Raw genomic sequence first — 71,569 nt, forward strand, 5'->3', positions numbered from 1 at the left:
CCTTCTCTTCCTTTTCTTCCTTTTGCAACAATCCATTCTTCCCTCAATTTATCCACTTCAAAACGCTAAAAAAAATATCTATATTCTTACCTGAAAATATTAATTGACACCTTTCTCCTCTTCTTCCTCCTCCTCTACCTCCTCCTCCTCCTTCTCTTCTTCCTTTAGCAACACTCCATTCCTCCTTCAATCCATTCACCTCAACACACTCAAAAATCTGCATACCCTTACCTGGAAACACTAATTTACAACACAAACAGGTGACACAGACAGACAGGTAGGTACAGGTGGGAGGCGTTCCTGTCCACCCAATTAACCTGGGGGAAAAAAAACGAAAGTGGTCGTGACAAGGGCGAATGACTAATCAAGTGCCAATAACCTCACTCAGCCAGTCCAATCTACCGAGTGTTTGGCTTTATATTCAATGATGTTGACGTAATGGTCGTTGAGATTTCGATATAGGGGTGATAGTTGCTGTAGTAATAGTAGTAGTGGTGTTAGTAGTAGTAGTAGTAACAGTAGGAGGAGGAGGAGGACGAGGACCTGATGGTATAAACAAGAACAGGAATAGAACAAGATTAACAATGAAGAACAGTGACTAGTAGTGTATATATTTCCCCTATAGACACGTAAATGAAGCCTCTCTCGATATTGCATCATTACGTCTCTCTAATGACACTGGAATGACTGCTACTGAGGCATAAACATTAACTTCTTTTCCTTCTATTTACCTTCGTTTCTCTTTTTCCTTCCTCAATTTCTTCCTTCCTCTTTCTCGCATCCTCAAACTATTCCTTCCTTTCCTTCTTATATTTCTACTTACCCTCTTCTTCCTCCCTCTCTCACTTCCTCGATTTTTTCCTTTCTCTTCTTTTTTTTGTCTTTCCCTCTTCTTCCTTCCTTCCTTCCTCTTTCTCACTTTCTCAATCTATCCCTTCCTCTCCTAAGACACTCTCTGCCCTGTCTATATCCTGTCCACTCTTCCCTTGTCAACTCCACCCTGTTCACTCTTCCACCCATCCACCCAAATTACGTTCTCATCACCCCTGTCCCCTCCAATCTATCCCTTCCTTTCCTAAGACACTCTCTGCCCTGTTTATATCCTCTTCACTCTTCCCTTGTCAACTCCACCCTGTTCACTCTTCCACCCACCCACCCAAATTACGTACTCATTACCCCTGTCCCCTCCACACTGTCCCTTCCACCCATCCACCCAAGCAAGACGCATTCCCACACATCATCCCTCATTACTATTCCATCGGCAATATCAACCATTTTTCCTCGTAAGGCCAAACCGTGATAGCTGCAAAGACTTTATTGGCTTAGGAGGTACGTGTTTCACAATCTGAGCATCGACCCCAACAAGGTAAGCCTCCATTCACCCTCCCGACACGATTATCTGATCGGTATTTCTAAGTATTTTTTCGGCGTGGAGAAAGTGAGGAAGCTGCGTTGTCTCAGTGGGCTTAGAACCTCAATCTCGGTTAGTATTGCGCTTATGTGATGAAGGAACATATCAGATCAAGGTCTTTACAATATTGGAAACTTCCTTATTTTAGTTTCCAGATTCTCTCAGACGCTTTCGGCTCAAACAACTACTATTTCCATGGCCATAAAGGAGATTAATCGGGTTATCATGCTTTTCTTACGTTCATGCTGCAGAGGCCTCGTCAAACTATCACTAGGCTCATCAAACTACCCAAGGAAACACTGACACGACCTCTCCGAAAGCCTTATCAAATTATCAGATACCCTCGTCCCCCACAACATCTATTTCAAAAAGGCCACCAAGTAGTTTAGTCGGGTTCTCATGTGTTGAGGTGTGTAGCGTCACGGCGGACATGAATGGCATATGAGTGAGGGAGGGTGCAGCCAATCACTGGAGCCGTAACAAACGCCGCCTAGGCCCCAGATGAACAGGCTCCGTGAACAGACTATAGTAGATTAGCTGGGTACAGGACGGGAAGATAGACTGGGTGCATGATGGGTAGATAGACTGACTGGGTGCAAGATAGGTAGATTGATTGAGTGCAGGACGAGTAGATTACCCGGGTACAGAACAGGGCCATCTTCCGCCTTAATCCCCGGCACTCCATCACCCCCATTGTGCTCCCGACAGACGCGTAATGACTCTCGCGTGGAGGTACTGCCATCGCGGCGCATAATAGACCATTACGGTGACGAGCGGCTGATGAATGGAGTGCGTGTCAGGGCCGCTCCTCCTGGGCCGGGAAATGCCTGTGCGAAACGGGTCACCTTGTAATAGAACGTAGGTAACGGGAGTGGGTTTAGTGTGTGGGGCATGAGGAGACGAAGTTGAGGAAAGGAAGGAAAGGAAAGGGAATGTGAGGGGAGAGAAGAGAAGAGAGGAGAGGAGAGGAAGGGAAGGGAAGTATAGGGAAGGAAAGCTGAGGAGAGGAGAGGAGACGAGAGGAGAGGAGAGGAGAGGAGACGAGAGGAGAGGAGAGGAGAGGAGAAGAGAGGAAAGGAAAGGAATGGAATGGAAAGGAAAGAGAAACGAAGGGAAAAGGAATTGAAGGGAAAAGGAATTGAAAGGAAAAGGAAGAGAAGAGAAGAGAAGAGAAGAGAAGAGAAGAGAAGAGAAGAGAAGAGAAGAGAAGAGAAGAGAAGAGAAGAGAAGAGAAGAGAATGCAATAGAACAGAATGGCCTTAACCGTGACCGTGAACTTACACAAAGAAAACAATCGTCAGCAAAAATCCTCTCACCTTTACCGAAGAATAAACATGTGTGCCCGGGAGTTATTTTACGCAGATGGCCCCGTGTAATGAATTCGGAGTGATGGACGTCGCGGATATATATATATTGCCTCGTTTCGCTTGCTTCCATTACACATCACGGAAGGGTTTTGTTTGCCTAGAGCCTGTTTTATCATTCTTATTCCTGAGGGTGCTGTGTGACAAGGGAAGTATCACTAGGAGAACATCGCATATTATCAAAGGCACCTCTAGTCTCTGTGTCTCTTAAGGGGCTCGCAGATTTAAAGGAGTTGTCATTTTTTCTTGTTCCTGGAGGTGTTGTCTTAGTTTCCGAGGATCCTAAATACACTACATACATCGAATCACAAGGAAAATGTCACTAGGAAAACATCGCATATTATCAAAGGCATCTCTAGTTTTTGTGTCTCTTAAGGGGCTTTCATATTTATAGAAGCAGACGTCATTTTTTTCTTGTTACTGAAGGTGCTGTCTTAGTTCTCGAGGCTTTGAGATACACTACATCGAATCACAAGGAAGGTATCATAAGGAAAACATCGCATATTATCAAAGGCATCTCTAGTTTTTGTGTCTCTTAAGGGGTTCTCATATTTATAGAAGCAGACGTCATTTTTTTCTTGTTACTGAAGGTGTTTTCTTAGTTCTCGAGGCTTTGAGATACACTACATCGAATCACAAGGAAGGTATCATAAGGAAAACATCGGATATTATCAAATTCACCACGTTTCTTTATATCATTTCAGAGGTTTTGCATATTAAACATTTGAAACATTTGAAACACTCATGTATCACCTATTTCTTTTTCAAGGTACATATATTTATTCGGTATATGGTAGATCTTTTTAAGTTAGCGCTGTCATAAGCTAATGGTGGAGGAGATAGCAGTTCCCTTTACGAGTTCGCCAGTTGTTCGACGTGCCAAATCATACGAGTGTCAATCCTTCCCCAAAGCATTATCTATAGACTTTGCAACGGTGCCTCTCCTCTGACTCGTGGAGGAGGAGATAGCAGTCCCCTTTACGAGTTCGCCAGTTGTTCGATGTGCCAAATCATACGAGTGTCAATCCTTGCCCAAAGCATTATCTATAGAGTTTGCAACGGTGCCTCTCCTCTGACTCGTGTTCTAACGCCGCCTCTTACACATAGCTAAGCCACAAGGTCGTTTTGGTAGAGGTACTTCAAAGAGGCCGCCGACTGTAGCGACCTTAACGTGACGGGCAAACCATTATCTGACTTATAGGGAAGCAAGAGTTGTCATTTTCAATTGCTGTAAGGGATGAGACAAGAACGTTTTGAAATGAAGTATGACGAGCGTTTGCAAGACTTCATAGCTTAATTTTTCCTTTCACAAGCTTGCCTGCACCTTGAAACTTATTAGGGAAGCAATAGTTGACTTTTTCCTTCAATTGCTGTAAGGGATGAGACAAGAACGTTTTGAAATGAAGTATGACGAGCGTTTGCAAGACTTCATAGCTTAATTTTTCCTTTCACAAACTTGCCTGTACCTTGAAACTTATTAGGGAAGCAATAGTTGACTTTTTCCTTCGATTTCTACAAGGGATGAGACAAGGACGTGTTGAAATTTTGTATGACGAGCGTTTGCAAGACTTCATAGCTTAATTTTTCCTTTCACAAACTTGCCTGTACCTTGAAGCTTATTAGGGAGCAATGGTTGTCTTTTTCCTTCACTCGCTACGAAAGATCTAGCAAGGACGTGTTGAAAATTAGTATGACGAGTGTTTGCAAGGCTACAGAGTTTCATTTTTCCATTCCCAGACTTCGAATATGTGAGCAAATGTTTAACTCATTCGTAAGCTTCCCAGTTATATTAGTCTACCTACCTATTCCTCTTTCTTGTCAGCAAAATTCTCCTCTAACAATTTTAAGTATATATTTATAGTCCACTGCAGAACGATTAATATATGAATAAATAAGTAAATAAACGAAGTAGCATAGAAACGTCCCAAAAACTTCTCCTCTCGAAACACCAATATCACAAGAAACGCTAATACCTTAAGAAACACTAATATCAAAACAAATCAAACGTATAAGGAGAATAATCAAAATAACTCGAAAACATTAACCTATTTTCCTTTTTTTTCTTTTTTTTTTCTTTCATTTCCTCAAGAGCTGCCGGCGAGACACTTTTGCCAGCACCGACTACACCCTTCCTCGGTCTTTCTTCCCTCCCTTGACCTACTGACACAATGGGCAAAGTTTCATTCATTTGGTCCCTCTGTAAGTCTGTCCTGGGGAAGGGTGAGGGAGAGAGGGTAGGAGGGGGAAGGGATGATTGAATTTGTTTTTGTTTCTTCTCTTCGTCTGTCTCTCCGTAGCTGTTAGTTTTTCGTATTTGCTAGGAAGGAAAATCTAGATGCACTAAATTTGAAAGACAGCTACTTAGGTCACTACTACTACTACTACTACTACTTCTACTACTTCACTTCACCCGGGAATCGAAGCAAGTGTGTGTGTGTGTGTGTGTGTGTGTGTGTGTGTGTGTGTGTGTGTGTGTGTGTGTGTGTAAGGCAGTGACGTTGGCAAACTTTATCGACAGACGAGATGGAGAGGTGGAGGAGGTGGAGGAACAAGGGAGGGAGAGAGAGAGGAAGGGAGGAAGAGCAAGAGAGGGGGAGAGAGGGAGGTGGAGGAGGAGGAGGAAGGGGTAACACGTGTGAAGTCAAGTCTTTAGAAAATGTTACGTAATGTGAATGATAGAGAAAAAAATATCCGCTTAGCACATCTTTAAGCTAAACGAACTTGAATAAAAATGTGTTTCTTCGTGTTTCTTTTGACATTATTCATTGGAGAAGTTGTGTGCTTTCGATATATGAGAAGGTAGTAGTAGTAGTAGTAGTAGTAGAAGGAAAGAAGAAGAAGAAGAGGAGGAAGACGAAGACGAAAAGGATGACGAAGAAGCAGGAAAGGAGGAAGAAGAAGAAGAAGAAGAAGAAGAAGAAGAAGAAGAAGAAGAAGAAGAAGAAGGCGAAAACGAAGACGAAGAAGAAGGAGGAAGAAAAAGGAGAAGAAAAGAAAAAGAGGAAGACGAAGAAGAAAAGGAAAAAGAAAGAGGAAAAAAAGAACAAGAAAAAGAAAAGTAGTAGTAGTAGTAGTAGTAGTAGTAGTAGTAGTAGTAGTAGTAGTAGTAGTAGTAGTAGTAGTAACAGCAACAGTAATAGCAGAAACAGTAATAGTAGCGACAATATCCCAACCCTCTCAATGTCCTCTCTGAAAACCCGGAATTTCTGAACTAAGCGCGGCCCACACCTTGCACGGAATACTCAAAACGGGGAATTACCAGAGTCACCGCGGGGTCAATCACCTCCGGCGGGTCATTCTGGGAGTCCTACTTAAGGCCCGAAGGATCAGGGGCTCATCAGCGACTTATGTTTCTTTCTGTATTTTCTTTAAGTGGTGGTGGTGGTGAAGGTGGTGTGGTGGTGGTGAAGGTGGTGATGGTGGTGGGAACGCCGTCGGTTTTCTGGGTTTTCTATTCTTTTTTTGCCTTTTTATAAGTGGTGGTAGTGGTGTTTTTTATATTATTTTTGTGTGTTTTCCTAAGGGTTCTGATTCCTTATGTTATGGTTATGAGTCTTCTTTTAAGGGTCACGATGCTATTTTCATTGTTTTCCTGCTTCTGTCATTGTTGTGGTGCTTATATTAGGCTGTTGGTGGTTCCTTGATAGTCCTGGTGGTTTAGCAATGGTTCTTAATGTTCTTTCTTGGTATATTATATTAACTTAAGACAAACAGGACATAGGAACAAAAAGTGAGGTCTACCAAACATCCTGAAATCACTCTACTTTTAAATTCGTGGGACAAAATAAATCATGTCTTTTAGCAATGTTTCTTAATGTTCTTTCTTGGTATATTATATTAACTTAAGACAAACAGGACATAGTAAAAAAAGTGAGGGTTACCAAACATCCTGAAATCACTACTTTTAAATTCGTGGGATAAAAAAAAACATGCGGTAATGTAATGTATTTTCCAGTTGATCCCTAAGTTAAGTAACATTCCCTAAGATCACAGGTAAACACGAGCGACACGTTGCATAAGACTTCTATAATTAATCCGGCGATCACGTAACCGCTCTGGATGAGAAGTCAGTCTGTTGCATAAGGACGAAGAATCAACGCGAGTGTAATCCTTTCGCCTTGAACCCTCGCCTACACCTCCCCGTCACCATGGAAGAAGACCCTCTCACGCCATATAGGAAGCCCCAGAAGCACTATTGAAGCACCAGGACTGTCAAGAAAGCACAAAAAACATGAGAGAGGGGCCAGGTGCACCACTGAAGAAGACTGACCCTCTCACACCATAATTATAAGAAGCCCCAGAAGCAGAACTGAAGCACCAGGACTGTCAGGGAAGCACAAAAATCATAAGAGAGGGACCATCACACTGACTGAAGCACCGTTGAAGAAGACCGATCCTCTCCTACCATATGATAAGTACCAGAAGCATTATTGAAGCACCAGGACTGTTAAGGAAGCACAAAAACCATAAGAAAGGAACTGGAACGATGGCCGAAGCACCGTTGAAGAAGATCGATCCTCATACCCCCATATAAGACGCACCAGAACCACAGAAGTACCAGGACTGTCAAGGAAGCAAGAAGAACCATGGCAGACGCACCAAGACTCTTACTAAAGGACCATGACCAGAAAAGAAGCACCAGAACAATATGGAACTAGTAAGAGGCCGAAATAGTGCCTTAGACCGAAACTATTCTCACGTGACGCACCGAAATCTCTCACAGAAGCTCCCCCCCTCACGACCCTTCTTCCTCGCGTCTTCGGGAAAGCTGCGAGGACCCCGTTTACCCGCGGCAGAGGAGGGCGAAGGGGTGCTCTGGGGGGGAGGGGGGGAGGGGAGGGTGACAAAATTTCCATACAAAGAGGAGCGGTGTGGCTGAGGGCGAGGTGAAGGGAAAGATTTGTTAACGCAGCGACGCCGTGGCTGAAAAGTTTGCCAGATTTTGAGGAACATTGAAAGCGTGAAGGAAATTGCGCGGGTTTTGGAAAAGTATACATAGCAGCTACAAGACGCCACACGCACACACATACACATACACACACACAGAAAAACACTTCTGCCACAAAAAAAACACTAAAGAATGCATAACAGATAACATTGAAAGCGTGAAGGAAATTGCGAGGGTTTTGGAAAAGTATACATAGCAGCTGCAAGACGCTACACGCACACACACACTCACACACAAAACACTACTAAAGAATACATAACAGATATTTGACCATCAAGGAAATGAAGTATAGAACAAAACACATCAAGCGAAGTTAGATCTTGGGCTTTCTTTTCTTCATTTTCCTCTGTTTACTTTTGGGTAGATGGGTTAATACGTCGAGGAACTGTAGATATTTTTTTCATTCGCCCTTTGCCTGCCTCCTGTACTGTATTAAAATAGATTAGAGGAACGCGTAATCAGAGAAGAATATATAGACACTAAGAGAGAAAGGAAGAAGTAAGTAAGGAAAGTAAGAAGAAGTAGGAACAGCTGTATGAATAGTAGGGGGGAGGAACACGTATTTAAAGAAGAAATATAAGACTAAGAGAACCAAAAATACAACCAGGGCAAAAAACGTGAAAATAACAACTAAATACAAAAAATAACAACTAGATATAAAAACTAAGATAACAAGAACCGGAGCAAAAACCGTGAAAGTAACAACTAAATAACAACTAAACAATAACAAAAACTAAACAAAACAAGCAAACAAAAAATAAACAAAACAAAAACAACTAAAAAACTATAAAAAAATAAACAAAAAATAAAAATAGAATAACAATAACTCAACAATAACAGCTAAACCAATCACACAAAGGCAGAAACACAACAGAACAATAACAATAGGAGGCACAGCACAGCGAAGCCTTACGCAACACAGACTCGTAGCTCAGGCAATACTACGAGCGCGGTGACCTAACCAGAGAATGATGGAGGTCCCTCAAAATAAAAAATAACTCAAAAAAACTATTCCTCCCTGTCGCCATGCTGAAGCCAACCAGAGTTCACCATCAATGAGTTAAAAAAAAATATACCTGGGAGCAAGCTATTTTTCCCATGGATTAACTCAAACGTATTTACTTGCAGGGAATTACCATGAGAAATGCAACTCTTTAGGGTGGAAGTTTAAGCCCCCGGAAACATATTGATCTTTAATGGATCGGCTAAATCGTGAACCTCTCTTTAGATCATGTACCTGCCAGATTGAAGTCATTTCCATCGGCTCGGGGCGTCACACGAACTCAGTAAAGATCCTGTTGCTATATTTAGAAGGTATATTTAGACTCGAAACATGCGCCATTAGTTTGATGTGTAACGAGTCTTGTAGTGAAGTGAGATGAGGTGGAGGAAGAAGATGAGGATGCTGAGAAGGAGGAGGAAGAAAATGAGGATGTTGAGAAGGAGGAGGAAGAAGATGAGGATGCTGAGGAGGAGGAGGAGGAGGAGGTTCGTGTGTGCGTGTGGCTGCCAGGGGGGGAGGCCAGGAGGAGATGAAGACAGAGAAACGTGAAAAGAAGGAAGCAAATGGGGAGAAGGGTAAGAAAAAGACAAGAATGATAGGAGATGAAGACAAAGAAACGTAAAAAGAAGAAAGCAAATGGAGAGAATAGTAAGAAAAAGACAAGAATGATAGATGAAGACAGAGAAACGTAAAAAGAAGAAAGCAAAAAGGGGAAGAGGAGAAGAAAAAGACAAAAATTATAGAAGATGAAGACAAAGAAACGTGCAAAGAAGAAAGCAAATGTGGAGAAGGGCAAGAAAAAGACAAGAATGATAGGAAAGGAAAACAAAGAAACGTGCAAAAAACGAGGGTAAATATGATAGGGACGGAAAAGGGATAGGAGTAAGGAAGAGACAAAAATTATAGGAGGAAATAAAGACAAAGAAACATGCAAAGAAGGAGGTTAACTGGGTAGGACCAAGGTTCGAGCCCCACTGAAACACGCAGACTTTTCAAACCATCGCTGAGTGTTGGAAGATTACCCACATGCTGCCCGGATCATCAATCAACCCCAACTTCAGCGACATCTGTCAAGAGAAGCACCGGGGGGCATCACGGTCCAAGCAAGAGTCACACATCACTATAAATAAAATTCGCTTGCACCACTAACGGGCTGGGGTCGCACAAGAGGCCCCTTAAGAAATCCCACAGTCACTACACGCAACACGTAAAAATTAAACAAAAAATAAAAACAATAAAGGAAAAGGTATTACGAGAAGGAGACTGTGGTTATGGTGTGACAGGGTAAGGGAAGACCGTATATTGGTGTATGTGTGTGTGTTTATGCCTCGTGTGTGTGAGGGTCTGAAAACGTGAAGAGCTAAACCATTGAGACACGAGACCTATGGAGAGAGCAGGGTAGAGGGTGCTGGTGCTGGTGGTGGTGGTGGTGGTGGTATTAGTGGTCACTCGTCTGCACACTCCCCTCGCCTCACGTGTGTGTCGCAGAAGTATGTTTAATGCACGTGATTAAGAACTTAGGAATATTAGTATTTTTTAATGATTCCTGCGACACGTGAGGGGGAGTCTGGCCTTTAGTTTTGTTGTTTTTACGTATAGAAATGATGATAATGATGATGATAGGAAAATATAATGAAGACGAAGAGGAAAAGGTGATTGTTTCTTATTTTTCTTCCTCGTTATTATTATTGGTAGTAGTAGTGGTAGTAGTAGTAGTTGTTGTTGTTGTTGTTGTAGTAGTAGTAGTAGTAGTAGTAGTAGTAGTGTGTGTGTGTGTGTGTGTGTGTGTGTGTGTTATTTGCTTTTTCTCTCGTTTCGCTTTTGTTTTGCGGTCTTGTGCGTGAACCATATACATTTATTTTATTTCTTTATTTATTTACACGTTTATTCCTTTTGTTTATCTTTCATATCTATCTATCATTTTTTGTGTGTCTATTTATTTACTTATTTATGTGCGGGGTATTTTTCTGGCGTTTTTATTTCGTCTATATATTTATTGTTATTGGCGAGGGAAACAAAATCAAATATAAGAAAAAATAAAAAAGAATATAAATGTGAAAATGCAAGCAAATATTTTCATGCGTCAACATTTCAGAAAGATAAAAATAAAAAATAAAAGTCTGTCCACCATTTATGTGTTAATATGGAAACGAAGAGGCAGGGTATTAGTCGAAACACCACCACCACCATCATCACCATCATCACCATCATCATCATCATCATCATCATCACCATCACCACCACCACCACCACCACCATCACCACACGAATATGACGTCTTTCTGATCTTAAAACCTCGTACGAAGGCTAGCCCGAAGACCTAATGAGAGAGAGAGAGAGAGAGAGAGAGAGAGAGAGAGAGAGAGAGAGAGAGAGAGAGAGAGAGAGAGAGAGAGAGAGGGGGGGGGAGCGTGCTATATCAGTTAATATATTTCCAGTTATTCATGAAAAAGTTTCGCATAAATTATACCGCCATCATTATCATACTAATTCACCATCATCACTACCACAATCACCACCACCACCACCACCACCGTCACACTCTCCATCACCATCAAAATAACCACCACCACCGCCTCGCCATCCATCAAAATCACCAGTCTCATCATCATTCTCATCACCATCACCTCCACCACGATTGACCGCGCTGAGCAGGTGACGCCCTCGAGAATATAAAAAACGGAAGCCATCAGTCAGAAGGGAAAAGGATTGGCCCGGTGAAATTGGCTTGGCGTCCACTCACCCGCCACTCAAACCTGCGTTCCACACGGCCACGCGGGGCTCAACACCTGCACGTAGCTCTGCCCAGGTGAGGCCTAGTTTCATCGGGTCCGTGTGATTTCGGTGCGATGTAAAATAAATGCATAGTCCAACGTAATGATACCAAAGCATTTCGAGTTTTTAAAAGGATGAAATATAAAGGAAAGGAAAGGTAGAAGGAAGAAAAACGTAGATGAAAAGGTTGAATATAAAGGAGAGAAGGAAAGGAAGGAAAAAAGGAAGGAAGGAAATAGTAGAGGAAATAAAATGATGCCCTCAACCTTAGCTAATCGAAAGGGTAGAGTAGATTGAATATAAAGGAGAGATGGAAAGGAAAGAAAGGAAGGAAGGAAGGAAGGAAATAATGGAGGAAACAAAATAATACCCTTAACCTTAATCGAGAGGGTAGAGTACTTTTCTTTTTTGAGTGGCATAGTCCAGAGTCATTTCCATATTTTGAAGGCGGTGGCCGAGTGTTTAACGTATGGGTGTGGTGAGCCCGTACCCAGGTTCGATTCCCACTGACCCACACTGACAATTTCCAACCATCGCTGAGTGGCGGAAGATTACCCACATGCTGCCCGGACCTTCAACCAACCCTAACTTCAGCGACTTCGTTCTAGTGGACACCAGGGGGCAGCATGGGCCAAGCAAAGACTCACACATCACGGCACCCACTATAAATATAATTCGCCTGCTTCACTAACGGTCTGGGCAGCACCTAAAAAACAGAAAAAAACAAGCAATTGCAAGTGGGATAAGGGGACCAGAAGCGATGAGGAGGGGGAGGAGATGCTAAAATTTCCACACTCATATAATCTTCCCAGCATACCCACAAGCAACTCACGCCATCGGTCCCTCAGTGGAGCAAGTCATCGTCCGTGTCTCCCGCCTCACTACCGGGTATTCACATTCCCTCGACTGCAGGTGTGTGAGCGAGTGAGAGGGGAGAGGGATTGCCCGGCCTTTGCGAGTGGCTAGGGGCGCCCGGCTGCCTGAAGGGAAAGCGGAGAGTCATGCACGGGAGGTTTGAAGGTAGAGTTACTTTTTTTTCCACCTCTGTTTTTTATCATTTTTGTTCTTAGTGAGTTTTGCGTCAGAGAAAGAGAGAGCAGGAGGGGAGGTGTCTATTGAGGTATACATATATTAACCGGTTCCTATTGCTGCTACAAGATATAGGAGTGCATGGAGTAGTTTTTCGGATTTAAATTCTACCATATTCATCAACGTTTTAAAAGGATGAAATGTAAAGGAAAGGAAAGGTAGAAGGAAGAAGGAAGTCAGGTTGAAAAGATTGAATATAAAGGAGAGAAGGAAAGGAAAGAAAGGAAGGAAGGAAATAATAGAGGAAATAAAATAATGCCTTCTGTGTCCAACTATTTATTTTTCTTCCTGTATGTGACTTGTTCTATTCCTTCTTCCGTTTCTGTTGCTTATTTCCGCTTTTTGTTATGTCTCTTCCACTCCCTTTTCTTTCTTTGCTAAGGCGTAGACACTTCCTTGCCGTTTCTTTCTCCAGTATGATCTCAGCACGTCTCTCTGTCATTAGATACCCAAGTAATTTTCATCTCCCGCGAACTTCTGAAAATTTTATTCCTCTAACATAAGTCTGATACGATTTGGAGCATCTTTTCCCCTGAGATCTGCCTTTCAGTTTCCTCTTTCCCCTTCTGCTAATTTCTAAAGAACATGTTTTTTTCTACTCGTCTGTAAACACAAAATCTTCCTTTCTTAATTCCTCGTCGCTTCATACCTTTGCCATTTTTCTCAATTAAACTAAAAAAAGAAAATCCTCCTTCCTTTACCTTCATTCCTTCTCCTGTTTCTTCTTCTACTGATTTTTAGAGACAATTTTTTCTCGTCCTAAAACATAAAATCATCCTTTCCTTATTCATTTTCTTTCATACCGTCTTTTGATTTCCTCTTTCCCCTTCTGCTAATTTCTAAAGAACATGTTTTCTCCTCGTCTTTAAACACAAAATCTTCCTTTCGCAATTCCTCGTCCTTCGTACACGCTTCATACCTAGACTAAGCAAGAAAAAACACTCTCCTTCATTTACTTTTAATCCCTTTTCAGACAGGCGCTGCAAGCTTTTTCCCGACAGCATTTTTTCCTCCTCCACCAACCCAGACGTGCCGAGTCACATACCTGTATTTCTTATTTTCCTTTACATGCCCGCACAGATATTCTCTCTCTCTCTCTCTCTCTCTCTCTCTCTGCGGCATTAGATTATTAAGGCGCTTTCGTGAGAGGAGTTTCAGATTTAAAGTGAGAAATTACCTTGCATATGCTGTTTGACTATCTATCTATCTGTCTGTCTATCTGTGTACCTTATAATATATCCATCTCTCAGTCTATCTATCTCTCTAACCGTCTGTCTGTCTTTCTATCTATGTCCGCCTGTCGATCTATCTTTGTCATCTCCCTTTTCATTTCCACCTTCACCTCCTTTATTTTTTATTTGGTTATGCTTTTTATTCTCCTTCCTTTCTTTTCTTTATATTTATCCATCGTGTGTATGTTTATTCAGCTATCTATCTATCTATCTATCTGTCTATGTATCTTTCTATCTATGTCTGCCTGTCGATCTGTCTTTGTCATCTCCCTTTTCATTTACGTCTTCACCTCCCTTGTTTTGTTTATTTGATTACGCTTTTTATTCTCCTTCCTTTCTTTTCGTTATATTTATCCATCGTGTGTATGTTTATTCAGCTATCTGTCTATCTATCTATCTGTCTATGTATCTTTCTATCTATGTCTGCCTGTCGATCTGTCTTTGTCATCTCCCTTTTCATTTCCGTCTTCACCTCCATTGTTTTGTTTATTTGATTATGCTTTTTATTCTCCTTCCTTTCCTTTCTTTATATTTATCCATCGTGTGTATATTCAGTTATCTATCTATCTATCTATCTATCTATCTATCTCTCCGTTATGAAGCAGTCGAGGTACACATTATTCTTCGCTCGCCTATCCGTCATTCTCTTCAGCGTCAGTTCTCGGAAAAAATCATGCCTTCCTTTTTTGGCTTTATTCTCCTAACGTTATACATGTTGGCGTGCACGGGAGGGAAGTAATCTCCGGGATGGTATGGACGGGAGGAGGGGGGGGGTAAGGGTGAGAGAGAGAGAGAGAGAGAGAGAGAGAGAGAGAGAGGGAGAGGGAGTGGGAGAGGGAGAGTGGGTGGAGTGTGTGTGTGTGTGTATGTGTGTGTGTGTGTGTGTGATTAAAAGGTGACTCGATCATGCCAGGTAACGTGTGCGAAACGTGAATGTAAATCAAGGTACAGAAACGTGTAGAGACAGACAGACAGACAGACAGACAGACAGACAGGAAGGGAGGAAGGAAGGAAGAAAGGTAGAAAGAAAAAGAAAGAAAAACGTAAAAGCAGTTAGAGGTATTAAGTAAGAAGAAAGAAAGAGAGAGAGAGAGAGAGAGAGAGAGAGAGAGAGAGAGAGAGAGAGAGAGAGAGAGAGAGAGAGAGAGAGAGAGAGAGAGAGAGAGAGACAGAAAGGAAGGAAGATAGAAAGAAAAAGAAAGAAAAACGTAAAAGCAGTTAGAGGTATTAAGTAAGAGAGAGAGAGAGAGAGAGAGAGAGAGAGAGAGAGAGAGAGAGAGAGAGAGAGAGAGAGAGAGAGAGAGAGAGAGAGAGATAGGAAGGGGCTGTATGTTAACGTATGAATGATAGTTGTTGTTGTTTTATTTTTTTTACAGCAAAGAAGACAGTTGTAGGGCATAAAAAAAAAAAACAATAATAAAAAAAGGCCCGCTACTTACTGCTCCTAAAAAGAGTACAGAGGAGTGGCCGAAAGAGAGGTCAATAAGTACAAATAAGGTACAAATAACTTAATATATTTCACTCACTCACAATACAGAGTCACTCCATCTATAATCTCACTCCTCAATCACCATGAACAACACCTAAATCACAATCATCACATATTGACCCTAACCCGAAGCCCCTTCGTCCATATTCATAAACGTATCTGGCTCCCATCACGACAATTTTCCAAAGCCACAGGGAAGATTAACCGGGTTTTCATGGGTGATTTCCCCGTCCAAGTCACTTCGCCTGTCACCTCACTACACAAGCCCCATCAACAACAGGTAAATCACAATCATTACACCTTGAGCCTAACCCGAAACCCTTACGTCCGTATTCATAAACGTATCTGCCTCCCATCACGACAATTTTCCAAAGCCACAGGGAAGATTAACCGGCCTTTCATGTGATTTCCCCGTTCAGAAGTCACGTAAAACTATCAACATCATCGCAAAAAAACAGTCCATGAAAATTCCAAGCAACTTCCACGAGCGAGAGGCTTTCCAAACAGGTAAAGTGAGGTGCCGAGACCTTGTACAATACGAGATTTAAAGACTTCAGGATGCACAGTACAGGGGGGGTGTTAGGGACCAGTGCAGAGGCGTGACAGTAACCGCCCATAGTAGCTCCAGGCTCGGCGAAGTCAAGGCCACTGGGATAGAGAAGCTGCCGGCGTGCGAGTCATTGGCAACGCGATGAGACCCCCGTAGAAGACTGTGATGTATGCAAGGCCGACAAGTGTATGGGAGAGAGAGAGAGAGAGAGAGAGAGAGAGAGAGAGAGAGAGAGAGATTTCGTGGCATCCCTCAAACCAAAAACCAATTAATCTATATAGTTATCTCCTACTTTACCTTCCTTCCGCTTCTTCTTTTTATTTTATTTGAGAGCGAGAGAGATTATTCGCAGCATCCCTCACACAAAAACCACTTCAACTATGTAGCTATCCCTTCTTTTATCTTCCTTCCGATCCTTCTATTAATTTTATATGAGAGAGAGAAAGATTTCGTGGCATCCCTCAAACCACAAACCAATTCATCTATATAGTTATCCCTTCTTTTATCTTCCTTTCGACCCTTCTATTAATTTTATATGAGAGAGAAAGAGAGAGAGATTTCGTGGCATCCCTCAAACCACAAACCAATTCATCTATATAGTTATCCCTTCTTTTATCTTCCTTCCGATCCTTCTATTAATTTTATATGAGAGCGAAAGAGAGAGAGATTTCGTGGCATCTCTCAAACCACAAACCAATTAATCTATATAGTTATCCCTTCTTTTATCTTCCTTCCGATCCTTCTATTAATTTTATATGAGAGAGAGAAAGATTTCGTGGCATCCCTCAAACCACAAACCAATTCATCTGTATAGTTATCCCTTCTTTTACCTTCCTTTCGATCCTTCTATTAATTTTATATGAGAGAGAAAGAGAGATATTTCGTGGCATCTCTCAAACCACAAACCAATTCATCTGTATAGTTATCCCTTCTTTTACCTTCCTTTCGATCCTTCTATTAATTTTATATGAGAGAGAAAGAGAGATATTTCGTGGCATCTCTCAAACCACAAACCAATTCATCTATATAGTTATCCCTTCTTTTATCTTCCTTCCGATCCTTCTATTAATTTTATATGAGAGAGAAAGAGAGATATTTCGTGGCATCTCTCAAACCACAAACCAATTCATCTATATAGTTATCCCTTCTTTTATCTTCCTTCCGATCCTTCTATTAATTTTATATGAGAGAGAAAGAGAGATATTTCGTGGCATCTCTCAAACCACAAACCAATTCATCTATATAGTTATCCCTTCTTTTATCTTCCTTCCGACCCTTCTATTAATTTTTTATTAGAGCGAAAGAGAGAGATTTCGTGGCATCCCTCAAACCACAAACCAATTAATCTATATAGTTATCTCCTGCTATACCATTCTTATGTTTCTTCTGTCTATTCCATTGAAGCGAGAGAGATCACACGCGGCATCCCTCACACCACCATCCAGTGAAAATCGACACCAAATCATGAGTGTGACTTGTTCCTAAGCCTCCGCATGAGATATTAACCCCCACCGTCATCGTCATCGTTTACCTAAGACGTGGGGAGCGCTGGGGTTCGCTGCGGCAAGTATATATAAGAAATGGTTGAGGCGGAGACCTACCAGTGTTAGCTCAAGCCTTGCAAGGGGAAGATCTTAGTGCAAGTGCAAGGCTTCCCGGATACCTGAGTGTGTGTGAACGAGAATGAGTACTGGAAAACCGCAGACCATGAGTAAGATTTTGAGGTTTCGTTTTGGGGTTTAGATCCTTTTATGCAGTTTCGTGGGTGATTATATTTGCTTGTGGATGTTATAGTAAGGCTAGATTTGTGTGTGCAGTGTTTAATGGTTCTGTTTAGAGATCAATTTCGTCTATATCAGTTTTTTTGTGTGTGTTTGTATTTGTAGTTCTATAAGACTGACGTGAGGGAGGTTTAGAAGCACTTACGACTGGTAGTAGTAGTAGTAGTAGTAGTAGTAGTAGTAGTATGACAGTAATAGTAATAGTGATAGTAATAATAAATCGTTCACTGGTATACTAAATTAATTATGTACCGAGTCTCTCACTAAAGCTTCATTAAGAGATGGAACAATGTGACGCCGTACAGTATGTGTGAAGGGAGAGAAACAGAAACTTACCTAATATTATCTTATCTTATCTCGACATAATCCCCGAATAGACGATACTTGAACGTTTTCTCTCTTAATATATGCCACACTGAACCAAACCCCTTCTCTGTCTATTAACGTGGATCTAAGTCTTTGATATATGTGTGTGATAGATTAGATAGATTAAAGAGCTATGCGTTTTGATAGATTTCTGACTTTGCTACTTTCTAATTCATAAATCTAACAGCACACCCTTACACCGAGGTTATGGGATGTGTCGACAGGTATGGTGCGTTTACATAAGGTGACGGCGCCGCGCTCAGACCCGCCCAGCCATTTACATAACCCTGACTGACTAATGCGAGCTTCTCTTATGTCATGTCCGTGTGTGACTGTCTGTTCGTGCCCAGTGAAGAGAAGTGACGATCGTGGTGCACCGTGACACATTTTCGTTATTTCTTTCATTTCTTGGACATCGAATCATTCCTCATTTATATACCGGTTTGTTTACTGAGCTTTTTGGATTGATTATTAAAGGACTGCAATGACTTAGTGAATGATGTGTGCCATTATATACTTTCCTGATTTCTTTCGTTTCTTAGATATTATTAAAGAAGTTCAAATATTCCATGTCTCCAAGTACCATTCATTTATATATTCACGACTATTTACCGAGTCTTTTGAGTAATTACTAAGGGTTTACAGTGCTTCAGTAAATGGTAAATGAAGGTGCGTATTGATAAATGGCTTGGTAAATGGCTTGGTGAATGTCTCGGTACATGTCTCGGTAAATGGCTTGATGAATGTCTTGGTTAATGTCTCTGTAAATGCCTTGGTAAATGTCTTGGTGAATGCCTTGGTGAATATCTCAGTAAATGCCTTGGTGAATGTCTTGGTGAATGTCTTCGTAAATGTAAATGTCAGTCCGTACCCTTCACGTACGTCGCCACAAGGAGCCGGCAAGGTGCAGAACACTCGTCCGGCTTCCCACTAATGCATAACGCTCGTAAGTAAAGGATGCAGAAGTCGGCCAAGTGGGGGATATGGGACGCTTGCAACAGCTAAGCCTTGCATTGCCGAGTTACGAGCGTGCGGGTCCGCGGTCCATGGACGCCGCGATTAAAGACTGTTTAAGATTAGGACTGACCCAAATATTTCCACAGCATATCACGTAATCTGAAGTTTCGTGTACTAACGTTGATATGGAAATGTTAGTATACAAGCGTTGATATATGTGCAGTATAAGAATTAGGTCCCAATTAACTGATTCCAATATTTCCACAGCATATGTTCACGTAATCTGAAGTTTCGTGTACAAACGTTGATATGGAAAGGTGTCTGCCCATCTCTCTGTTTCTCGTCAGTCTTTGTCTATCTCTGCAATCTCTATCTTTTTTGTCACGTTATCAGTCAACCAGTCTTTCAATTTCTCCATCTATCTATCTATTTATCTATCTTATTGTCTGTCTGCCTAACTTTTTGTCTGTCTGTCTATCTGTCTATATCTTGTCAATCCATCTATCAATCTACATCTATCTGCCTAACTTTTGGTCCATCTGTCTATCTATCTATATCTTGTCAATCCATCTATCAATCTACGTCACTCTGGTTCTCCTTATCACAGTTTCAAGGGAGGAGCTGGCACCGGAGCCCCACCACACATAACCTGCTACTCGGCCTTAATCCCTCAACACTGGCCAGTCACTCTCCTTAGCAGCAAACTGGGGCGCAAGACATGACCAGACCACATTCGAAATTGACCTCTCTTTTGGCCACTTTTTACTTGTTGTTTTTGTGGGAGCATCGATTAGCGGGCTTTTTTTTCTACACTTTCTTTTGGTTGCCCTTGAGTTGCTTCCTGTGCTGTAAAAAAAAATAATGATAAAGTAAAAAAAATACGTGCGAGTTGGCTTTAAGCTGATCACACTGGTCGACAGCTGAAATGGTTATCATACATCAATATATGCCCCTTAACTAACTACACAGCACTGATTTTAGTTCTGATATTCATTTTCTGCTCTCGAACCAGGTTTCTCGAATACCATAGGGCTTACTGAGAATGTATCCACTGTCCCATAACTCGTTTCAGCTTTCTTATACTGAGGTAGACACAGATAACCTTGTAGTGATGATTCTGCACCTTCAGTTACCCTAGCATCAGATTGTTTCACTTCAGGACCATGAAGTAGTTTGATTTTTTGTTGACCAGTGTTATTTCTTTGGCAGGTTGGCGGACGCGCACACCGAGGAGGCCGCCAATGTCCCTGCGACGCCTCAGCCACCTCCGTCTGACCTCCCTCCTCTCTGGCGCCGTGGCTCACCCCTCTGCAGGTCCCGAGGTGAGTTGGTTTGTCGCTCTGTGTCTGTCTCTCTGTCTGTTTCTCGTCAGTCTTTGTCTATCTCTGTCTATCTGTATATCTTTTTTTGTCAACCAGTCTTTCAGTTTGTCTATCTATCTATCTTTTTGTCTGTCTGCTTAACTTTTTGTCTATCTGTCTATCTATCTATCTATATCTTGTCAATTCATCTTTCAATCTATCTTTTATCTATCTCTGTTTATCTATCTGTCTATCTTTTTGTCATTCTATCTATCATTTCTCTATCTATCTATAAGTCTGTCTATTTGTCTATCTTTCTATCTATCTATCTATCCTACCTCTTCATGGTGTGTGTACTTATCTGGTTCTCTCCTATCTATAAGTATGTCTGTATCTTTCTATCTATCTATCTATCTATCCTACATCTTCATAGTGCTTGTACTTATCTGGTTCTCTCCTTCCATAGGCCATAGCCACCGCGGGGTCCCTGCTGCGTGCCTGCCTGCCGCCCCGGGTCCTCACAGCCCTACTGAAGGACGTGACCTCCTCCCCGGGCCACGCCGCAGACCCCGGCCTTGCTGTCTCCCTCCTACGACTCAACATTACCGCCGACGTGACAGACCTGGAGATCAGAGGGCAGGAAGGGGAAGCCACTTACCTGCTGGAGCGGAAGTGTGAGGTGCTTATGGAGGAGGTGCAGGCTATGGAGGAGCTGCGCCTGGAGACTCTGCAGCTGGAGGGCGTGTCACTGAAGCCTGGTCTCCTCTCTTGTATTCTCAAAAGGGCGCCATGTCTTCGTTCTCTGCAAGTGTCTGGAGCCCTAGCCGAAGAAGCCCTTGGTCACCTGAAGAGCAATACTTGTGGGCTTCACTCTCTGCATCTTCACTCATGTAGCGTGACCGATGAGGAGGTGGTCAGTGCCCTCGTGCAGCCTCACATGACCCTGAGTGACATGGCTGAGGTCATCTGGTCTGGTGAGGGCATGGCGAAGTCTGGTCGAGTTCGGGCATCATCCCTGAGGCGGGTGACGATCATCTCTCCGTCTCTTTCTTTGGGCGGCGCCATGGTGCTGCTGCGTACCCTCCCGCACCTCCAGGACCTCCACTACACCTGGCTGGTCCCTGTGTGTGAGTCCATCCGGCTCCTACAGCAATTATGCCCCGCCGTGACCTCCTACGCCATCTCCCACCTCGACCTGTCCCTGGTGTCCACTGACGTGCTGACGGGCCTGCCAACGCTGTGTCCAGGGCTCCGTAGTCTGCAGATTGAAGGTTTTGACTCGAATGTAGTTCACCTAGATGCTCTGGCGGAGTTCACAAACCTCACGTCGCTATCCCTGCGTCTGGTGCCCGAGCCTTTCATCGTCTCGGCCGTGAGGGCGGTGGGACACAACCTCCTGAAGCTGAGGATAGAGTACGAGGAGTGTGTCTTCAAGCTGTTCTCATTTGCCGCCTTGAAGACCCTCCAGGAGTACTGCCGGGAGTTGCGAAGCCTCGAACTTGTGAACGTGTGCCTGGCAGGAGAACCTCAGCCCCGCCCACCATCCAAGAGCAGGTCCATTGCCTTCCCTGAGCTCACACGCCTCGTGGTGGCCGGGGCAGCGTCCTCCCCGGGGGTGCTGGCCGGCCTCATGAGCGGCAACAGGTCACTTGAACACCTGTCCTTAGACGTGAACCAGGACGTCCTCACAGACCACGTGGTGCAGACTCTTCTCGCCCACAATGACCTCCACCGCCTGACGTCCCTCCACCTTGGCGCTGGCAGCCTCTCACCCCCAACCCTCACTGACCTCCTGACCCTGCCGGCCCTCACCACCTTCACCATGGACCTCAACAACTTCAGGCTCATCCCAGAGGCCACCTTCATCACCCTGCAGGAGGACCTCAGACGCGGCAACTGCTTATGTCGCCTAGAGAGGTCAGCCGTGGAGTAGTGTACATGTAGTATACCTGTACCTTGAGAACTAGTGTGTGTGTGTAGTTAACTAGTCTCATTACCTGTGGAGCACCTGCCTGGTTGTCGGATATCTTGTAATTAGATGTAAATAGCTCTATCACCTTCATTATCTCTCATCACTAACTACTTCATCACTCTTTGCACTGTGTAGTATATCATTATCTTGAGAGGCAGTGTGTGTGTAGCTAACTGGTGTCTTGTTGCTACTTGAGGGAATTTTGTAATTAGATGTAAATAGCCCTGTCACCTCCATTACCTTTCATCACTAAGTACTTCATCACTTTTTGCACTGTGTATTATATCATCAGCACCCTCAGCTTCACATAACATCATAGGCAGCATGCATGTAGTGTGATCACATGTATTAATTTCTCTTGTAAAATAGACCTTCATATTTCCATGCATCGTTTCATTCAGCCTGTTTTGTGTAGATACATGTCCTGGTGTATGTTTTAAGTGTCCAAAGAATGCTTACAAAGACAACCTTGAATATGAATTACCTACTGATTTTTTTATGCTTAACATGACATGCGTATCCCTCCCATGGTTGGCCCGGGAAGAAGCAACACTGTACGTGAACTTCTGGTGAACGGAAGCACAGCGTGAAAACTCAACTTTATTGTTGCTAAATATATTTTTAGAACAATTCAACAGACAACAGTATTACAAATTACAACTATTACTGTATATAAATCACCATGTGAACACCTTAATATCATATCAACTAGAGTAAATAACCAAGGATTGTCAAAAGCAAACAAGTATTTATTGACCAAAGGCTTTTCAGATCAACTCACAAGGCAACTTCTTGACACCAGCCACACCCAGGCATGTGATGGCTCAGCAAGGCAGTCACTAATGATAAGAGCTGGGAGAGATGCAGCAGCAGAGCTCATCATTCAGTTAATACAAAAAATTGTACCACAAAAAATAAAACACCTTCTTGAGAAAAGTTCATGCGAGTTAATCTGGACAGCCAGTAGTCAATTCATGCAACTATCTAAATAGTCATCATTTTTCATCTCATACATGATGAAAATAATTATCATTGAGTATTTTAATGTAAAATATTAAATAAATTTATTCAGAAAGACACTGAATCATTGTACTCATACAAAGTCAGGCTCTGCGGTTATGACAACAGAATGTGGCGCTGCACACAGGCAGCACAGCGGCACCAAGGTCACTTCAGGTATTCTAAACACTCCCTTTCTACTCTCCCAACTTGACCGCTACAAAGCCCCGGTACAACACTCGCTCGCCCCTCTACATACACACAAACCCTTAACTCCTTACTTCCTCCCCAAAGCCACAGTATAACATTCACTCTCGCCCCTCTACACACAAACCCTTAACTCCTTACTTCCTTCCTAAAGCCCTGGTACAACACTCGCTCGCCCCTTAACATACACACAAACCCTTAGCTTCTTACTTCCTCCCTTAAGCCCCAGTAGCCCATCCCTTCACCCACCTCCCATATGACCACAGAGAAACACTATTGCAATTCCTCCACCACCACCACCCCTCCGGAACATGGCACAGTAACCCCAAGACTCTCCATATGATAAAAACAGGTCTGCCATCACATTTCTCTTGAACACTGAAGTCCCGCATCACTTTCCGTAGGGGGAGAACACCTCGTAGTCCAGCACAGTGAAGTTGTAGTCGCTCATGAGTGTGTTGCAGGAGGCGTTTTCACCGTCGTAGGAGTGAGGCAGGTTGGAGTAACTCTCGAGGTTTTGGTTGCAGTTCCCAGCGATGAAGAGGTCGGCCCCAGCGCCAAAGATGGGTCCACAGCTACAAGGGAAGGGAGGAAGAAGGATTTAGAAGTGAGTATATGGAAATCATCTATACTTTGCACATATTCCTATTGTTAGTTCCTTGGTACTGTTAGTCTCCACAGTATGCCCGATTTATGTTATAGAAAATGTCTGTAATTTCCACATACTCCCACTGTTAGCTCCTTAGTACTCCTAGTCAACACACTATACTGGATTTATGTATTTAGTTTAGTCTTTTACATCTGATAGTTATTGTGTTTTAAGTTCATTTCTGCTGGCACCTATCATCCTCACACGAAACTATGATTCTTACTCTGGATGGTAACAAATGGCGAACATCTTCTTGATGACGGGAAACTTTGTGGGCGGAATGTCCTGGTTGTTGACGAGGGTGAAGAGGAAGGCTTTGTCCGAGGCCACGTAGCGCCCCTTCATGGTCGTCTTGCCCCAGGGAACGTCGCTGAACCCGCCGCAGATCTCTCCGTGCTGGCCCTGGGGTGAAGGAAGGACTCAGGATTATTGTATTCATATCTGAGCCTGAGAACAAGGGTACTGCCAAAGATTTACCACTTAAATCACACACTTAAATCTACCCTCTTAAACAGTATCAAGAATCCAAAAGCCTAATGAGACAGGAAAACACTTGTCAGATGAAATGAAGCTGGAAAAACATATACAACAGACTACCGCTAATACTAATACTAATGGTAACTTTGAATTGTATGAAAAATGTTCCTTCTGACAAGCTTTTAGAAAGAAGATTCAAGGATTAACCATGCACTGTTAAGCATTGTACAAAAAAGAATGTGTTGACTCTTCAGTATAATTCTCGGGTCACACATGAGATATGAAATTCAACATAAGATCATAAGCTGTGACGGTGTTCGCGCCTCACCATGACGATCGTGTAGGTGGGCGCCACACCGTCACAGTGGCGGTGGAAGGCATCAGCCGAGTAGCCGTGGGTGGACGCGCGGTACACCAGGCGCCACATCTGCTTGTTGGCGCCGTACCAGCTGTTGAGGACACGCTGGAGGGACATCTTCTCCTGCGGGACGGAATGTGGAGACAGTGAAAAAATGAGCGATACTGATTTTTTTTTTTTTTTTTTTTTTCACAGCAAAGGAAGCAGGTCAAGGGAAAAAAATGCCCACTAATCACTGCCCCTGTTTAAAAGAGTTTAGGGTAGTGGATCAATAGGGTGAGTGAGTATTGGAGCGAGAGAGTTGGAAGTACCAGGATTGAGTGTGCTGAGATCGAGGGAGTGCCAGAACAGGGAGAGATGGAGACACTTCTGCCGCGGCCACCCCCTGGAGGGAAGTTACCACGAGGGAGCAGATATAGATAGAGAGAATAGAATAGTGGCCAAAAGAGAGGTCAATTTCAGGAGGAGAGGCGTCTTGATACTCTTATTAAAACTGGTATTCACACACGATACTACTAAAAGAAGGAATTACCACCAGGAACACAAGAGGACATAGTAAAGAATTGAGGAAGGGAAGATGCTTGAGAGACCAAGAAATATAGCTTCCCACAAAGAAATATAGAGGTTTGGAATGGACTAAGTGAGGATGTGGTATCGGCGAAGAGTGTGCAAAGCTTTAAGGAAAACTTGGATAAATGCAGATACGGAGACGGGACCACACGAGCGTAAACCCCAGGCCCTGTAAAACTACAACTAGGTAAATACATTAAATTCAGAGAAGCTAGTAAAACAGACAAGGGAAGTAACGCACATTGATCAGTATCTGTGACCCGGCAAACAGCTTGAGGGACACTCTGGGCTGGAGCCGCTTGTCCTCATTGGTGGAGTTGTCCTTGAACTTGTTGGGCAGGGCAGCGTAGCGATACCTCTCAAGGGACAGTTCCATGGGCACCGCTCCTGTGGGCTCAACCTCCTCGGCAAACACCTGGCTGTCTGGAAGGGGAGATGAAGGGATGCAGGAATAAGTATAGGAAGTCTCATTTACGCAGTAGTTATGTGAGGGGTTGTTCCTACCTATGCTCAGAATACCGCACTTCCTGACATTGAACTCCATCTGCCATTTCCCCGCCCAGTCATGCAATCTGTTTAGTTCATCCTGGAGAATACTAACACCCTGATATTCTTAAAGCCTTGCCATTCCTCACCTCTCTCCTCTTTACTGTATCTAAAATTCCAACATAAAGCAAGAAGAGATATTGATAGAGTTAAACAAGGCTGATAAAGTAAAATTCTCCACCCGAAATTAACCTCTCTCCTGCCCGATCATTATTATTTTGTTATTTTTTCTTGTTTTTTGTTTTGTTCGGGGTCTAGTGGGGTTTTTTTTGCTATTGTTGTTACTGTTTTTGCCTTGAGTTGCCTTCTTTACTGTTAAAAAAAAATATATAGTGAAGGGGAAGCAGTATCGGTCCCGCCCCTTCCCTCACCTATGAGCAGCAGACGCACATGGTTGATGACGCCCTGCAGCTGTTGACACACCCGCAGCCTCTCCTCCTCCGTCCAGTGTGCCGTGGGCTGGGCAACACCCGCCCCATATTTGGCCCAGTTCAGGACGCCTCGCCACACATCCTCCTCCTCTAGAGCCAGCTATAGAAGGGACAATCAAGAGTAATTAACTGTTTGAGACCTCTTTTTCTTATTCCATGGGTATCATTAACCCCTTGATTGCGGGTTTCCTACAAGAAGAAAAAGTGGCTGCTACAATTCAATGCAGAAAAATGTAAAGTCCTGCACCTTGGGAGGGGATATTCAGCACACCAATACCACATGGGAAACACTCCACTATCCACCACAGAGGCAGAGAAAGACCTGGGAGTGTATGTTACCAGGCTACCAGTGAAGGGATATCCAGCACATCAATACCACATAGGAAACACTCCACTATTCACCACAGAGGCAGAGAAAGACCTAGGAGTGTATGTTACCAGGCTACCAGTGAAGGGATATCCAGCACATCAACACCACATACGAAACACTCCACTATCCACCACAGAGGCAGAGAAAGACCTGGGAGTGTACATTACCAGGCTACCAGTGAAGGAATATCCAGCACATCAATACCACATGGGAAACACTCCACTATCCACCACAGAGGCAGAGAAAGACCTGGGAGTGTATGTTACCAGGCTACCAGTGAAGGGATATCCAGCATACCAATACCACATGGGAAACACTCCACTATCCACCACAGAGGCAGAGAAAGACCTGGGAGTGTATGTTACCAGGCTACCAGTGAAGGGATATCCAGCACATCAACACCACATGGGAAACACTCCACTATCCATCACAGAGGCAGAGAAAGACCTGGGACTATATGTTACCAGGCTACCAGTGAAGGGATATCCAGCACATCAATACCACATGGGAAACACTCCACTATCCACCACAGAGGCAGAGAAAGACCTGAGAGTGTACATTACCAGGCTACCAGTGAAGGGATATCCAGCACACCAATACCACATGGGAAACACTCCACTATCCACCACAGAGGCAGAGAAAGACCTGGGAGTGTACATTACCAGGCTACCAGTGAAAGCCAAATCCATGCCCATTGCAGTGGACGGGTTAATAGTCTGATGATTGAAGTTTAGTGTCATTATAGTGGTTTTTGGTCTGATACTTGCATTGTCTGAGGAGATGAGTCGTATAAGAGCCTCCCGGGACAGGTTGAGGAAGGAGGAAGTCTGCATACACTCCAGAGCGTTCTCACCGATGTACGCCACACAGCGGTCCACGAAGGAGCGGCTGCCCTTGCTCCCTGACAATAAAGAGGTGGATGTTAGACGGGAATGTACGGTATTTATCAAAAAGCAAAAATTCCACATCTACAAGGCGTTAAAATTTTCTGATAATCGCTGAACATGAGATTTGATAGACCTATATATTACTGTCATTCATAAAGCATCAATAAACTAGACCTTGCACAACCAAATATGAAGACACAAAAAAATCATTCTGTGGTGAAACTTACAATTTTTATCCATGAAGATTAATTGACATCTCTAAACACATGTTCGTCTACACATACAATGAGCTTCAGTTTTGACACCACAGTAAATAAAGCCTCTGAAGTGAACTAAACAGATGCTATCTCTCGTCCCACTTCTCTGGGCCTCCCTCAGGCGACACCGACCCCCTGTGCGTTGCTCCATCTTGAGGGCGGCCATGAGGAAGGTGCAGGCGTTGTGGGGCGTCATGGTGGTGGCGATGTGGTCCTCGCAGTGCTGACAGAGCTCCTCCAGGCCCAGGTCATGCGCCACGCCGTGAACCTCAAAGACTCCACTGTCGCTCATCACAACCTGAGACAATGTGGGAAGGTTAGTGCTCTTAGAAGGATATTTTGTGCCTGTACCTAAAAAAAACATCACAGGGAAGGTCAGTACTCAAGTTGAAGGGATAATTTGAACCTTTACCTAGAAACAAACACTTTAGGAAGGTCAGTGCTCATGTTGGAAGGAGAATCTGTACCTTTGCCTAGAAAGAAACACTATGGAAAGGTCAGTACTTAGATTGAAGGGATAGTTTGTACCTTTAGCTGGAAACAAACACTATAGGAAGGTCAGTGTTCAAGTTGGAGGGAGAAGTTGTACCTTTACCTAGAAAGAAACACTATGGGAAGGTCAGTACTTAGATTGAAGGAATAGTTTGTACCTTTACCTAGAAACAAAGACTATAGGAAGGTCAGTATTTATATAAGAGGGATAGTTTGTACCTTTACCTAAAACATACACTATAGGAAGGTCAGTACTCAAGTTGAAGGGATAATTTGAACCTTTACCTAAAAACAAACACTATAGGAAGGTCAGTATTTAGGTTAAAGGGATAGTTCGCACCTTTACCTAAAAACAAACACTATGGTAAGGTCAGGAATCATATAAAAGGGATACTTTGTTCCTTTACCAACAACAAAACATTATGGGAAGGTCAGTAATCATATGGAAGGGAATTTTTTGTACGTTTACCAAGAGGAAAACGGCCATCATCCTCCACAGTCAATCTTTAACAAAACTGTCTTGGGAATGAAACTGAACTCCTTTTGTTAATATCTCTAAGCATCAGTACCGGTTATACAGGGAAATTGGAGTTATAGATTGATTTTATGACCAGTTTTTCCTATTTCCGCTGTACAAATGGCCCTTTATATAGGTAGGATAGCCGTAACTCACACATTAAGTACGACAAAATCAGAAGTGTTCCGACAACGTACTGGAAAATAAGGTCGCTGGTTGAAGAAGAAAGAGAGAAAAATAGGAAGATATCAAAGGAGAATAAGATGTTAAAAGAAGAAAAGAAATAAAGGAAGAGGTTCAATGGCAGAAGGAAAGCTTAGGATATTAAACACAGAAGAAGAAGAAAGAAAAAAAGGAAGATATCAAAGGAGAATAAGATGCTAAAAGAAGAAAAGAAATAAAGGAAGAGTTTCAATGACAGAAAGAAAGCTTAGGATATTAAACACAAAAGAAGAAGAAAGAAAAAAAGGAAGATATCAAAGGAAAATAAAATGTAAAATGAAAAAGGGAAATAAAAAAGAAATAAGTCAAATAACACAAGGAAAACCAAGGACATTAAACACAGAAGAAGAAGAAAGAAGAAAAAAGGAGGTCAAGACATAGCCAACACTTATCACTACCTTCCCCGTGTAGATGTAGTTGATGACCTGCCGGAAGATGACGGGCTGGTACTGGGGCAGGCGGATGGTGGTCTGGGGGCTGCCGGGGGTGACGGTGCTGCCCGGGATGACACACACCTCCCCCCCTGAGGCCTCCACGAAACTCTTGCATCTGCGGAAATCCCTCGTTTAATTTCTAAGACTCAGAAATGTATTGGTCCAGTGATCCTTAACCCTTTAACTGCAGATTTCCTACAAGAAGACATCACCAAGCTACAGGAATGGAGCAAAAAGTGGCTCCTACAGTTCAATGAAGAAAAATGTAAAGTCCTGCACCTTGGGAGGGGATATCCAGCATACCAATACCACATGGGAAACACTCCACTATCCACCACAGAGGCAGAGAAAGACCTGGGACTATATGTTACCAGGCTACCAGTGAAGGGATATCCAGCATACCAATACCACATGGGAAACACTCCACTATCCACCACAGAGGCAGAGAAAGACCTGGGAGTATATGTTATCAGGCTACCAGTGAAGGGATATCCAGCATTCCAATACCACATGGGAAACACTCCACTATCCACTACAGAGGCAGAGAAAGACCTGGGACTATATGTTACCAGGCTACCAGTGAAGGGATATCCAGCATTCCAATACCACATGGGAAACACTCCACTATCGACTACAGAGGCAGAGAAAGACCTGGGACTATATGTTACCAGGCTACCAGTGAAGGGATATCCAGCACACCAATACCACATGGGAAACACTCCACTAACCACCACAGAGGCAGAAAGAGACCTGGGACTATATGTTACCAGGATACCAGTGAAGGCAAAATCCGTGCCAATCGCAGCGGACGGGTTAAGAATATACCTGGCTTTGAGGATTAGCTTGTGGGCTGCTATGTGCGTCTCCTCTCGGCCGATGACAAATATGATGTCAGCCGAGTCCTTGTCCTCCAACAGGTGCTGCAGGTCCTCCAGCAGCCTCGACACCCCCACCAGGGACTTGTCGGAGAAGTGGAGTCCTCCTGCCACCCGCGTCCCCATCCTGGCGGTGAGGATTTTATTTATTTTATTTATTTATTTACCTCATTTATTATATTTTTTTTTACAGTAAGGGAAGTAGAAGTGAAGTGAAGGTATTTGTGGATGACTTTATGGTATTTTTTCATATATATAGCACTGTAAAAAGTATTAATCACATCACTGGAAAAAAATTTGTAGCTTAGGAAGTTAATTCTTTGGAAACTAACTAAATCAGAACATACAGAGGGCAAATATTCAACTAAAAACAGTACTTCGAAGTCACTTAACCCAATAGTTGCGGGGATCATGTTTCTTAAAGGCCCTTCCCTCTAAGCGAGAAAAATGAGAAAAAATCATCACTCACACAAACCATTTCATAATATATATCAACGCATTTGTGATCAGTTTATGCATCATCAATTTTGGGGGGGTTTATATCATGGCAAAAATTTAAGGCTCGTCGCTGGTACACGGTAAAGCCATAAATTTGGCTCGTCGCTGCTACACGGGTTAACTAAAAATATAGATGAAGTATTCAAATATTCTAGCAATTAACATCTTACTTAACCAACAATACTATCCATAACACGCTAAATTAAGTACAGATAAAACTACATCTCCAGTAAAGGAATATAATGCATTTTAACCAGTCTAATCAAGCAGATCACATAACTATAATATCATGATCTGTTTCCACCCAAGTCAGAGCTAAACAAACACATCTCGTCATAAGTTTGTGTACCTGAAACGTCACCTGTACTCTATCCTACACCTCAATTCCCTACAAGTAGTTATCCACTCACAAACAACACAAACTTCTACATTGTTCCCTTTCCCTATAACCACAGAGTCTGGTTAATCCTATCCAACCCAATGCAAGGAATAAGGCTTTGATATATGTATGGAAATCTCTGTTGCTTATATGTATCTCGGTTTTCAGAGGAAGGAGAAATGGTTGGAATTGCTGGGAATTTCGAAGTGAATGTACAGTCGCCTTTCTACTCATTTTCTTCTCATTTTCTACTCATTTCTAGTCATTTTCTTCTCATTTTCTACTCATTTCTACTCATATCTAGTCATTTTCTTCTCATTTTCTACTCATTTCTACTCATATCTAGTCATTTTCTTCTCATTTTCTACTTATATCTAGGCATTTTCTACATATTTCTACTTATATCTAGTCATTTTCTTCTCATTTTCTACTCATATCCAGTCATTTTCTTCTCATTTTCTACTCATTTCTTCTTTTACTACTTTTTCTACTCCTACTTCTTCCTCATTTTCGTACAGTTTTGGGCCTTGATTCGATGTTTTAATGGCGTATATTGAGTGTGTGTGTCGTGTCCTAACTCTCTCACCTCAGTTTGGCGTGCGGGGAGGCGATGCAGGCCAGGTAAAACAGGTAACTCGTCAGGTGCGGGGTGATGCTCTCGTACCTGCTCTTACCTGTAAACAAAGGTGGCGTGCGGCGTCCTGTGGGGGTCAAGTCAGGGGGGGAGCGAGGAAGGGGTCACTCAACTGCAGGTGTTTGTGCGTATCGGTCTTTGGGAAGTTGAATTTGGACGTGTGTTCTATCGTTGAGGTTATGATATAGTGTATGAGTGAAGGAAAGTGTGGGAGGCAGATGAATGGGCGTCAAGGAGCGTAGTTTATCTCACCCTGTAAAGACGCTGGATGCTGGATGCTGCGAGATGTGCAAAATGCGTACGGCAATAGCTCATCTGTTCCTGGGTCGAAGAGATTGATTGATTGATAGTTTATTCTTGCAAGTAAACAACAAAGGAGAAGGGAGGAACATGCCATCCCAACCCCCAGGCAGGATAGAGTGTGATTATACAACTTAGGATACATGTGGAAGTAGCACCAGGAAACTAAAAAGATACACTGATAGGCTTTAAGGGTTAAAATGGTCTTTGCAGTGGGACAGGGAGGGTAATGATTGAACGAGGCAATGGTCATACTCACACGGTAGCAGGGAGAGGAGGAGGGAGAGAGGCTGTGCAGGAAGGAGAGGAGGAGAGGACCGTAGGAAGGATGGGTTAAAAGGAAGAGTGTCTTTATATAGTAGTCTTGAAGGGTTAAAATCATCTTTGCAGTGGGACAAGGAGGGTAATGATTGAATGGGGCAATGGTCATACTCAGAGGATATCAAGGGAGGCTGTGAAGGAGAGGAGGGGAGGGGGTGGGGGAAATGTGGAAATTGAAGGCCGTTCTCATTGGTCTTGAAGCTGAGGAGGAGAGCGTACTGCGTGTTCCTAGCTGCTGACGAAGACGCTGACGGCGGGGATGCTTAGAACGAGGGTGAGACTTGAAGCTTTTACTTATATATGTCAGAATAGAAGTAGTTTGGTCAATGCATCATGTGTGTGAACTTTAAACGGGGATATCTACTGGAATCTGATGAACTGGATTGCGTCACGATATGAGTTGTTTGCTTGTACGCTGGTTATTCACTTGTCAACCATCTCCGTGCGTCATAAAGCCAAAACCACTATTTATGAACTGAAATCTGTAGAGCATTGCAAATCTAGAGGTCCATTTGCTTGTTAAGGTGTATGGAGAGCTATTACCCAACGGTCTTGTGAGTTGTTTGCTCGCACGCTGGTCATTCACTCTCAACCATCTCCGTGCGTCATGAAGCCAAAACCACTATTTATTAACTCAAATATGTAGAGCATTGCAATTCTAGAGGTCCATTTGCTTGTTAAGGTGTGTGGAGAGGTATTACGCAACGGTCTAATATGTTATGGAGGTAAATACAACTATACTCATTCGTTTTCTTTTTATTTCCAGTGAAGTATACCTATTGTGTCCAGCAGTTCAGAAAGCTGTTTATTAAGATATGAGAAGCATTAGTTGTACAGATTAACCGATATGGAAGCAAACACTACAATGGCTACGGTCTCATCCATAAAAAAACATTGCTGGGTATGCAGAGGTAGCCTATTACCAAACACACGCTTGTCTCTATTTCCTAAACCATCAGTCATCCTTCACATAGTCTCACAGCGTCATAACGTTTGTCTTCTGTACTGCACCTGACATCCCTATACCAACAATCATTCCTTCTATAATATCACCTATACCCACCTCTGTATGACCAAAACGATCATTCTTTGTGTTATAGTCTCACAGCTTCATAACTTTTCTCGGACAATTTACAGTTTCACCCAACCAACGATTTTCTTACGTGGTTCGATCATGTTTTTCTGGTGATAAATGTAGTGACCAGTTTCTCTCTACACCTGTCATCCCCATACAAGCCGCATCCTTAATTGCTCGTCACGATTCCAAGTAGCGATCGGAGCACCAAACACACGTCCGGTCTTTATCTCCCAAACCACCAGTCATCCTTTGCCATACAGCCTCGCCCAGCATCATTACTCCTAATTCTTCGATCTCGTTACACCTGACATCCGTGTATTATCCATCCCTGCTCGTCATGATTCCAAGGAGCATGGGAAACTATACTAAACCTATACCCGGTCTTTCTCCCAAACCACCAGTCATCCTTTGCCATACAGCCTCGCCCAGCATCATTTCGCCTAACTCTTCGATCTCGCTACGCCTGACATCCGTATATTATCCACCCTTGCTCATGATTCCAAGGAGTATGGGAAACTATACCAAACACACGCCCGGTCCTTATCTCCCAAACCATCACTCATCCTTTGTTATATAGCCTCGCCCAGCATCATTACGCATAACTTTTCCATCTCTTTACACCTAACCTCCCAATACTATCTACCCCTGCTTGTCATGGCACCAAACACACGCTCGGTCTTGATCTCCAAAACCATCACTCATTATCACACATATACAGCCTCGCCCAGCATCAAAACGTTTCTCGCTACACCTGACATCCGTATATTATCCATCCCTGCTCGTCATGATTCCAAGCAGCATGGGAAACTATACCAAACCTTCACCCGGTCTTTCTCCCAAACCATCACTCATTATCACATATATACAGCCTCGCCCAGCATCATAACGTTTCTCGCTACACCTGACATCCCTATACTATCGATCCCTGCTCGTCATGATCCCAGGCAGCGAGTAGTATGCAGCGCGTGACATTCATAAAAGAAGATTGCAGTGCTCGAGGCTTCATTTCGCTGCGTCACGTTCAGGCCCCGGTGAACTCCGCGCCCGTGACTTGCAGGACACGCCGCTTAGATTAGGTGTACGGACACGCCCATGCTCTTATCCTGATCGTAGGGAGTAAAAAAAGTGTCCAGCCTCATGTTTTTCAAGGGTCGAGGTTACTAGTACATTCACCTGTTTGCGTAATGTCCGTAAACCTCAAGCAGTGTTACCAGATTCTCGCGCTCAACACTTTCAGACCCCAAAAGTACCATACCAACGTTGTCAGATTGTCGTACTCCCCTCTCCTCCACCCGCCCGTAAACGAGTCATATAATCTGCAAAGTCGGGTTTTACATCACATTCACGTGACGAGGGATGCGTCGCTAAGAGCCCGCGGATAAGTTTTTCAGACCACTCGTATATAAGTTCGTTGACCCGCCGTCGTTAATCAGGGGAGCAGCATCCTCTCATTTGCAGGGATTCTCGGCTAATTGATGATGTTTTTTAATCCCCCCAATGGAAAAACTTTAAGCGTAGTCGGTTGCCGCAAGAAGTCAGGTGTTTTGGAGTCTCGATCATGAACGCTGGGTTACTGGTACGCGGAATGTATTGAATATAGGAAGTTACGAGGAGGGAAGTTACGAGTATTTGCGCAATTAAGTCAAGTGATTGTAGTTTCTCATGAGCGCTGAGTTACTAGTACGCGTTATGTATTGATGATGGGAATTAAGTAACGAGTAAAGAGTGTTGGCGCAAGACGTCTTATTTCTTATTCTCTCCTCTCCTTATCACTCTCTATCTGCTATATTGTTCCCGTTGCCGATCATAGAAGGCGTAATGTAAACGTGGCTGGCTGTCTCCTTAGAGTTTCACCGCGTTACTGCCTGTGCACTGTTGGTCTTGTAGGCATTGAATACTTGGTGGTGTTCTGGTGGAAAATCTTGCTGAAAAACCTCCCGCTGATCATTCTCCTGGTGTTAAATGTGGCAGAAGATATCCCTAGACTTGTTGATACTACTACTACTACCACCACCACCACCACCACTACTACTACTACTACTACTTCAATATATAAAGTCCAGTTAATAAGTCTCTAATATGGCATAAAAAGGTATCTTCATTATCCATATTCTTACTTTTCCTTACTGTCAAACAAATACCAGAACTTTGCATGATTAAGGAAATGTATAAATCTAATAAACTAAGGGAATTAAGAACAAGAAAAACCTAGATTCATCCTGTCACCCCCTCATATTTTCTTTGCTGAAGCCAACCGTGTGAGCCTTCAGGAGTGCAGTGTAACCTTGGTGTGTCGCGTCATGTTCCTGGCCTGCATCCTTTCTATAATGACTGGCTTTCACTCGTAAATGTATGAAAAATCACTCTACCATTGACCACATCCCAGCTTAGTGAGAGGATTAAGCACACTCCTGTTTTTATATGGCAGTTTTTTTCCACATTCTACACCTTGCCTGCCGTGTAAATGCACCCACTCATCCTGCTTACACACCTACCCCATGGACCCTCACTGCCTGCTGCTGCTCCTTCCCCCATCCACTATTACTTCTCCTCCTTCAGTGTTTTAACCATGTAGCAGCGACGGGCCAAATTTTTGCCATGATATAAACCCCCAAAAAAATAGATGATGCATAAACTGATCACAAATGCATTGATAGATATTATGAAATAGTTTGTGTGAGTGATGATTTTTTTCTCATTTTTCTCGCTTAGAGGGAAGGGCCTTTAAGAAACATGATCCCCGCAGTTACCGGGTTAAGGGGCTGGTTGCTTCGCTTCCTACCCACACAAGCGTTAGTATCCTCAGTTTCGGAATGTGTGATTGGTCATGTTTATCATTTCATTTACACGAGAGATCAGTGTTGAAATTTTGACTAGTTTTCATCTTGTGTTCATTATTTAGTTTCGTAATGTGCATCACTTTGAGTAACATATATGGATCTATTAGTCAGCTTTGTTTATTTGATAGTCATTATTGTATATTTTTCTGCCTACGTCATTTTATTTCCTAACTACAGTCGTTGATTTTGTGAGAGCAAGACCTTAATTGTGTTCTCTGTGCCGTGTTTAGTATTTAGTTCAAAGAAAACATTATTATCTCTCTGGTAGTCATATTTCCGGTACCTCCGTGCAAGATACAAGTATTCAAAATCTTTCAGGTGCACGAAGGAGGCCGTAGGAGGAGGCAGGAGGTAGTCATATTTCTGGTGCCTCTGTGCAAGATACAAATATTCAGTCTTTCAGGTGGACGAAGGAAGCTGTGGGAGGAGGCAGGACCCACGCTGCAGATGAGGAGGCTGCAGGACACGGCCACGGAGATGAATAGTCGCCACAGGACCGTAGACACGAGGTAATAGTAATCAGGAAACGTCATAGTAATAGACTTAGTACAGGGTTTTTAGAGTAACAATAATAACACTTTTCCCATGCAATAGTAATGGAGAACAAAGTAATTTTTTTTCTATTTCAACTTGTTACTGACAGACTTCTCTTCGTTGTTAGTCCTCCCCTACTGATTAGCACTGGGGTAGACTAGCAAGGAACAGGAAATAATTAAAAGTTGCCGTTGGTGTACTCGGCTTATTTCATCTTCCATTTGTCAGTTTTATCATAACTTCTCCATGAGGTTAGTTGGTTGATGATCTCCTTCAATCTACTCATGTGTTGCCCCTTGCCTCAGCCTCCCCAGTGCCCCGTGTATAGAAGAGAGGGTTCAGTGAGTGACAAGTCATTCCAGATTCATAGTACCTGATTGATTGAGTATTTTTACTGTTCATTAAACTTCAAGATCACACGTCACCCAATAGTAGTCACCTCACAGCTATAATAATCTTTATGTGAAATAGTGTAGAACAGTGGACAGGAACTTCAATTAATCCAATTTATATTATATGGCATAAAAAGTACTGAAATTGTTTAAAATTAATGAAAAATTACCAGAATTAGCACAAAAACTGGCAGAAAATAGGTCTAAAAAACTGTACTAAGTCGAAGATGCCTAAAAGAGGCTCCGGAGATAAGCTGGAAGGATATTTTAAAAAGTCAAACAAGAAGAGTCTCCGGTGGTGTTTATTGAGTATACTTCGAAAATGCATTACATAATATCTGAGGTAGCAGTAATCCATCCACTTAACCTGGATCCCTGGCCCCTAGTCAGTAAGGACGCTGCTGATTGGCTGCTGGCGGCCGAGGGGTCTCCATCACCAGGGTTCAGAAAATATTTATTTCTTTACTTTGTTCATAAGTTACAAGACAGGCAAATTTTATCATTGGATTGAGCTGTGATTGTACAGCTATAACACTGTATTCAAAACTCTTTAGGGTAAATATAATTGCTGTGAGTAAAAGTCAGAGAATAACATCTGTACTTCTCTGACTTATATTCACCATATTTTTTACCCTATCAAGCTTTAAAAATTGTGTTATAGAAGTGCAACCACTGATTAATCCAATGATGTCTTTAACAAAACTTACCTGTATTGTATAACTGATGAGGTAAGTAAAGAAACATTAGTATTTTCTGTACCAAGCTGTTTGTTGGTGACAAGAGACATCAGACACCGCAATTGGCAGCGTCCTCCTTACTTACTCAGCTTAGGAACCAGTCGCTGCCAGGAGGGAACCAGCTCAAGTGAATGGACTGTACTGTAGTATTTTTTCACTCAGATATGATTTTCTTCTTTCAGGTGCGGTGCCCTGTGGAGCCTGCCAACAAATAGTAGTCCCTGGCAAGCCTCCTCCTGTACTGGATGCATCAACGCCTGGCACACTGCTGGGACCATCTAGCTGTCAGTCACACTTCAGGAGCTGTCTGGAAAACCGGGCAGATTAAGTTCGTCAACTCCGAAGATTTTACAAAACATGATCCTGTAAACTCTGCTTACCGTATGTCTGGGACAATTCAAACAAAATATACTTAAAGGAAAATCAAATTTGTTTCTTTCAAACTTAACGTTCAGTATTTCTCCGGAGACTGTTTGAAGTAGTTATGACTTATACATGTTTTTGGTATCTATAATACCTAAATAATTCCCAGCCAATTTTGCTGCATAACACTTGATACTCCTCTTCCCGACTGTACCTTCATGAAGACCTAAAACTTAAAATCGTGGCATTTACACTGAAAACTGATGAACCTTCTACACCTGCCAAACTGAAAGTCAACCAACCTCTATTTAGGCCATCCTGCACCGGCTCAGTGGTGCCTCGTGCTGTGCCGGCCCCTCAGCGTGGACGAGGATGCAATGGACTCCCTCAGAAGACAGCTTGGCATCTGCAATTTTACAGTGATGCAGCATCCAAGAGTTCATCATCCTAAATCATTAAGAAAAACCATTGAGAACAGAAAAATAGACCAAATTCACTCAATATCTAACTTGAAACAATAACTGATTTACAAGAGTCATACTCAATCAATAATATCATGAATCTCCAAATTTAAGATGGGAAAAGAAAGTAGTGTACCATCTAGTACAATTGAATGAGCTAACTCCAAGCTTACCTTCTCTGTGGAGCTGTTTGATGTGGAGTTAATTCAGTGTTGTGGATAAGGATGAAGATATGTGTTGGCTGTCATCTGGTTGCCTCGTCTCAGTGACTCCTCCTCATCTGTACGACCGCCGAGAACAGCCCAAAACCTCGGACATATGAAAAAGATGAACATCAATCAATAACATCACTTAGAATTTATCTGAAGCCTTACACATTATCATTTTAAGCACAACAATAACTTTACATTTCTCATGAGGCTTACACATTATCCCAATAAGCACAACCGATACTTACTTAATTGCTGTATGACGCGGAGTTGTTGAAAAAGACGGATATATGCGTTGACTGGCATCCGGTTGCCTCGCCCTGGTGCCGCCTCCTCATCCGTCGAGGTCACCCGCCACAGCCCAAAACACAAACTAATAGAAAAAGGCTGAATTAGAATCAATGAAACAAGTAACCATTCCTCAGAAGACTTACACAGCATCATTATTATAAGACAACAATTATTTTCTCATTCTTAAACTAACAATTTGAACCACCATGTCTTACCATCATCTTCAGGGGGGTTTAATTGGACAGAGAGGACAAGAGAGGGTCCTTCCAATAGGCTTGTAGAATCCCCCTGGACACCTTATATACCTCAGCAGGAGTGGCTTACACCTGTTGTGGCAGATGTCCGACTGCCAACTGTTCCTGCAGCAGATCACACACTATCACTGCATTCCTTTTCTTCCTATACATACCTATGCCATTAAGGATTTGGATGTCTGCTTCAATACCATTTAGTTTTTCTTGTCTAGTGTTTGGAGACTTATACAATACATCAGTGGCCATCACAATACACTTCAGATTCCTTTTCTTTATTTCATTACACAAAAGACATCATATAGTAGAGTATTTTCTTTATACAAAATATCTTCCAGATTAATACCATTCAAAACAATGTCATGCATGCAACACCTATACACAACAAAAATTTACAATAATACTCCTGGTGCTATTAGCCTACATTGAGAGATACTGTACTGACACTCTAACAAAGATCGTATGCAGAGCCTCCAGGCAGGCGTACCCCAAGGCTCGGGCCAGGGCGGGCGGGGAGCGGGTGAGGCCTCGCATCCACCGACGACACGCTGGACTGGTGTTGTTGGCCTCCTAACCGTGCAGTACAGACAAGGCGTGGCTGGGGATGCACCGTGGACGTGGTCGAATCTGGCCCAAGCATGGCACCACCGATCTTCACTCCTCGGCCAGACACGGACCTCAGTAGTGCTAGGAACCGCAACATCTAACATAGGTGGGCTGTATTAGCCAGCCTCGGAAGACAGTGAAACAGTGGCTTCTTCACAAAGCTTGCCGATGATATAAAGTTGTGTTTGCTGCTGCACTTCTAAAATGCTCAGCAACTCTCATAAAATTTACCTCAGGTCACTTTCCAATCACAGAATTTGTTACATTTGAAATAAAACACCCTGGATGTACTAACCTAGCCTTAACAGTTGTGCACTTCTCAGTATACTTTCTCTGATGGCTAAAGTAGGGGGCCAAATCTACATAAATCTTTTTTTATATACATAGAAAAAATAAACATTGCACTTTTACAGATGGCCGGAGAGACGGTTCAGATGCTGGGTGTGCCGCAGTCCTGTGTGTTGCACCCTCCACACCCCCAGGAGACGGTCGCTGCCGCCAACACCTAGCTACAGGCGGCGAGGGACCATATAAACAGTATCGTGGTGCGGCATTGCTGTGAGCCATGCCAGAACAACCTGGATCGACATTGCTACACAAATTTAGGTCAAAACTGTAGAGACATAAATTTTCACAGTAACACTGAACTGAAAGGGATTTTGGGTTTTGTATGAAGGATGTCCATGTAGCAGGGTTTGCCTTCACCCTAAGCAACGCTATCCACGGTGTATTTGGCAAGGACCACCAGCAATGTGCAGCAAAGTAAATGTTCTTTAAAGTCACAGGCCTCAGGGAAAAGCGACATAGTTCTTACATATGCTCGCACTTGAAAATTATCGTTAAAGCTGGAAAAGACTACATAACTACATCTGGTGGAAAAATATTAAAAAGGCTGATCAGCTGCAACAGGAGGCCTGAGGCTCATAAAGAACATGTACATAATACAAGCACTTCTGAGTGCTAACAGTAATACTAAGAAGTAACACTGAAAACAGCATATAATGGCTATCACTTAGATCTTTATTCTTACCCTAGAGTAGTGAGATCAGACGGACCCTTGTTTTGACGGCATGTGGCCCCGGGCAGACCCTGTCCTGCCATACACTACCCGTCAACATCACAACACTAGAGCTGGGCTGGAGCTGGGGCTGAAGGTGTGGCCAAATTGAGCAGCAACAAGTGTCCATTTATATGGACAGGAGGCAGGGGTGGAGCTCTGGCGCCGGGCTGCCCTGGCTCTGTGCCGTCACTGTGTGAACACGGGGGCTGGTGCAGCCCCGGCCTGGGGACGGGATGGGTGGGGGACCCGTGGAGCGCTGGACCTCAGTTATACACCACATTCCTCCCGGAGTCCCAGGCCACATTCACACCATAATCACAATGATAAAAATATAGTCATCTCTATATTGTGTGATTGTCAACATTGGAAATCAATTTAACCACATTATAAAATGTGTTATAGATTAACAAAAACTCCATACATTATACTAAACATTTAAAGCATACCATATAGCAATGACAAATGAGGGAGAGGCGTACGGTACACATGCTGAGACACCAGTGATGGATTCCAGTACATGTAATAACAAAGCCAGATTGTTTTCCTTTAACACCATGAAGAACACCCAGACCTCTACTTCAGTTTGCCATGATAAGATACAGTACATGTATGTAGCTGACCCGACCCACTGCCGTGGATGGACCAAGACACCTTTATAATGAGATCACAAGAACTAAACTACAGATGCCTTCAGCTAGGCCAGAGCCGGGCGGTGCGGCCGGCCGGGCAGGAAGGGACAGACTGTGGTGAGGCAGTGGCCCTAGTGGTGGTACACTGTGTACAGGGGGACACACTGGTGCCTGACACCTAGCGCTACAAGGGCTGGCAGGAACACTGTCACCAACTCTTGTGATGAAACAAGACTTGACTTGTAGACTCCTCAACAAAACATACAATTGGGGAAATGCCTCTCAAGATGATTTGAATCCATAAAGGAAGTAATTTGGCTGAACCTCCTGACAGGGATGAAAGACACAAGCTGTGTGGCGAGATCACCGTAGTCTTGGCAGGATAATACAGTCATGTGCTACAGCTTGTCAGGTCAAGCTTAATATTACTATCTAGAACACTACTATTTTCTGAGCAAATTTAAACATCTTAGCCTATACCTTTAAATTTTTCAATAAAAAACATATGTACCTCTATCGCGTTACAATATGTAACATAGCACGTACCTTCGGGAAGAGACCTCTTTCATAACAACAGAGATTTACAGGCAATGTAGCTTTGGAAAACAGGGAAGATTTAGGGTAAGAGTAGAAAAATAGTTATATATTTAGAATTTAAACAAAACTTATACTTTGTTCTATACATATTATTTGTGCTCTTGAAAGACTTGGGATGCACGAGGACAGGGCGGGGCTGGTGGCCGCCGCCCTGCGTCTGGCCGCGGCACGCCACGTGTAGGAGGAAGCAAAGGCCTGGCCGTGCACACACTGCTGACAGACACACCCAGGGCTGTGTGGCCTGCTCAGACTTTATGTCTACAGTAATTTCTGCTTATGGAAATTAGGGACATAATGCCAGTGGTGAGAGAAGGCTACTGACATGTTGTGCAGGAAGGACAGACAGATGACTTCTGACAGACAGACAGAAGGATCTTAGCATTGTCAAGGCAGACAACGTGATACTTGTGCTTAGTGAGAAATGTGCTTGAAAACCACTGGAGGTCTGGAGTAATGTTTCAAAGGCCAGGAGTCATGAAGGTCACCAGAGCAGCATGAGAGGTGCTTCAGGTGGCATTGCTTCCTCTTACTAGTGCAGCACAGATGCTCCTCTACTTACAATGCTTCTTGGCTTTACAACTTTTTACTTTACACTGGTGGAGCACCAACATGTAGTCAATTGTAAGCTACATGGAGTGTTCTGAGTGTCGTGATGTTCAGCAGGACTGTATTCAACATCATTTTTAACTCATCACGGGTTTATCAGAGAGTCACCCACTGTAAGTCAAGGAGCATCTATTTATGCCAGACAAAAATTTCTCAAGAATAAAAATTAACTAACAACCTATCAGATTACTTGTATTATATGGTGTCAACTTTTTAAATTATAGAGATTTAATCAACCAGGCAATCATTAAAGAACTCTGTTACCACAAAAATGACCTTATGATGATAATCTTAGGTTACAATTACCAACTATTTGGATTGATATTGCAGAAAATAGCCAATGAGTACAAGAAACTTCAAGCCACACTGGCAGTCAATAAATATACTTTAAACATCACAGGCCCAGCAGGGAAGGTCACTGGCCAGGGCACTCGATAGATCTCTCTCAACGCTCCTAATATCACATTCAAGTAAGGCGAGTGTGTTCTAATGTATTTAGTAGTTCTTGATATGCCTGAGGGACTTCTGTAATCACTGTTCCGAGATGGAGGGTTAAAAAGAACCAATCGGAGGGGAATGGAATAGTTGAGTGCAAATTCAGAGCATGGGTGTAAGAGGCACAGAGACACATATACACACACACACAGACAGACATGCACACGCAGGTATCGAGTGTAAACATCGGACAAGCGTATTCCCTTGCCGTTTCTTGTTCCATATATTGTTTTTCTGCATGAGTCAGGTCGGCGCGGACCCAGAACGATGCCCAAGTGTATGTTTGCTGAGCTCCAGGTGAACACAGTCTTGATTCCCTCAATACCGAGAAAGTAATACTGTGGACGGCACCTCAGGGGGGGGAGGGGGGAGACATGGGGTGGGGGGGTGGTATGAGGCAGGACAACTAATGATGCCAGACGATGAGCAGCAGCAGGAGGAGGAGGAGGAGGGAGAGGAAAGTTAGGTCACATCCAGTCATGTCCTCAGCGTGCTCTCCCAACCGAGTTACGATAAAAATACTGCATCACAAATAAAATAAAAACAACGAGCGGCAGAATCATAAGTAGAATAAGTTATCTCGTAAAGGACTGCGTTTCACCCCTGGACAGTGTATAACAAAGAGATCAATCACAATACTAACAACGATAATAATAACAATAATAAAATGACTCGGAAATATGAACTAATAAAAAAAAATAAAAAAGCAGTAGAGGCAGAAGAGTTATATAGACTTACAAAATAAACTGATGAGAAAACAACTTAGTAAAACTTATGAACTAGAATATAAATATGGTGATAATACTTAGTTCCTTGATATTTTAGTTGCAGTATCACTGGTAGTAAAACACGAAAGAAAAAACAAACATATGTGATTGAAGGTAATGAAGGACGGAGGGAAAATTAAGGTGTGGTAAGGTATTAGAGAGAGAGGAGAGAGGTGGAAAATTAAGGTGTGGTAAGGTATTAGGAGAGGAGAGAAGTGGAAAATTAAGGTGTGATAAGGTATTAGGAGGAGAGAGGAGAGAGATGGAAAATTAAGGTGTGGTAAGGTATTAGAGAAAGAGGAGAGAGGTGGAAAATTAAGGTGTGATAAGGTATTAGGGAGAGAAAGAATAGAGGTGGAAAATTAAGGTGTGATAAGGTATTAGGGAGAGAAAGAATAGAGGTGGAAAATTAAGGTGTGATAAGGTATTAGGAGGAGAGAGAGGAGAGAGGTGGAAAGAAAAAATAAATATACTGAATAGGACAAAACGGAGAATAAAGCAAAACAAGGCAACAAAATGACACAACCCAGAAGCAGGAAAATGCAACAAAATAAAGAGACAGAACTTGAAGACTCTGGTGGATGAGGAGGAAGACGAGGAGGAGGACGACGAGGAGAGGAAAGGGAAGGAAAACAAGTCAGACAAAACTACCAAGATTCACAGCAGACCAGTGAATCACAAGTGGTGCTTTCCGGCCCAACAGCCATGCGAGAGAGAGACCTGGAGGGCGTTACTGAGATGAGAGTGACGACGCTTCAGCCAGGCGATGGACAGCTGAACGCCAACACTCTTGAGGCTTCCCCAAGTATGCCCAAGGAAATGTCACTGTGGGGGTGTTGCGTGGAACTTGAGGGTTGGTGAGCAAGATCGAGAGTTCTGTATATACCTGACTGAGGCATAAAAATAAACTTGTATGTATAAAGGGCAGCCACAGCAGGACTTCAACTTGGCATCTCCACCATTGGGAGAGGTTACGAGTGTGCGAAATAAAAGAAAAACTGCGACAATTGCAACGCTACGGCACGACACATGAATCCTTTTGCGCTCTGACGAGGGGACGACGTGAGGGACACACTTAACAACGCAATGCACGGCTACCAATTTTGACTGGCACGTCTTCTTCACCTTCGGACAGCTATAAATAATGCTAAAACTTCCGGTGATTCCTTCGCTAAACGGGGAAATGTATAAAAAATTCATTCATACACGCTAAAAAAAAAGTTGACCCTAGAGATGTGGTGCCTTAGCTGGTGGAGTGGGAGCGTTTCCTCTTCCAACAGTCGGGGTCGATCTTCTTCCGCTCTTCCGCCTGTGCCCGAGCCTCCGCATTGAAGGTCTCCCGGTCCTCCTCTGGCAGGGACTTCCACATCACGCCCAGGAGGACCGAAATAGCCCTGGTGAAGGAAGAAACGGAAGGGTTAGTTAAAATGAAAGCACTTGCATTTTACCCATTAAAAATAATATACCTTAGAATAGCAGGAAGAGCACTGACACAAACACCATATTAATTTTACATGACAAACCTATTTCTGATATAAAAGTTAAAGTCCTCATGAGTTCTATGCGATTTTTACTTAACTTCCCCACAAGCAAATAACCACAAGAAAACCCAACAGTCATTATATTCCACACAAACAATCTTCTAACTCACGCATGAACACACACACTGTCTATCCCATTTCCCTTTTCCTCTCGCCCTCCCTTTCTTTCTCCTCCTCTTCTCTCTCCTTCCCTCACCCTCAGAAACCTAGGACAGACACACTGGTATTCAACATCATCCTGACACACACACACACACACACACCTGTTATCTTTGCCAGGGTACTGCTGGATAAGCTTTAAGCGGTGATGCTTGGCGAAGAGCATAAATCCGTTCATGGGCCGCCGAGCTCTCACCCCAGCACCCTCCATGGACCCAGGCGGCGGCCCCCCACTGGCACCCCCTCCCCCGCCGCGAGCCCCCTCCCTGTTCTTCTTGGAGGGGGAGGCCGGCGGGGAGAGGAAGACTGTGCGGTGGGTGTGAGGGGGGAAGGTGGCGCTGGGAGGGGCGGAGTATGCCCCGGCGCCCCCTTCAAGCGGGTCGTCGTTGAAGTCAAACCTGAAATGCACACTGTTGCACTCAACATTTTATTTCCATCACTGTGAGCACGTATCATCATCAATATATATGGATTTTTACAGTCTAGGAAGCACCTCAAGGGCAGAAACATAAGACAAAAGGGATTGATTATTAGGGCGTTATGTCTTGGTGCCGCGACTGTGGGTTCACATGGCGCCTAAGACAAAAGGCAATTGCAGTCACAAAACTACTGGCATGATTAGTGATAGGAATAGTGAAGACCCAAACAACTGAAAACAGAAGGCATTTAGTCACAATAGAACTACTAGTATTGTTAGTGAAGGGAGTAGAGAAGGCCCATTGCATGCCACTCTATACAGGAAGACGATAGATTTGTTTTCAGTTAAAAGACCAAATCAGATTGCCAGTAAGCACCCAAGGGAACAGTTTAATACACCATTATTATCATTTTAAGTAGTAGTAGTAGTAGTAGTAGGAACCAATGCCCAGGAATCAATTTTTTAGTAGTAGTAGCAGTAGTAGTAGTAGTAGTAGCAGTAGTAGTAGTAGTAGTAATAGTAGTAGTAGTAGTAGTAGGAACATATGGCCATAAGTCCCACCTCTTCATGGCGTCCGTGAGGTCTGGGGTGACGACAGGTATGGGGGTCTGAGTGGTCTCGGGGTGGTAGGGCGGCAGACACACGTCCCCCTCCTGGAGCTGCTGGCATGGGAGGCTGTAGCGCTCGGTGGTCCGCTCAGGGAACACACTGCACCACCCTGGGGGACAACACATGGGAATTACAACCAAGTCTTACCATATTCTTCTTTTTCTTGTTTAACATCCTTATTTTTCATTTTGGGGTTGGACATCTTGCCATATAACCATCGGATTTTTGTTTTATTTAGTATGGATCATTGTATACATTTTTATTTCAAGTGCTAAGGAGCTAAAAGTTATGATTCACCAAGTACTTGCACATTACCAGCAACCCGGCTCTACCCACCTTTCCCGTGGACGTAGAAGGGGTGGTCGGGGGGCGTGACCACCATGATGTCCTCCTGCTGCACCACCACCGGCCTGAAGTACAGCTGGCAGTAGGACGGGGCAGAGATGTGCGGGGTTGGCCCCTCGTGGAGGATGCGCATGAGGTGGAGGCCGTGAGGGGCGTAGCGCTGCTGGTGGGTGCGCTCCAGCTGGCCGAGCTCCTCGCTCATCTTGGCCCCCGTCACCTGCCCCCCGCCCCCCAGCACAAAGTGGACCCGCACCCCTGACATGAACACAGACCACACATTGGTGGGCCACTGGTGCCCCGAGGTGGGCTGGGGGGACATGGAGGCTGGGCACGGAGAGGAACCTGGCCCTAACCTGTCTGCCAGCCCATGGCCGCCCAGTCCCTGAGGTCCCATGGGAAGGTGGGGGTGTGGGGACATGAGGTGTGGGGACGGCATGTGGGGGGAGGGCATGTGAGGGGAGGGGGCATGGGAGTAGGGGGCGTGGCACTCTGCCATTGTTACCTCATTCTCCAGCTCCTCCCGGGATGAGTTGAGGGAGGAGGTGGAGGGGTGGGAGGGGGCCGGGGAGAGTAAGGAGGAGGGCAGCCCACTCACGGCCCCAGTGGAGAGGTTGAGGGGCCCCTGGGCACCCCCAGAGAGGTCCCCGTGACCCATGGAGGCTGCCCCTGTGTTCCCTTCACTGTGGTTCCCTTCACTGAAGGGGAACCGACTGGTGATGACAGGGATGGCTGAGTGGGGGGGGTGCGGGGTGTGGGGTGTGTGGGGCGTGGGCAGGCCCGGGATCCTTAACGATGAGGAGGAGGACGAGGAGGAGGAGTTGAGGGCCCCCGTGGTCTGGTCCCGGATCTCGGCGGTGCAGCGGATCACTCCCTGGGAGGCGTTGGCCGGCAGCTGCAGCCCCTGCACCTCCAGCTGGAAGGACCAGCTGTGTGCTCTGTGCGGGGAGGTGGTGTGAGGCAACCTTGGGAGGAACACTGGCCAGACAACACAGAATAACTACACACTTCTCACTGATACTGCAACTTCAACTTCTGAACATGTAGCACTCCAGCTAATGCACACTAACTATGCCTAAGTGAAATTAAAATAAAATAAAGATTTCCCTGTATAGGAAATACAACAAATTCACCCTTTAAATGTGTGAATTATGGTGAACCAGGTTATACAAGTTAAACCCTTACAGCTTGAATAGAAAGACACCAAGGAATAAGACACTAACAGCTTATGACACTAGAGCCATGCCATCTACTTAACAGCACCCGCCCACTGCAAGCAACACCCGGGCTGCTCACCTTTTCCTGAGGGGCAGACTCTTCTGTGTGAGGGGGGACCGCGGGCTGGTGGTGTTGATGGCCGTAAATTCAGGGATCATCGCCTCGGGCTCCAGGTTCCTCTTGCTCAGGTCCAGCGGGGGAGGGACGGGGCGCAGCTGAGGGGAGGGAGGGAGGTGTGTGGTCAGCTTAATGCCAGCTTACATAAACCCCCTGTATGGCTGCAAGGACCCGGAGCACACTTGTCATTTAGCCTTTGTGTTACATAAGAACCTGATGGAGAATGTCAACCTGTTATTTAACGCTTATATAATTCTTTTGGGGTGGAAACGCAAGACTGCCCACACCATATCATCTCCATTTCCTATTACTGACATAACCTATTCATTATTACGAGCACGCCACACCCTTTTCAATGCACCAAACCCCACCACAAAGCAGTTATTCCCACCATATCATCTCCATTTCCTATTACTGCCTAACCTATTCATTATCACAAGCACACCACACCCATTTCCAACAACCAAATCCCACCACAAAGCACTTTCTTCCGCCACATCATCTGCCTGAACGCTGAACTTGCACACCACATTTTGCATCCTATGGAATTCCCCGAGGCAGCATTTAAATGGACACACACTCGGAGCTACTACCAAGAGGGAGTAACTTAGAATGATGAATGGATGTATTGTGATGCGTTCTGATATAGCTTGCATAATTCTGCTGCGGGATTTATTACATGAGTTATTGATTGTATATACTCACCAAATCTATTCTACTGTGCCTTAAAATTTTTCACACTTCTAGAATTATGAATGACTATTGTGATGTGTTCTGATATATAGCTTGCATAATTCTGCTGCGGGATTTATTACATTAGTCACTGAGTGTATATACTCACAAAATCTATTCTGTGCTTTAAAAAAATTCCACACTTCTAGAATTATGAATGGATGTATTGTGATATGTTCTGATAAAGCTTGCATAATTCTGCTGCGGGATTTATCACATTAGTCACTGATTGAATATACTCACCAAAATCTATTCTACTGTGCCTTAAAATTTTTCACACTTCTACAATCATGAATGGCTAAACTGTTGCAGGATTTATCACATTATTGGCTATAGTGTTGCAGGATCTATTACATTAGTCACTAGTTGCACACCCACTCACTACATCTTATCTTTGTGCCAAAAAAAATTTCACACATCTAGAATCATGAATGGCTAGTTGCAAGATTTATTACATTAGTCACTCATTGCACACCCGTTATATCTAACCTATCATGCCATTAAATTTTCCACACCTCTCACTCAGTCTGGCGATGACGTCATTTGCCAAGGTTAACAGACTGGCGATTCAAGGTTGAGTATAAGATAATTAGCCAGCAGTGTAATTTATGTTCCTTGCTCTATCACGCCAAAAAATCTATAGCTAAAATAAATAATGATATGATAAAGATGAAAACGTAAGCAATAATCAAGCCAAAGGACCTATAGTTAATATATATAACGATGTAAATGAAGATGAAAATGTAAGGAATATAATGCAATGTTGCTGGGTGTTTACATATACATACTCAAACATATCAAGGTCAAGGATGATTTTTACTGCGAGTGGACACTTCTGGTGATAACCAAGACGCAAATCACACCACCATAAAACAACCTTCACCAAACCACAAAAATAGCAAGTGAATCAATGACAAGAACAGCCAGATGAATGCAAATTATGACCCACCAAGGCAAGTTAAAAATACTATTAATCTTGACATGTGATAAAGGGCTGTCATATATACACTAGGCACTGTGAGCAAGTATAGGCGATAAATGAGAACGCTACTAATGGATGCCTCACTCTGCCTCGTCCCTTTGTGTACTGTGTTGATGATTGTGCAGTTCATTCATGAGTCATCCGTTGCAGCATTTCCTATTAGAGTTCAACCACTTTTGCATTACAAGCACACTCCATCCCTTGAACCCATGATATCCCACCCCAATACCAAGAAGTTTTTCCACCATATCATCTCCATTTCCTATTACTGCCCTAACCTCTCCATTATCACCAGCATGTCACACCCCATTCAATGCACCAAACCCCAACACAAAGCAGTTTTTCCAACCATATCATCTGCATTTCCTATTATTGCCCTAACCTTTCCATTATCACAAGCATGTCACACCCCATTCAATGCACCAAACCCCATCACAAAGCAGTTTTTCCAACCATATCATCTGGATTTTCTATTACTGCCTAACCTATTCTTTATTAGGAGCGTGCCACACCCCATTCAATGCACCAAACCCCATCACAAAGCAGTTTTTCCAACCATATCATCTGCATTTCCTATTACTGCCCAAACTCTATCATTATCACAAGCATGTCACACCCCTTTCAATGCACCAAACCCCATCACAAAGCAGTTTTTCCCACCATATCATCTGGATTTCCTATTACTGCCCAAACTCTATCATTATTAGGAGCGTGCCACACCCCTTTCAATGCACCAAACCCCATCACAAAGCAATTTTTCCAACCATATCATCTGCATTTCCTATTACTGCCCAAACTCTATCATTATCACAGGCACACCACACCCCTTTCCGACAACCCAATCCCACCACAAAGCACTTTTTACCACCACATCATCACTGCACCGCATCATCTGCCTGAACGCTGAACTTGCACACCACAAATTGCATCCTATGGAATTCCCCGAGGCAGCATTTAAATGGACACACACCCGGAGCTATTACCACCAAGAGGATGTGTGTGTGACAGCAAACCTTGACTTATGACCATTGACCCTGTGCTGAGAGATCTGGATTAATACATGAATGGCAGACTAACAAAGCACACACAAATTGAATCATATGGAAATCCCAGAGGCAGCATTTAAACCAAGACTCCCGGAACTACTACCGACAGCAAAAGCTACATAATACCCTGACCACTGACCCTGTGCTGAGAGATATGAGTTGATACATGACTGGTAGACTAAAACAAGTACACACACGACCTCCCGAGCTACTACCGACAGCAAAAGCTACACAAAACCTGTACTTATGACCCCATGCTAAGAGATATGAATTAATACAAGCATGACAGACTGAACAAGCCACAGTTACCACAGCAGCATCAGACCTTGACTAAGCCCTGAGTCCACCCGTACCTTCCGCTTAATGCTGAGGTCCCTGGGCTCCTCAGGGGACGGCGGGTGGGGGGCGTCAGGACACATGCCCCCCATCATGACCGGGGACATGCGCTCCTCCTTCATGTCATGGTTCATGGTGGTGGTGGTGGTGGTGGTGCTGTGGGGAGAAGGAGAATGGATGTTACTCAATGTAGGGAAGCAGGGAAGGAGTGTCCAGCCTTATCAAACTAGACAAATATATATAAAAAAGAGTATACATGGCAGATTGGGTATTAGTCAAAGTGGTACAGGGAAAGAAAAGGAGGAAAAAAAGGAGAGATGAGTGCCCAGTCTTGTCCAACTAAACACAGGCACTGAGGAATAAAACAAAGAGTAGCTACATGACAAAGATGATGAAGCAATACACAGGAAGGACAAAATAAAAAAAACACCCACTGACACACAGATAATGGGGCACAGAACAAAGATAGATAATAGACAGGAAAAGGAGTAGAAAGAAAGCACTGTCAGTCTGTCACCCTCACAAAGGCAAACAGAGAGAAAGACAGAGACAGCACTGTACCCCATCCATCATGATTTAAAGTATATAAAAAAACGCCTCTGTAGCAACCATACCCTGAACAATACCAGGAAATAGGTCTCGTTTCCACACTGGTAATTGATTCCGCTACCTGACATCAGAACAACCAAACTGCATGTGTCTCCTAAGGCCAAATTCACAGGGTGCTAAAAATGCCTTCATGCTGACAAGTGCCATTGCTTACTCAACATTCCATGGCGTGTAATACTTAACTTCGCTCTCCCAGATATAGATACAAAAAAGCCAGGCAATTTTGGGTAATCCATGGTCTGGAGTGCAGTAACCCCAGTAAATGGTGAGGTGGGCCTCTTAATAGCACGTTCCCGTGAGGATAATTGGACACAGTGGGCTGAGGAAGATTTGCAGCTTGGCGCAGTGCATGGTCATTTACACTGTTTTGCAAAGATGAGATAGGAGCGAGGGAAACTATCGCAGCTCCAGGAGAAAACGGCAGCGGGACAGTGAAATAAGGCAGGTTACTTTGGGGTCGGTCAAGGGAGGGAAAGGTAAAGGTATGGACTTGACAGGGGGAACGATGAAAGCACGGCAATTTTGGCTGCGGATAAAAGATATGTCAACAATGCAGTTAATATTCTAGCAACAATAACCTTTGTCTGGCTGAATGCATTTCCTGTCCAGTTATTCTATGAGGACAAAGAAGGAGTCATGGCATATATACATCACCTCTCATCCTATTCAATCCCAGCCTGAAAAGTGGAATTAAGTCAACAAGCACAGCGTAAGGTTAAGGGTCGCAGAGGGTACCATATCCTTCCCCATTCCAGGTTTTAATATCCCCTTGAGCTGTGTGTATAGAATGTATGTATAAATAAATAAACTAACAAACTAATGGGTGTTTTTTATAGCTGTGTGCCTCCTAAAACCATATGTAAATGATGTATTCAGCTGGTGGTATATTTGGTTTTCTTTCCATTTCTCACACCACTAATAATCCTAGCTGCAAACTGTAAACCTCCACTCCTTTTCCTCCTTCAGGTTTCTTGGAAATTCTCGAAAGAAGCTTCCTGTCACTTATCAGAAAGCATTATTTTGAAACATGTTACTGTCTTTCTGGTGCTTGGCTCACTCTGACCCCTGATGATAAAAAACATGAGGGTTTTCCTTTGTTTGCTTCATCCCACAGCCTGTTATCAGTGATATAACTACAGGAAAATCATGCTCCAGGATGTGGTGCGCTGGAAGGTGGCAGCGCCGTCCCTAAGACTTTACGGCCAAACACACCATATGGATATCTCCTTAAAAGGAAGTAGATTTACACATGAGGTCTTGTACTTGTCAGGAGCTAAAATCTTGCCTGAAATGATGCCTCCCTGCCTCACACACCCTTCCTGTAACCATTATATGCATTACAAGTGTCCTAGCAAGTCCTGATATCTAAAAGGAATATTTACATTGCATCAAATAGCAAGGAAAAAAAACTTACATAAATACAAGGCAAATCAGAGTTCACGCTATAAGGTGGTGATTCTGATATACATCCCTGAAGCACTTACTCCTCGGCAGGGCAGGTTGATTGACGGAAAAAACACCCACACAAAAAAGGAAAAATATCTACCGATTCTTTTAGTTTGTATGACTCGGTAAACTCTGTCCAGATGATGCACATTAGTTAGTTTGCTGTGAAATAAATCAGCCTTTTGATGTGCTGAATCATGGGTTTCTTTTCATCATGTAGCTAACAGCCCTCCATGGTGCCCTGTTAGTGGGGTCAACTTTTTAGCTGTCATATAGAGGATTAACAACTCTCTAACTGTCCTTTTAACCTTTCACTTTTTCTTTCCCTCTCTGTCTCTGTCGCTGTTTTTCTGTCCTTTCTATCTCTCTATTAATATATAACCATTATGTACTAACCTCAACAGCCTCCTCAAAAAAAATATATATATACAAGTGATGACGTTAACTTGACCTTTACCTGCTATCTGTTAAAATTTTAAGGTAATAAACTAACTTTAAATGCCAGTGGAATGACCCTAAATGGCCACACTTACACCCACTAACACCAAGGGGCTAATAAATACACCCATAAAACATCAATGCTGAATGATTAGGTTAATCCGCACCATTACTCACAACTTACCTATAATATGGGTTCTGAAATGCATAGAGAACCATACTTGCTTACGAGTCAGAAAAATGTGGGTTTACGGCTTATAATATGTTCTTTGGGGCCTGACTGAAGTATGGGATATAATTTAATGGTAATTCAACCTGACAAATTATTCACACACACAAAATATCATGCATGCCTTTACAAAACTATTACAAAAGTGCCGATGCTTATAAAAACAGTCTTTCCATATGGCCATTTACATTCCCTTCCTCTAAACACTGCCGACGGTAAACTATAAATATATCACGTCTCATTATGAACCTCAGTTAGGATAGATCTTCCCACTCCCTCGTATCATGCATCACTTCACAAAATTAGCTCATCGCAGGACATAGCGCACCTACAATATGGGCTCTTATATAGGTTAGTTTACTTCATACACTCATCGGACATCTTACCGCACAAGTTAAATGAGTTAGCTTTACAGTAAAGGAAAACGGAAAAAGGGAGTGCAGTATTTCTCAACCCATAGCAGAATTCCTGAAGCTAACTGTATTTTCTACACATCACGGCGAAACTAACACACACACAAATTCCACAGGCTTAGTTTTGCCATTTACGTACAACAAGAATAAAAATCGGCGAACGCACTCCGGGCACATCAGAAATAAAATGCCGTTCTATTCGCAGATATAAGGCTTTACCGTTCCCTCACACAATCGCAAGGTAAACTAACTAAACGAAACACACCTTAGAGCTGAAACGCACGGCTCGAACACTACACCGAGGTTTCAATCGCTAAAAATCACTGGGTTAGGAATCACTCGGTCAGTACAAATAATCCACCCTATACCTCGCCACTCTATAAACTGCCCTATCCCAAGCGAGGAGACACGAGTGAGCTAAATCTGTTTCTATATTAATAATCCACCAATATGTAAGTCCGCTCTGTTACCTGGCGACCAAGGGAGGAGATAGAGAGATAAATCTGTTTGTGCAATGGGTGTAAGACTGATTATGTGCCTGACTACAAGGGGAAAACATGAGCTAGGTAAATTGTCTGCTGATAGAAGACCTGAGCAATCAATGCAGAGATGATAAAGGAGGAGGAGAAGGAAGAGGAGGGACAGGGAAGAGGAGAAGGAAGAGGAGGAGGAGCTGCATTCATGAGTAAGAGAAAGGAAAACAGGAACAGCAGACAACCGATGGGAGAGTTAGGAATAAAAATTAACTCGTACGAGGAAAATATTGAATCGGGAAATGCCGGAACCTGGTTAGTTTACAAGGACAAGTAAACCCGAGGCAAACTGACCCACACACATTACTTAAACCACAAGAAATAAGGGAAAATAAACCAAAAATAACACATGAACCATTAGGAATAAAAATCAAGCTGTACGAGGAAAATATAGAATCGGGAAATGCCGGAACCTGGTTAGTTTACAATGAGAAGTAAACCCGAGGCAAACTAAACCCAGGCGGCAACCCAAACCTCAATAAATAAGGAAAAATAAACCAAAATTAAGTAAACTAACCTAAAACTTGGCAGAAAAAGCACATTTTAGATTTACTTAGTTCCCTTGGGTTGGCTTATAATGAAATGTAAACCAAAGACAAAATTAACCACAGAAATTACCTAATCCACAAAAATTATCCATAAAATAAACCAAAAATGTAAACTAACCTATGAATTTTGACGGGGGATTATAGTAAAACTTGACAGGAGGAAAACTAACTATAAAAATCAGTCAAACATCAGTCAAATAAGGAAAATAAATGTAAAATAACCATAAAATCCACAAAAATAAGAAAACTAACCTAAGAATCTTGACGGGGGATGAAGGCGAAATTTGACAAGACAAACACCATAGTAAATTTGACAATAAAAATCCATGAAAATCAGTCAAATAAGGAAAATAAACATGAAACCAAAAATTCCCCCAAAATAGGAAAACTAACCTAAGAATCTTGACGGGGACTGACGCCGAAACTTGACAAAATAGGTAAAAATCAGTCAAATGGGGAAATTAAACCTAAAACCACCCCAAAATAAATCTTGACGGGGGACGACGGCGAAACTTGACAAAATAGGTAAAAATCAGTCAAATGGGGAAATTAAACCTAAAACCACCCCAAAATACCCAAACTAACCCCAAAAAAGGTAAATAAACCTAAAACCCCAAAATTCCCCCAAAATAGGAAAACTAACCTAAGAATCTTGACGGGGGATGACGCTGAAACTTTACAAAATAGGCAAAAATCAGTCAAATGGGGAAAATAAACCTAAAATCACCTTAAAATCCCCAAAAATAGGAAAACTAACCCAAAATCTTGACTGGGGATAAAGGTGAAACTTGCCTAAAAAATCCCATTATAAATTCCATTACACTAACACACAAACACACAAACTACTTACATTTTTAAAGGAGAAGAAGGAGGAGGAGGAGGAGGAGGCCACAAATAAAGAGGAAAAATAACTAATTTCTCCACATTTTGTCCTCAGAGGAGAGACGAGGTGGAGGAGGAGGAGGACATGAGGAGGCACACCACATGACTATTTCTTGTTATTTTCCGGTTATTTTCACGTTATTTTCTGCAGTTTTGGGCTCATTTTAAGGCAGGGAGATTTAACCAAGTGTCCATGAGGGCGTGAGGGCTTAGAAGGGCGTGGAAGGGAGATAAATGAGGGAGGAAAAAGAGGAGATTCAGGGAGGAACTTGAGAGGGAGCGAGAGGGAGAGGAACTGGAGGAAAGAGAGGGAGAGAAAGAGGGAGACACTGAGGCTGGGAGAGAGAAATAAGGGAGGTAAAGGAGACACAGGGAGAGAGAATAAGGGAGAGGAAAGAGAGGGGGAGAGAAAGACACTGAGGCTGGGAGAGAAAAATAGGGAGGTAAATTACACAGGGAGAGAGAACAAGGGAGAGAAAGGGAGAATAAGCACACAGGAAGAAGAAAGATAAGAACCAGAGATAGATAAACGTAAAGGTGGAGGAAAATCAGAGGAAATAATGAGGAAAATCAGATAAAGGAGAGGAAATAATAGGGAAAATCAGTTTGGATAATGAGGACCCGAGATGAGTGTCTACCAGGTCTTAAAGGCACTCCCTCCCTCACTGGCCCTCAACGTTATTTCCAGTATTCCTCTTTTCCTCCCACTCCACAGGGGACCACAAGGCACACTGATCCTGCCAGCACGAGAGGCGAGTAAGGTTTAAGAGAGTCAGCCGCTCGCCTCATCTTTTTACTGGAGGCGCGGTGACCATGACCTCCCAGCCACCGTTGCCAAATGTACCCTTCACCGCTCATATTTTCCCCTATTTTCCCCATTTTCACCCACTTGTCCTCATCCCCACTGCCTCATTTTGCTAGATTAATCACCCCATGTGGTTGTGGAAGGGTGGAGTGGTGTGGTTGGGGTGGATAATTAATATGCAAATGAGGGCTTTGGCAGAAAAGGCAAGGCCGTTGGAGGCTACAGCAGGTGGAAGGCTCGATCCCTGGCTGCCCTTTTTTCATTATTTTACGTTATTTCCGCCGCAATACCGGGAATAACGGCGGGAACAATACCACCAGAGACTATAGCCTTAATCTGCATCCCTGACTGTCATGCTACACGCGTACATGAAGGGAAATGACGAGGTTAATGCTATGTCGCTTTAAGGCTACTTGGCTACCGCGGTCCAAGGAAGGAGGTCTTATACTCCTACCCGGTACCCAGTGCCCATTTCTGTCTTTCCTGCCTCCTCCTTTTATCTGCAGGCACGGTACATCATCCCAAATATACCGTTTGCCACGTGTAAATGCAAGGAAAGCCATGGGGTTGATACAATGTGGCTAGAAATGTCTGAGGATTGAAGGAGTTAGCTCTCGGCTATACTCCAGTGCACATATGTCTTTCTTCCCTTCTCTTCCTTCTTTTGTCTGCAGGCACGGTACAGCATCCCAAATATACCGTTTGCCACGTGTAAATGCAAGGAAAGCCATGGGGTTGATACAATATGGCTAGTAAGGGCTGAGGACGGAAGGAACTCGCTCTCGTGTATACCCCAGTTTCCATGTCTTGCTTCCCTTCTCCTTCTTCTTTTATCTGCAGGCACGGTACAGCATCACAAATATACCGTTTGCCACGTGTAAATGCAAGGAAAGCCATGGGGTTGATACAATATGGCTTGTAAGGGCTGAGGACGGAAGGAATTCGCTCTTGTGAATACCCCAGTTTCCATGTCTTTCTTCCCTTCTCCTCCTTCTTTTATCTGCAGGCACGGTACAGCATCACAAATATACCGTTTGCCACATGTAAATGCAAGTAAAGCCATGGGGTTGATACAATATGGCTAGTAAGGGCTGAAGAAGGAATAAAGGTCTCTCTCATCAATACCCGGGCTATATATCTTTTTTCCCTTCTTCGTCTTCCTCTTTTTCTTCCTCTTCTGCAGGCACGGTACATAATCCCATATATACCGTTTGCCACGTTTAATACAAGGAAAGCCATGAGGTTAACACATTATGGATAGCAAGGGCTGGTCTTAGCTCAACCCAATACCCAAACGTCCTTATCTTGTCTTTCTTCCCTTCTTCTTCCTCGTTTTTTGCCTAATATATCACATGCATGGCTCCAAACTCACCCCGCCCTCTCTGGTTATAGAGAATATATGCACAACGGTTCCATCCCTTGTCCCCAAATGTGCGTGTCTTTTCTTCTTCTTTTGGGAACTTGAATATCATAATGCTCGCAACTGGTTTGGGAAGATATCTTGGCGGCTTTCTCAAGGATTCCTGGCACGTCTACGAGTTGCAAATGTCCTCCCCAGCTCTTGAGAACTGATAAATTCGTGGTGTTCCGTAAGGGTCCAGGGCGGTGTTCTCTTGTGTTAAGTCCATTTTGACACCAAGAAGAAGAAGATGGAAGATTGAAGAGGCATGCGACCTTGTGGGGAATCTCTCTCTCTCTCTCTCTCTCTCTCTCTCTCTCTCTCTCTCTCTCTCTCTCTCTCTCTCTCTCATTATACGGCCCTCTCTCTCCTTCATGTCTTTCATCGTATTTTGCTCTCTCTCTCTCTCTCTCTCTCTCTCTCTCTCTCTCTCTCTCTCTCTCTCTCTCTCTCTCTCTCTCGTCTATATAATTTTTTCACATTTTATCTCTTTTTTTAATTCTTTTCGTTTGCTCTTTCATCATTCTTTCTACATCCCTTATTTTTCTTACCTTCCATCCCCTCTCTCTCTCTCTCTCTCTCTCTCTCTCTCTCTCTCTCTCTCTCTCTCTCTCTCTCTCTCGCTCTCTCTCTCTCTCTCTCTCTCTCTCTCTCTCTCTCTCTCTCTCTCTCTCTCTCTCTCTCCCCGTTAGGCCTGGGAAGACGTGGTAAAAATACTGATTTGCTTCTTAAAATCTGACAAGGGGTAGTTAATGCTTATTCCCCCGAGGTACCTGGACACCTGTGAGGCCGAGAGCTCCCAGGGGCTAAATCAGAAGGAGTCCCAGTCACTTAGGAGAGGATGAATGAAGAATAAGCCCGTATTTATACATATCAGCATCTCTGTTTGTCTGTTTGAAGAGCCTCTCGTAGAAGTTGCTGGGCTTTTCATGGACTGTTTTGTGATGCTGTTGATATTTTTACATGACTTCCGCATTTTGAACGGGAAAATCAACCATGAATACCCGGTTAGTCTTCTCCGTGGCCTTGGGAAAGAGTAGTAAAGGGAACTCGATACGTTTACTACATATTTACATTTATTACATATTTGACAATGCTTTCTGTGCTTTCCCAGGAGTAGTTGTATGACCCTGATGGTAGTTTGACCCTTCATGAACCCAAGAAACACACATTTGACAAGGCTTTCGTAGGAGTTGTAGGCATTTCCAGAAGTAGCTTTATGACCCTGGTGGTAGTTTGACCCTTCTTCTGTACCATGAACCCAAGAAACACACAATTTGACAAGGCTTTCGTAGGAGTTGAAGGCATTTCCAGAAGTAGCTTTATGACCCTGGTGGTAGTTTGACCCTTCTTCTGTACCATGAACCCAAGAAACACACAATTTGACAAGGCTTTCGTAGGAGTTATAGGCATTTCCAGAAGTAGCTTTATGACCCTGGTGGTAGTTTGACCCTTCTTCTGTACCATGAACCCAAGAAACACACAATTTGACAAGGCTTTCGCAGGAGTTATAGGCATTTCCAGAAGTAGCTTTATGACCCTGATGGTAGTTTGACATTTCTTCTGTAGTTATGATCCTTAGAAACACACACTTGACAAGCCTTTCGCAGGAGTTATAGGCATTTCCAGAAGTAGCTTTATGACCCTGGTGGTAGTTTGACCCTCCTTCTGTAGCCCCATGAAGCTAAACACGCATGAGAACCCGATTAATCTCCTCTTTTGGGCTTTGAGAATAGTTGGCGTGAGGGATGGAGATGGAAGCGTGCGACAATAGCAATCATGATTCTCTCTCTCTCTCTCTCTCTCTCTCTCTCTCTCTCTCTCTCTCTCTCTCTCTCTCTCTCTCGTTTCTCTGAAGTTGGTCAGCTGGCTACACAACATTGGTCTGCGGTTTCCTGTTTAGCCTGTCCGTGTGACCTTGTCTGTCTGTCTCTATGGTGAACGGGATGTTGTTATGACGATGAATGGTGGTTATGATGATGATGATGATGGTGATGACGATGGTGATAATAGTGTGTGCGTGTCTGTGCATCTCTCTCTCTCTCTCTCTCTCTCTCTCTCTCTCTCTCTCTCTCTCTCTCTCTCTCTCTCTCTCGTTTAGTACAGAAAAATGATGTAAAAATATAGAAAAAATGAATAATAGGAAGAAAATGAAGAATAACAACACAAAAACACGAGAGAGAGAGAGAGAGAGAGAGAGAGAGAGAGAGAGAGAGAGAGAGAGAGAGAAATGCCGCGTATTTTAGCATTTCCAGGAAGAAGCTGAGTGCGCAGGAGATAGAGAGAGTGAGAGAGTGAGTGAGCGAGTGCGTGAGTGAGTTATGACAGTGTGAGTCATGGAGAGGCAGAAGTAGAGTGACAGAGTGACTCATGATGCCATATAAAGGACAATTAAGAGTGACACACACACACACACACACACACACACACACACACATATACGCCTTTTCTCAATCTCTATCTCTTCTGTTTTGACAATTTCTTCTCTCCCAATCGGCTTTTCTCTCTCTCTCTCTCTCTCTCTCTCTCTCTCTCTCTCTCTCTCTCTCTCTCTCTCTCTCACACACACACACACACACACACACACATATACGCCTTTTCTCAATCTCTATCTCTTCTGTTTTGACCATTTCTTCTCTCCCTATCGGCTTTTCTCTCTCTCTCTCTCTCTCTCTCTCTCTCTCTCTCTCTCTCTCTCTCTCACACACACACACACACACGCATGCTCATATACGCATTTATTCCACCCTCCATTTCCTTTCCCTTTTTAACAAGCTGCGGTATAGTGTAACGCAATGACGCAGAGATGAAATACTAGAAAGGAGGGCAGCGTTATATACCTAATTTAATGTGTTCCTTTGTGTTGCTTAGCTGTTGTGTTGCGCCGTGAGTCAACTCGTGGATAATGTGGCAGAAAGGGATGATTATTGGACTGAGTGAGGCGGGGAGGGAGGCCAGATGTGTTGTGTGTGCGTGTGTGTGTGTGTGTGTGTGTAGAAAGGGAGGAAGTGAGGAATAAATAGCGAAAGAGATAAGGAAATGCTGATAAAAGGTGTGAAAAGAAAGAGTAAAAATAGCAGAAGGAAGTAGAGATTGAGAGAGAGGTCTGTGTGTGTGTGTGTGTGTGTGTGTGTGTGTGTGTGTGTGTGTGTGTGTGTTTACATAATACTAACACTAATAATACGTAATAAAAAAAAGACAAACAGTTACTTACATACTAAAAAATCACTATACAATGATTCATAACCTAATAATTTTTTTTTATATAATACTAATAGAAAATAAATAAGTATAATAATAGTAATAAAACGTCAAATTACAGTAACATACATATACAAAACTTATATACAACGCCCATAACATACTTTACTAAAATCAAAACCCCCTTTTTTTCATACTTATACAAAAACAAAAGAGGATCTAACGTCAAGCTGGATCTTTTTTGGAGTTCATTTCACTTTTACAAAACTAACTCTATAAAGCCTATAACATACGGTATTAAAATCAAAACCCCCTTTTTTTCATACTTATACAGAAACAAAAGAGCATCTAACGTCAAGCGGGATCTTTTTTGGAGTTCATTTCACTTTTACAAAACTAACTCTATAAAGCCTATAACATACGGTATTAAAATCAAAACCCCCTTTTTTCATACTTAAAAAAAAAAGAGCATCTAACGTCAAGCTGGATCTTTTTTGGAGTTCATTTCACTTTTACAAAACTAACTCTATAAACCCCATAACATACCTTACTAAAACCTAAACCTCTTTTTTTCATACTTATACGAAAACAAAAGAGGATCTAAAGTCAAGCTGGATCTTTTTTGGAGTTCATTGCCTCTATTGGATCGTGTAGTTGTCGGGTGTAAATAAGTGTCTTTGTTTACGTCACTTGCAACAATAAACTATCAATCAATCAATGTCTACTAAATTTTATGTCTACTAAATTGATTGTGATTTTATATAGCATTTGTTGTCTCTGTATTTGTCTTCGTGTTGCTAATGGGTCTAGTTTTTTGTCTTGTTTGAAGAGAAAAACTGTAATGGGAGGAAAATGCAGTGAAATGGACAGAGAAATGGGAGAAAAAACAGAGAAATGGGAGAAAAAAAGAGAAATGGGAGAAAAAAAACAGAGAAATGGGAGAAAAAAACAGAGAAATGGGAGAAAAAAACAGAGAAATGGGAAAAAAACAGAAATGGGAGAAAAAATAACAGAAATGGGAGAAAAAAAGAGAAATGGGAAAAAAACAGAGAAATGGGAGAAAAAAAAACAGAAATGGGAGAAAAAAAACAGAGAAATGGGAGAAAAAACAGAAATGGGAGAAAAAAACAGAAATGGGAGAAAAAAACAGAGAAATGGGAGAAAAAACAGAGAAATGGGAGAAAAAAAGAGAAATGGGAGAAAAAAAACAGAGAAATGGGAGAAAAAAAGAGAAATGGGAAAAAAAACAGAAATGGGAGAAAAAAAACAGAGAAATGGGAAAAAAAATAACAGAGAAATGGGAGAAAAAAAACAGAGAAATGGGAGAAAAAATAACAGAGAAATGGGAGAAAAAAAAGAGAAATGGGAAAAACAACAGAGAAATGGGAGAAAAAAAACAGAAAAATGGGAGAAAAAAAAGAGAAATGGGAGAAAAACAGAGAAATGGGAGAAAAAAACAGAGATATGGGAGAAAAAAAAGAGAAATGGAAGAAAAACAGAGAAATGGGAGAAAAAAACAGAGATATGGGAGAAAAAAACAGAGAAATGGGAAAAAAAACAGAAATGGGAGAAAAAAAACAGAGAAATGGGAGAAAAAAAACAGAGAAATGGGAGAAAAAAACAGAGAAGGGAGAAAAAAAACAGAGAAATGGGAGAAAAAAACAGAGAAATGGGAGAAAAAAACAGAGAAGGGAGAAAAAAACAGAGAAATGGGAGAAAAAAAAAACAGAGAAATGGGAGAAAAAAACAGAGAAGGGAGAAAAAACAGAGAAATGGGAAAAAAAACAGAGAAATGGGAGAAAAACAGAGAAATGGGAGAAAAAACAGAGAAATGGGAGAAAAAAACAGAAATGGGAGAAAAAACAGAGAAATGGGAGAAAAAACAGAGAAATGGGAGAAAAAACAGAGAAATGGGAGAAAAAAATGGGAGAAAAAAACAGAGAAATGGGAAAAAAACAGAAATGGGAGAAAAAAACAGAAATGGGAGAAAAAACAGAAATGGGAGAAAAAAAACAGAAATTGGAGAAAAAAAACAGAAATGGGAGAAAAAAACAGAAATGGGAGAAAAAAAACAGAAATGGGAGAAGAAAAAAAAAACAGGGAAATGGGTTAAACAAAGTGAGTTGAAGTTGATGTCGTCGTTTTTGTCCCTGAAATGCCTCCCTTGATGCAAAAAAATAAATAAATAGGAAAGACGGCAGGAGGAGGAGGAGGAGGAGGAGCTGGTAGGCCTACACAAAGGGAGGTCCTGTGACATACGAGTCCGGCTCTTGTGTGTGAAAGCCTCCCCTCACTTGAACGAGATTTTTCCACCTCTGTCTGTCTGTCGGTCGTAAGGTCAAGGTCGCTCGTTAGTTTGAGTGGACCAGACACACACACACACACACACACACACACACACACACACACACACACACACACACACACACACACACACACACACACACACACAAGAGGTAGCGTATATAATTGTATCAAAACTAAAAGATTCACAACACCACAACCTATTGATCGTGTGTGTGTGTGTGTGTGTGTGTGTGTGTGGAAGCATAGTATAGTTGCAGTTTTTGTGTATTTCGGCGAGAGAGAGAGAGAGAGAGAGAGAGAGAGAGAGAGAGAGAGAGAGAGAGAGAGAGAGAATGCTCCATAACAGCAGCGTCAAAGGAAGTATGAGAAAGAAATTAGTGAAATAAAAAGTGGAAAAAAAAGGTAAAGTGAATGTAAGAGGTGGGAAGAAGGAAGGTCAGGAGGAAGTGGAGGAAAAAAAAGTGGAGGAAAAAAAAGAGGAGGAGGAGAGAAGGAGGAGGAGGAGGAAGAGGAGGAGGAGGTAAGCCTACGTCATCCCGGTAACTATGGTAACCTCTTCTCTGTGTACCAACCCTCGTCCGTCCATCTCTCTCTCTCTCTCTCTCTCTCTCTCTCTCTCTCTCTCCTTTCATTTTTCATCCTCCTCATTCTCTCTTTCTCTTTCCTTCCTCTTCTCTCGTCTCCTTTCCTCCCTTTTTCTCTCTCATTTCTCTCCCTTCTTTTATTTTAATCTATCTATGAATACTCTCTCTCTCTCTCTCTCTCTCTCTCTCTCTCTCTCTCTCTCCGTATATTATCTATTTCCCTTTCTAATAAGTTTTCTCTTTCTTCCTCCTCCTCCTCCTCCTCCTCCTCCTCCTCCTCCTCTTCTTCTTTTTCCTCTGATTTTGCTTTCATTTCCCTTCTTCTTTCCTTCCTAACCTTTCCTTATTACAACTCCTATCTCTCTTTATTTTCCCTTATCACTCTTCTATTAAATAACTCGTATTGTTTTGGGGTCTTTTTACTATTTTCTCGATTCCTACATTTTCGTTTTTTTTTATATTTCATGTTAAAAAACGTAAGAAATAAAGTCATTCAGAAAAAAAGAGAAAAAAAGAGAAAAAGTGGTGGTCTTGGGTATGTGTGCGTGCGTGTGTGTGTTAACCCTAGCCCTATAAGTGACTGTCTTTACATAATTATTAAAGTTCCACAACAATCTACAGCAGAGGGGCGGCATCAAGGCCCTCCTCATAATTGCACTTAGAGAGCAGTAATGAAGAATGGAAGAGTGTGTCCCGCGGGGTGTTATGCCGAGAGACTGTTATTACGATGAGCTTGGGGAGGAAAAACACTAACAGTTCCTCTAACCAACGGCATCTCCCCTCATCTCTACTGGCAGCAAAACTTCTCATCTCTACTGACAACATCTCAATTCATCTCTACTGACAGCATCTTCATTCATCTCAACTAACACCATCTCCCCTCATCTCTACTGACAGTATCTCCCCTTATCTCCACTGACAGCATCTCCTCTCATCTCTACTAACGGACTAAATGAAGAAAAAGGGTTACATAGGGGGAAGAAGAGGAGAGTGAGAGGTGAGATGAGCGTAAGAAAAGAGGAAGAAGAGGGAAGGAAGTGGAAATAAGGAAAAAAATGTGAAAAATTAATGTATCCAAAATGGGAAAAAATTGCTGTATTACGAAAACAACAGATAAGATCGTCTCCCTATTTCCCCATTGCATGAAAATAAATAATAATAATGTGTGGTATGACAATTTATTTTCCATTTCTCGTTCTTTTCTCTTTTTTTTTCCTCTCTATAAATATCTGTGCCCTTGACAGGCTGTCCCGAAACCCCACTAACGAGAGAGAGAGAGAGAGAGAGAGAGAGAGAGAGAGAGAGAGAGAGAGAGAGAGAGAGAGAGAGAGAGAGAGAGAGAGAGAGAGAGAGAGAGAGAGAGAGAGAGAGATATATAAAGAATAGCGAGAAATATGAAAAGAGAGATAGAGACAGAAAGATAGAAAGGATAAAAAGATGAAGAAGAAATAAAAAAAGAGAGAAAAGAAAAAAATAAAGAGAAAAAAATAGGTAGATGATAATGATAAAAGAGAAAAGGAAGGATAAAAAGAGATAAACATGAGAGAGAGAGAGAGAGAGAGAGAGAGAGAGAGAGAGAGAGAGAGAGAGAGAGAGAGAGAGAGAGAGAGAGAGAGAGAGAGAGAGAGAGAGAGAGAGAGAGAGAGAGGGGGGGGGGGGTTACTAATACGTGACTTCTTCCCTCGTGTCTGTCTGTCTGTCTCTCTCTGTCTGTCTGAACGTCCATTTCTTTGTTCGCCTCTTTTTTTCTTTTTTCGAGCTTTTTCTTGGTTACTTTTCTTTTTTACATTCTCTTATTATTTTCTTTTTTTACCAGTAAGCGATATGGCACTGTTTTTATCCCAACCCTTGCTACTTAACGCTACTTATAATAATTGTCTTTATAATCTACTGTGTTTAATTCATTCTTTTGGTGATTTTCGTGTGTGTGTGTGTGTGTGTGTGTGTGTGTGTGTGTGTGTTTTCTTGAAGTTGAATTTTTGGTCCTATAAATAGTTAAATATCATTACTTTCCTTATGCAGTTTTTTTTATTTGTTTCATTTTATTCGTTATTATTATTTCATTTTTATTTGTTTCTATTCAATTTGTTTTTCTCAGTGTCAATCATTTATTTTTTTTCTCATTTTATCTTTATCTTTTTACTTGTATTGTTTTTTTCTTATTACGTTCTTCTTCAATTCTCTTTCTTGCTTTGGTCCATATTTTTAATCGTATCGAAATCCCCCTACGACTATTTCTCAAGACCACAGAGAAGCTTAACCAATTCAACTTTGTAATACTTTTCTCCTTTCATTTCTCTATCTTCTATAATATTCTTTCATCTTTCTGTCTATCTTCAACAATGTTCTCATTTTTCTGTTAACTTTCTACAATATTTTCACTTTTCTGTCTACTGCCTTCTACAATATTCTTTCTTTTTTTCTGTTTTCTAATGCAATATTCTGTTATCTTCTGTCAATATTCGTTCATCTTTGTCTATCTTCAACATTTTTCCTTTGTTTCTCTTTATCTCTCTTTCGGACACCTCTTTGGAATCTTTTTAGGAGCAGCGAGTAGCGGGCTTTTTTTATTTTATTTATTATTGTTTCCTTTTTTTGTGCCCTTAAGCTGTCTACTTTGTTGTAAAAAAAAAATATATATAATGTTTCACCTACGCCATGTTATCCTCTATATACATACAACACTACAAGATATTCTCCTCAACTCGCACACAACACCATCGAATATTGCTTTAGTATCCCCTAGAGAAAACAATACTACGTGACATTTAAGTAAGATCCCGCAGTTTACCGCAGGGACAGACCGCTAGACCCTGCGTTTCAATGAGGCGGTAATGAACAAGGGTCTGAATGGGACGCTAAAATATCGAAATGGATGAGTAAATACCAGAGGAGGAGGAGGAGGAGGAGGAGGAGGAGGAGTAATTACCGAATGAATGGACTGCCTCACTAATTCCACAGAACACAATATTCCCGCAGCCATCCATTGACTTAAACGGTTTAGCATCTCAGATTTTTACTGTTTCGCTTTGAAGACTCTAGCGTTCTTGGTCCTTCCTCGATGACAATGATAGAATTAAATGATGACCCCACGCCTACCACCACCCCCTAACCCTTCCCGCCTCACCCCCTATCCCCCCAGGGTCCAGAATCCCCCCGTAGTAAACTCCCAGGGGAATGTCACGGAGGGTTCTGGGGCTGAGGGGTATGGGTTTGTATCTATGTTGTGTTTTTCTTTATCTTTCTCAGCATCCTCAGCCTTTCATCTCCTGAGTATAACCTGGACGCTAGAATGGGACGTTGACAATGATGGTTATGACGATGTGTGATGATGGGGGCTTTCAGATGACGATAGAGCCAATGAGTCTGGTAATCCGTGCGCACCAGAAGAGGATTTTGGATCTCCAGAAAGGAAAATGGATGAGGAACATGACAACACGGCCAACGACATCACGGTAAAGAATATCCGAGTTAGGGCAAAGACGTAAGCATCCCCGTGAAATGACGATGTAGAAAATAACGAAAGAAAACACTTGTAACGGGATGAATAAGCAAGGTTTCGAATGCATAAACACACACAGACACACACACGCCCTCCCCCCCCTCCCCAACACACACACACACACACACACACACACACACACACACACACACACACACTCAGGGAAAATCAGGTTCGCTCAGGTCACAAAGGGTATCTGATTCCGATTATTAAAGAATTCAATGCCATGAAAATGATAAACGCGAACAATATTGAGGAAAATGACGAGAAATGAAGTAAAAATGAAGAAACGTGGTTAGAATGATAATGAGAGAGGATGATAACAGAAGAACAGTGAATGCAAGAATAAATAAGAGAAGGAGGGGAAGGAAGAAGTAGGAAAATAGAGAAAGAAAAAGACGAGAATGAGATCGATGATAATGATGATAAAAATAACAAATATGAAAAAACAAAGAAGAATACGAGAAAAACAAACCTACCAAAGAAAATCGAAGAAAAACAATATATATGAAATTTCCACTCTTGTCAAAATCGTTACCGTGGTGGTGGTGGTGGTGGTGGTGAAATCTAGGAGAGCAGGAAGATCAGGGAGTAAAGGAGGGGATGAAGAAGAAGAAGAGGAGGAGGAGGAGGAGAAGGAGGAGGAGGAGGAGGGTGAAGTTGAGAGAGAGAGAGAGAGAGAGAGAGAGAGAGAGAGAGAGAGAGAGAGAGAGAGAGAGAGAGAGAGAGAGAGAGAGAGAGAGAGAGAGAGAGAGAGAGAGAGAGAGAGAGAGAGAGAGAGAGAGAGAGAGAGAGAGAAAGAGAGAGATCTAAAACAGACACACACACACACACACACACACACACACACACACACTGACATTTTAAAATTAATAAAGTGAGGATAATTTGCAATGCCTTCAGACACACACGCGCGCACACACACACACACACACACACACACACACACACACACACACACACACACACACACACACACACACACACATACACACACACACACACACACACGATTCATTCCTAGCACAAGGATGACAATTCAGACCCAAAAGATGTCATTTCAAGAGGAGAAGGAGGAGGAGGAGGAGGAGAGAGCGAGAACGAGATAGAGATGCGGAGGAAGAAGAGGAGGAGGAAGAGGAGGAGGAGGAGGAGGTGGGAAGAGAGAGAAGGCCATCCGTCGCCAAGACCACCAACACCAACAACACCACCAACACCACCAAACACATATTGAGGCCAGAACAGCACCACCACCACCACCACCACTAACAGCATCATCACCATAGCATGACTCAAACGCTAGGAATCCGGCAGAGAGAAAGAGAGATAGAACGAAAGAGAGAGAGAGAGAGGGAGAGAATGAGAGATAGGTCTTGAGGCGAACTGGGCGAACTCCTGGCGCCGGCATATGAAGTCTGGGCAGGGAAGGGAAGGAGGGAAGGGGCTCAAGGGGTCGGCGCTGGCTGGCTCGCGTCACCCAACCCGAGACCGACGAAGGCCAGGCCAGGGCGCCATGCATTCCTGAAGAAGGGTTTTACGTGTCAGTGATCACGCGTTACCCTGACCTAACTTTGTGCGTGTGATAGATAGATAGATAGATGGATAGATAGACAGATAGATAGATAGATAGATAGATAGATAGATAGATAGATAGCGAGTGAGATAAGGATAAAATTATGACATAGAGAAAGAGAAAGGGATTTAAAAAGGTGAGAAATAGATAAATATGTAGAGAGAGAGAGAGAGAGAGAGAGAGAGAGAGAGAGAGAGAGAGAGAGAGAGAGAGAGAGAGAGAGAGAGAGAGAGAGAGAATAATTAGCACTTTCACGGCTTGATGTTGACACGGGCAGCCCACAGAGGAGGGTTTAATACGCGGAATGTTGTCAGTCTGTGGCGACGTGGCTGCGTTGGTGCTGATGGAGGAGAAACACACACACACACACTCCTCCTCCTCCTCCTCCTCCCTCTACGTCTAGCAAAGAAGCCGAACTGTTATTAGTCCCGAATCTGTTTGGGTATCGTATGACACTCTTTGCAACGCTTGTGTTGATGCTATACAAGAGGAAACAATGGAGTGTCTAAGGCTTGGAGCAAAGCGTCCTCTCCCTCTTATCTTTCGGCATCCATCTAGCTCTCCGCGCCTCCACGCAATCCTGGGTTCAGCCTTCTCAGACGCTTCCATCTCCAACATCATCTATTTATAAAGCCCAAAAAGGAGATAAATCGGATTCTAATGAGTGTTCCTTTAGGTTCACGGCACAGGAGAAGGATCAAGCTACCGAAAGGGCCATAAAACCACCGCTGGAAATGCACAGAACTCCCACGAGAACCTTGTCAAATGTGTGTACTTGGGCGCCGTGAGGTCTGAGTGAGAATATGACCTCTGAACACCCCCCCCCCATTTGTCTTCTGGTCTCTTATCCTTCCCTCACCACGAATGTTTAATCTGTATACAAGTAATCTGTTGAATGTTTGCAGTGTGAGGCGTGCGCAATTTGTAGCTCTGCCAGTCTTTGCTAACGTGTCTTGTGCTACTGTCCGGCGCTATCGTTGATCTTCATTCGTAGTATATCTTGCCTCGGTGTTAATTTGCTCT

The 71,569-nt window shown here is 43.0% G+C and overlaps 3 protein-coding genes and 1 long non-coding RNA gene across 9 annotated transcripts; 2 read left to right on the plus strand and 2 right to left on the minus strand.

Moving 5' to 3' along the window:
- Positions 1-17,435: 17,435 nt before the first annotated feature.
- Positions 17,436-22,719, plus strand: LOC126999504 (uncharacterized). The gene is made up of 3 exons (XM_050862151.1): positions 17,436-17,572; positions 20,175-20,287; positions 20,733-22,719. Exons 1-3 carry the CDS (start codon positions 17,545-17,547, stop codon positions 22,197-22,199), a joined length of 1,608 nt encoding a protein of 535 aa, XP_050718108.1. The 5' UTR covers positions 17,436-17,544; the 3' UTR covers positions 22,200-22,719.
- Positions 22,720-22,825: 106 nt separating this feature from the next.
- Positions 22,826-32,368, minus strand: LOC126999505 (BTB/POZ domain-containing protein 9-like). Of its 5 annotated transcripts, none has more exons than XM_050862152.1 (11): positions 31,993-32,077; positions 30,923-30,963; positions 30,480-30,656; positions 29,619-29,769; positions 28,092-28,287; positions 27,613-27,746; positions 26,416-26,575; positions 25,740-25,921; positions 24,899-25,051; positions 24,317-24,495; positions 22,826-24,019 (listed from the first exon to the last, which is right to left on the minus strand). In XM_050862152.1, exons 2-11 carry the CDS (start codon positions 30,940-30,942, stop codon positions 23,836-23,838), a joined length of 1,536 nt encoding a protein of 511 aa, XP_050718109.1. In that variant the 5' UTR covers positions 30,943-30,963; positions 31,993-32,077; the 3' UTR covers positions 22,826-23,835. The 5 variants fall into 5 exon arrangements, with proteins under 5 accessions (XP_050718109.1, XP_050718113.1, XP_050718111.1 ...); XM_050862156.1 differs by having other exon boundaries at positions 28,122-28,287; positions 31,993-32,072; XM_050862154.1 differs by lacking the exons at positions 30,923-30,963; positions 31,993-32,077 and adding an exon at positions 32,293-32,368.
- A 446-nt stretch (positions 32,369-32,814) lies between these two features.
- LOC126999506 (uncharacterized) lies at positions 32,815-38,670 on the plus strand. Its single transcript, XR_007753385.1, has 3 exons — positions 32,815-32,935; positions 36,983-37,088; positions 38,425-38,670. It is a non-coding gene; the product is annotated as an uncharacterized LOC126999506 (long non-coding RNA).
- A 1,406-nt stretch (positions 38,671-40,076) lies between these two features.
- On the minus strand, positions 40,077-57,973 carry LOC126999503 (HMG box-containing protein 1-like). 2 transcript variants are annotated; one of them, XM_050862149.1, is made up of 7 exons: positions 57,144-57,973; positions 52,095-52,233; positions 48,943-49,079; positions 47,641-48,584; positions 47,257-47,413; positions 46,382-46,687; positions 40,077-45,971 (listed from the first exon to the last, which is right to left on the minus strand). In XM_050862149.1, exons 2-7 carry the CDS (start codon positions 52,209-52,211, stop codon positions 45,821-45,823), a joined length of 1,812 nt encoding a protein of 603 aa, XP_050718106.1. In that variant the 5' UTR covers positions 52,212-52,233; positions 57,144-57,973; the 3' UTR covers positions 40,077-45,820. The 2 variants fall into 2 exon arrangements, with proteins under 2 accessions (XP_050718106.1, XP_050718107.1); XM_050862150.1 differs by having other exon boundaries at positions 46,382-46,675; positions 57,144-57,971.
- Between the last annotated feature and the right edge of the window lie 13,596 nt (positions 57,974-71,569).

This window comes from Eriocheir sinensis, chromosome 16 (genome assembly GCF_024679095.1).
Source record: "Eriocheir sinensis breed Jianghai 21 chromosome 16, ASM2467909v1, whole genome shotgun sequence".
Classification (NCBI taxonomy): Eukaryota; Metazoa; Arthropoda; class Malacostraca; order Decapoda; family Varunidae; genus Eriocheir; species Eriocheir sinensis.

Excerpts from the sequence above, each read along its gene's own strand:
- LOC126999504 (XM_050862151.1), top strand. The coding sequence starts at position 17,545 with ATGAGTACTGGAAAACCGCAGACCATGA. Across the intron at positions 17,573-20,174 it reads TGGAAAACCGCAGACCATGA|GTTGGCGGACGCGCACACCG; the intron begins GTAAGATTTTGA and ends TTTCTTTGGCAG. Across the intron at positions 20,288-20,732 it reads ACCCCTCTGCAGGTCCCGAG|GCCATAGCCACCGCGGGGTC; the intron begins GTGAGTTGGTTT and ends CTCCTTCCATAG.
- LOC126999505 (XM_050862152.1), bottom strand. The coding sequence starts at position 30,942 with ATGATCCCCGCAACTATTGG. Across the intron at positions 28,288-29,618 it reads ACTACATCTACACGGGGAAG|GTTGTGATGAGCGACAGTGG; the intron begins GTAGTGATAAGT and ends ACATTGTCTCAG. Across the intron at positions 27,747-28,091 it reads CCTGAGGGAGGCCCAGAGAA|GGAGCAAGGGCAGCCGCTCC; the intron begins GTGGGACGAGAG and ends CTTTATTGTCAG.
- LOC126999503 (XM_050862149.1), bottom strand. The coding sequence starts at position 52,211 with ATGAACCATGACATGAAGGAGGAGCGCATGTCCCCGGTCATGATGGGG. Across the intron at positions 47,414-47,640 it reads CTTCTACGTCCACGGGAAAG|GGTGGTGCAGTGTGTTCCCT; the intron begins GTGGGTAGAGCC and ends GTTGTCCCCCAG. Across the intron at positions 45,972-46,381 it reads TACCCTGGCAAAGATAACAG|GGCTATTTCGGTCCTCCTGG; the intron begins GTGTGTGTGTGT and ends TTCCTTCACCAG.